The following is a 72,089-nucleotide window of genomic DNA, read 5'->3' as shown; positions in this document are numbered from 1 at the left end:
ACTGTATTAAGACGGTATCGTGTACCAGCGTAAGTCACCACTATCCCCACAGGTATATCCCATCTAAATTGAATTTGTCGCTTCTTAAGTTCTTCAGCAAAAAAGCAAAGTCTTTTCTTTTTCTAAGAATTTTAGAAGGTATTTCCTTTAAAACTATCGCATCCTGAGCTGCAATCTGAAATCTTTGTTTATAGAAGGCCTGTATAATTTCATTACGAAGTGATTTTCTTGCAAAATAGACCACCACATCTCTTGGTAATTTCCTCTGTTTTGCAACCCACGAATTAACTCTAAAAATCTTTTCTATATCTTTCAACATTTCTTCGGGATCAATTTCCAAAATAGAGGCCAGTTCTGCTGCAATTTCTTCTCTCAAATTCTCCTTAATATTTTCCTTCAGGCCCCTTATTCTCAAAGCATACTCCATTTCTCTGTATTGTGACATTATAATTTCATTCTGTGTAACATCCACATTTTCTTCTATTTTTTCAACTCTATCTTGTAATATTTCAACATTACCGACCACTTCATCCACCCTGTCGTCAATCTTTTCCACAAGGCCAGCAAGCCCTTGGAGTGCCAAAACAATATCTTTCCTGAGCTCATTACTTTCTTGAGCCAGAAGCTCTGCTGTTTTTTCTAGTGATTTTTCCAAAGTCTTATCTAAAGCATCTTGTAAATCCTGAAGTGTAAGTGCCTGAGGTGGGGGCAAAGGTGGAGAAGGTTTAATTTTGGGTTGTTGTACAGTCTGAGTTACTGGAGAGGCAGTTGAAGTTTTAGAAAGAGAAGGAAGTCCAGGATGTTTTGAAGCCATTTTTTTTAAAAGGGAGGGGTTTCCCCCCCTTCCCTTTTTCAAAAAATAGTAATATAAGAACAAAGGAGAAGAAAAAACAATTCCCCCTTAAAAAAAAGGAATAAGAATTTTTCCCCTTTAAAATGAACCAAATCTATTACATTGTTAAAACTTAGTTACCAGTTTAAAGATAGTAAGTAAAAAATAGAAAGTGAAAGTTCTCAAACAAAGAGAGTGACAAAGAAGGAGGATTCCTCCACCATATTTCTTCACTCCAATTAGAATAGTAACAGGAGTAGATGTTAATTCAAACTGAGTTAGGTTTAAAGTAAAATCATCAATTCTTCTCTTCCTGACCGCTCTGTCTGCTTTTGAGTTAACTTACTGTTCCCATCAGATAGCAGCAGCGGAGGCAGCGTCTAGCTTCGTTCTCTTCGGAGAACAAAGGCATCCAAGGAAACGGAGCAACACCCAGACTCCGAGGGAGCTCTCACTTCATCTCCCAGAAAAAAAAACTGGGAAAGTTGTGAGGTTCTACCTCTACCCAGGCAAAGGCTCACCTCCCTCCCTTCACCGGGGAGGAAAGTTTCAAGCTGCAAAACAGCTGATCGTTGCTGTTTTTGCCAGCTTTTACAATTTCCCGGGACAGGCAGCTATTAAACAGCAGCCATCGGCACAGCGCAACCACAGGAAGGCCACTACCTTTAGATTCTTGTAACATTTTGGTTTTAATTCGTGCTTTCTTCCTTTGCCCTATAAATCTCAATATTGTTACATTTAAATCGTCAAAAAATTTCTTGCCCAGTGTTACAAGGGCTGTTTGAAATAGGAAGAGTAGTTTCGGTAAAATATTCATCTTCATAGTGGCGATTCTTCCTAACAGTGGCAATTGAAGATTTTTCCATTTTTCCAAGTCTACTTTTATTTGTTTCAGTAGTCTTTCATAATTATCTTCTTTTAATGTTGTGTATTTTGATGTTAAATGGATACCTAAATATTTAACTTTTTTAGCTATTTGAAGATTTGTCTTTTTTGCAAATTGGGTTTTCTGTTTGTCAGTTAAGTTTTTTGTTAATACCTTACTCTTTTCCCTATTTATTTTCAGGCTGACCACTTCTCCAAATTTCTCTATTTTCTGTAGAAGTTTAGTAGCTGTTTCTAATGGCTCCTCCATGATAAAAATCAAATCATCTGCAAATGTCTGTAGTGTCAAGCCTCACGGGGCTTGCCATTCACAGGTGGGGAGGTGACACGGGACAAAACATGAAGCTGCCAACCACTGCCCCAATGCTGGATGCCGCCACGGAGCTGGGAAGTTGCCAGCAGAACGGAACCGTAGGCTGCTGGTTACGGCCCTCTATCCCCCCTCCCTTTGCACCTTGACAGCCTGCCATTCCCGGAGGGGGAAATCCACTGCTGCCGACACCACTGCCAGGCTGTGGGGGGGGGGCAGCCGGTCGCTGACAAACCTCCAGGAAAACCGCTGTCAACAGATAATTGCTGCAAAAAGCCGGCAAAGGCCACAGCCATTAGCAGAGCAGCTGAGCAGCGTAGCAGGAAGCCGGCAAAGCCCACAGCCATTAGTGAATCAGCTGAGCAGTGCAGCCAACTATTACCTGTCACCAAGGGCTGTAGGAGGCCTCCGGCGGCCGAGGAAAGGGCATTGACTGCCAGCCGGAGCCGCAGAGATGCTGGAAACGTGAAACCAGACCTAGGCAGCTGAGTTGAGGGACAACAGGGCGGGGCTGCTCCAGAGGAAAGGCGTGGCTGGACGGAAGAGACTTTTATGACAGTGGGGCGGATGGTGATTAGAAGCTGGGGGTGGGGTTATGGGGCGTGGCACAGTTATGTAAGACACTGGGAGCAATTCACTCCCAGTGCTGACTTTGTTTGTTAAGGAATAAAACCTTGCTTGCACCTCGTACTTGCGTTCCTGGCTTTTGTTCTCCTGGACAACAACGGACATTGTGACATGTAGTTTGTACTTCTGTTCTTTTATTTCCAACCCTTTAATTTCCGTATCCTGCCTAATGTTTCTAGCCAAGACTTCCAGTGTAAGAATAAATAGCAGAGGTGATAGTGGACACCCCTGTCTTGTGCCTTTTTTGATGTCAAAACTTTCTGTTTAGTCTCCATTTAACAATATCCTTGCTGTTTGTTTATTATAAATTGCTTGGATTGCATTTGTGAAGTTTTTGCCAAAGTCCATTTCCGTCAGCTGTTGAAACATAAATTGCCAGTTTAAGTTGTCAAATGCTTTTTGTGCATCATGAAATACCAATGCCTATTTAAAAAGGTACTAGACAGGGATGTCCACTGTCTCCCTTGTTATTTATTCTTACACTAGAGGTATTGGCTAGAAATATTAGACAAGATACGGAAATTAAAGGACTGGAGATTAAAGACCAGAAATATAAACTACAGGCTTTTGCAGATAACTTGGTTTTTATTTTAGAGGAACCACTGGAAACAGCCGATAAACTCTTGCAGAAAATTGAGAAATTCAGAGAAGTGTCTGGACTGAAAATAAATAGGGAAAAGACTAAAGTATTAACAAAAAACTTAACAGATAAACAGAAAATCCAACTTGCTAAAATAACAAACCTTCAAATAGTTAAAAAAGTTAAAAATTTGGGCATTTATTTAATTGCAAAATATACTACATTAAAAGAAGATAATTATGAGAGATTAATGAAACAAATAAAAATAGACTTGGAAAAGTGGGAAAATCTTCAATTATCACTGTTAGGAAGAAAAGCGACTGTTAAGATGAATATTTTACCAAAGCTAATTTTTCTATTTCAAACAGTTCCTGTTAAACTGAGTAAGAAATTTTTTGATGATCTAAATGCAATAATTTTAAGATTTATATGGCAAAGAAAGAAAGCTAGAATCAAATGTAAATTGTTACAAGAAGCTAAAGATAGAGGGGGCTTCGGACTTCCTGATTGGAGACTTTACTATCAAGCAGCTATTCTGCTTTGGCTCAAAGAATGGATAGTATTGAGAAATAAAAGATTGCTTTATTTAGAGGGACACGATCTTCAACTATGTTGGCATGCTTTTATATGGTGTGAGAAAACTGAAGCGCATAAATATTTTCAAAATCATGCCATAAGAAATGTATTACTTTCAGAATGGGAGAAAATCAGCCATAAACTGTATATGAAAATACCTGAGTGGCTTTCAACAATGGAAGCATTCACTTATCCAAACCTTATTAACTATGACAAACTGGTTAGTTATAAAGATATTTTGGATAAAGATGGAAAACTTAAGGACAGGCAAATTCTTCAACAACAAGGTATTGACTTAACATGGTGGTCCTATTTGCAAATTCAAACAAGATACAAAAAAGATATAAAATCAACAGGATTTTACAAAGAACAGACTCCATTAGATACAATTCTGTTAAAAACGGATGAGAATTTGATTAAGAAACTATAAATTTCTTCTAAATTGGAAGATGAAAGAAGAACAAATGAAAGAGACAATGATAGTATGGGCAAAGAACTTTGGATATTCTATAGATTTAGAAGACTGGCAAAAACTTTGGGATAAAAATATTAAGCTTACAAAAGCAGCAGCATATAAAGAAAATTTATATAAGATGTTTTATAGATGGCATACGACACCAGTTCACTTAGCAAAAAATGATTTAAAATGTTTCAAATACTTGTTGGAAATGTAAAAAACAGCCAGGAAATGTAAACAACAGCATTAGGCCTGGTGGGTATGGCCTAATGCTAAGAAATATTGGTTTAAGATTCATAGATGTTGGAAAATATGATGAAAATACAGATAGAATTTAAACCGGAATTGTTTTTGCTAGGAATATTAAGACCTAATTATGGTAAAGAGAATGACTATCTGATATTACATGTTTTAACAGCAGCAAGGATAGTATTTGCCCAATTTTGGAAAAATGAAAATCTACCATTTGACCAGGCTATAATTACTAAAAGTTTAGATTGTGCAGAAATGGATAGATTAACATTGGAGATGAAAAAGAAAGATGATTCAGTTTATTTTAAAACTTGGGAAATTTTTTATCAATGGTTAGAGACGAGTTAGAATCTGAAAAGAATCTAATATTATAGAATAGATGATGGATTTTTAACTGAGTTATAGTTCATAGGTTGATAATATCTTTATTTTCAGTGATTCTTAACCGTTAATATTAACAATTATGATTAGTTGAGATTTTACTACTTACGTTTATTTACACAGATGAATTTTATCTGTTTATTAATTGTTAGTAATATGGTTATAGTTAATCTTATTTTAAAATGGCTGAGTGTAATACAAATTATATTCATTCACTATTAGGATCCGGACGGTAGCTTGTTTATTAAAGTACCAGATTATTGTACCTACCCTTATTCCATCCTAAATTTCCCATCCCCTTCCCTCCCCATACCTGTATTGTTCCTACTCTTTCCTCATTTATATAAACTTAATAAAATATTTATTTTAAAAAAAGAAATATCAATGCCATCTGTTTCCCTGGGTGATTTTCATAATATTCCAAAACATTTAAGATAATCCTTAAATTATTCTTTGTCTTTTAGGCAAAAAGCTATTTTGATCTATATGGATAAATTCAGTCAAGAATTTCTTCATTCTTTCTGCCATTATTGAAGCGAAGATTTTGTAATTCACATTTAATAACGATATTGGCCTATAGTTTTTTATTTGTGTGGGATCAGTATCTTCTTTAGGTATCAAGGTAATGTTGGCTTCGGTCCACGAATTAGGTATTTTTGTCTCTGAAAAGATTCCATTATACAATTCCTTCAAAGTCGGACTTATTATATCTTGTAGCGCTACATAAAATTCTGCAGGAAGTCTGTCAGGCCCCGGCATCTTATCTTTCTTCTGCCATTTTATTGCCTCTGTGATCTCCATCATTGTTATTTTCTCATTTAATATATGTCGCATATTCTCTGGAACTTTTGGAAGGTCAGCTCTTTTTAAATAGTCCTGTATTGCCTCTTTGGAAGCCAGCTCTGCCTTGTAAAGTGTCTTACATTAGGCCTTGATAATTTTTTTCATTGCATCATTGTAGAAATGTACCTCGCCTTTTGAATCTTGTAGCTTACTTATCATTCTTTTTTCTCTTTCTTTCTTCAATTTATATGCCAGCCATCTACCCAGTTTGTTAGCATTTTCAAAAAAGTTCTGTTTAGATCATTTGATCTGTTGTGCCATTATATCCATCTCAGTTAAGTTTAATTTATGTTTTATTAATTCCATTTGTGTCTTCAACACCGTCTTTTGTGGATCAGATCGCAAATCAGATTCCAATTTGCTAAGTTCTTCTTTCAACTGGTCCTGTAATTGTTTCTTTTCTTTGTTCTTTTTAGCAGCATACATTATGGCCAAACCTCTGAAGTATGCTTTAGCCGTATCCCATACATTTTGGAGGGAGGTTTCTTCTTTCTTATTTATTTTAAAGAAAAAATCCATTTTTTTTGTTGCTGATTGTAGAAATTCTTTTTCTTTCAATATAGATTTATTCAGCAACCATCTTAGTTTTTTCCTAGTTCCTTTCCAAATCATTTTAATTGGACTGTGGGCTGCCCAAATATTAGGTTCTATTTCAACCTCTTGTATTATAGTCTTCAAATTGTAAGATGTCCATATCATGTCTATTCTTGACCATGATTTATGTCTGTTTGAGTAAAATGTATATTGTGGTTTTTCTGGATTCATCTCTCTCCATATGTCTTGTATAAGCAGTTCATTTTTCATTTTTAAAAAGGCCTTAGGCCCCCTTTTTTCCCTTTTTTATAGCTTTTATAATCCCATGTTGCGTCAGCTATTGCATTAAAATCTCCCAATATACAAAGGTTTTAGTGATTTAAGTCCACAAGTTTATTATGTAGTTGCTGATAGAACTGGTCTTGCTTCTCATTGGGTGCATATATTGCGACTATCAATATTTGTTTTTGATTCGACATAATTTCCACCATTAATATTCTCCCCTCTTCATCAGCATAAACTTGTTTTGGATTCAACTTTTCCTTTATATAAAAAGCTATACCTCTTTTCTTTTGAAGTGCCAAGGAGAAGTAAAGCTTACCCATTTTTGGTTGTCCTAAAAGTCTAGAATGTTGTCTCTTAATATGTGTCTCTTGAAGACAAATTATGTCCATTTTCAACTTTTGTAGCCTAATAAAGATTTTCCTCCTTTTTGAAGGAGAGTTCAGATGGTTTATATTTATTGAAAGAATTCCAACCTCCTCCATAGCTTCAGTTATATCTAGACTTCAGTCTTCTAGGAGAGCTTATCTGCTTCTGGTCTTTCAGTCTTACGTCTTCCTCTGATTGGGTCTTTGGGGTTCTTCCTCTTCGACTTGTTTAGACGCTCCTGCAATGGTCGTTTCCTCTTTTTTCTTGGATTCAGAGTCACCTTTTTCCAGAAAAGTTCTGTGGTTGTTAAAAAATCCCACTGCTTTAAGTGGAGTATCCAATCTGTATCTTTTTGAGTCCCAGAAGATTAATAATCCTTCTGGGACCAACTATCTGAAATTCACACCTTTATCAACCAGTTTCCTTGTTAAGAATTGGTATTCTCTTCGGGCTTCTCTTATTCTTCTAGGAATTTGCTTAAGAATTATTAGCTCTTTTTCTTTGTATTTCAATGGTTGATCTCTTATTGCTCTCAGAATCTCATCTCGTATAGATCTTTTGAGGAATCTTACATGAACTTCCCTGGGCACTCTGTTTCTTCTGGCGTAGCTTGAATTAACTCTAAAGACCTGATCTATTTCGCAATTCATTTGGTTCTTTTCCATTCCAAGTAACTCTGCAAGTAACTCACTCATCAAATCTAACAAATTCTCCTCTTCTATTACATTTTGGAATCTTAGAAAATATGATGCTCTTTCCATCTCTATCAGAGCAAGACTGTCTTCCAATTCTGCGCTAGAATGCACCAATCTCTGGTTCTCATCTTACAAGAATTCTAATTTCTGATCAACTTCCACTGACTTATCTTCCATTTTTTGAATTCTTTGTTGCTTATCTGTAATCGTCTGTTGAAAGGTTTCCATTTTTTGGTTCATTTTAACGAGATCATTTTTCAGGTCTTCATAATTTTTATCCATATCCTTTTTCAGGTCTGCTACCTGAGCTGCAATTGCTTGTAGTATCGCCTGGGTATCCTTTTGTTGATATTCCACTCTTTCTTGTAGGAATGTAGTAATTGATTTTTGAGGAATTGGGCTTGCCGAGGTTGAAGCAGGCACGGAGGAGCCCTTTCTCATCCCTTTGGCCAAATTTGAAGTACTCATCTTCCAATTATTGTGTTATATTATAATCCACCAGGTGGCCCAATGGCCAATTATAATCCAAAACGCTCCTATTACTAGGAGAAGAAGCCAGACGTGGTTCAAAAAGGAAAAAAAGTAATTCCAATGGGAGGGTAGAAGGGGACCCCAAAAGCATCCCAAAAGAAAGAGCAATCCAGCAAGAGGCAAACAAAATTAGTGATAATGAAAAACTGGAAAAAGGGAGAAAACACTCCCACCAAAAAAGAAAAAAAGATGTCCAAAAAACAAGGAAGAGTCTAAAAAGGAAAAGGAAAAATAATAACAGAAAAAGAAAGGAAATAAGCCCCCCCCCCCCAAAGAAAAAACTGTAGAAAAATATTCAATTTATAGTCCAGCAAATTCTATTCAGCAACAAGGAGAAAGCCAAAAAGAAAAAAAAAGATCTCCTTAATGTTCAATTATTCTTAGAATAAATCTGTATTGTACAGCCAGGGTCAGGCAAGAGAGAACAAATAAAAGAGAGGGAGAAGGAAAAAAAGTCTCTTTAAGTAAATCAAAGTAAGATAAGAATGTTGGGCATTCAGCCAAGTGTCTGGGCGTTCAGCCAAGTTCCCCAGCTGAATAAACAACCACTACTGAAGAACAAAGGGAAAGAAGCTTTCAATGTATCCGCAAGAGGAACAATGTATCTTTCCCAGGCGTTTAGACAGGAAGGGAAAAAAACCTGTTAATAGTAAAATAAGAGGTTTCTGAAGTTTTAAAGAAAAAATATAACTAGAATGGCTTTCCTCAATAAAAATATTGTTTTTCAAAAAGAAAATAAGTTTTCCAAGTTTCTATTAACACTTAAAAAACTTTAATATAGTCCAAATTAGTTTTTCTCTTTTGCAGTGCGATGAAGCTTAAACCGCCACTTGTGTGGGAGGGGGAAAAATTCCTCCCTCCTCCTTTCAGGCTTCACACTCTCATTAAAGACAGGCTATTTCAGATAAAAATCTACCTTCCAGAGAAAAGAAGAGCATATTTTCACCCAGATCAGCTGCTTGCTGTCAAACTCAGCTATTTCTTCGTCTCCGACGATCAGCTGTTAATGGTGGATCACATAAATGCATTCCGCCTTTCTTCTGTTGGTTCCAGGGGCTGCTTTGACTTCAGCGGGCCGGCTACTGCCGGCCCACGTTCCTCAAAGATTCACGCTTCAGTGGCCACCTCTCCGGGTTGGCATTTGGCCCAAAGGGACCCACCAGCAGAAGAATATCAGACCCATGGGATGGAGAGTTATTTCCCTGGGTCTAGACTCAGCAACAGCCACCGGAAATCCCCAACCCACAGGTAATTTTCAACTCTTGCGATGTAGGAGCTCCACCTCTCTGGATGAGTGACGTAGAATTCGGAGAGTTCTCCTATCTTTGCCAGGGTGAGTTTTTCGCGGCCTTTTCAATGCCTCGTGCTGTGCAGACTTCTGTGTGACTTCCAGGGCAAATCCTTGGAAGCATTCTCCTCCAGCGTTTGCGTACTGGCAGGATAGAGTGAGGGGATGGAATGCTGTTCCGACCAAGCATCTGCTAGGCATAACCCCTGTAGTGACTCAGTTCTTCGGTTTGTGGCAGCACGATCCCACCTTAGTCGACAATGTTAAGTTTGCTGTTTGTTGTGGCATTGAAGAGGCAGCAGGTGAAACAGAACTCTCTTTATTGCAAAGGCAAAACCGAAACTGAAAAGCACATGCTCCACCCCTATTTACACATTCAGCTTAGGAGACGGCAACCAATCAGATCACAGTATTCTCCTGCTTAAATGCATACTAAATAGTATGTAGACAGAAAGTCTGGCTGGCAGGCCACGTGGTCTGCTAACTGTTCTTACACAAATCCCAGCAACCTGTTTCACAAATTTAACTCAATACAGTACATATACTTTAATATAGAAATAAGATGCATTTTGTAATTAAATTTGGTACTTGACTCACCCATCACCCAGCTTATCTATCAAATTATTCTGATATTTATAAAGAATACATCCCATCCATATGATGCACCATCATCCTCTCACTTTGGAACATCTGCCTATTCTTAGAACTTTATGTTCAAAGACTTTCATCTCATGATTATTTTGAACTGATAGAGCCTATATAAGAATGATTGACGTTTTCCAATTTCTAATGTCTCTAGATACAATGGTCACATTCAGAAAGTTGGTATAGTCAAATAAAAAGTACATATTCCACCTGGATTCACTTATATACATATACTTAAAATTAAAAGCAGTGAAACCTCTGTATTTTGCTTTTCAACATTTCACAAAAGCCATTTGGAAAATTGATTTCAGCTTTTAAAAGACCTGATTTTTTTTTTCATTTGCTGGTCACACTACAATTACAATACAGTACCTGTTAACCAGATGCTTTTGGAAACAAAGACCCAAAATGAAAAAGACACTAGATCTCTAATTTAGGTGTTGTTGCCTTACATATGCATTGTATTCAGGTGACATTCATTTTTTAAAAAATCTAGGAAAATTACAAGGCATTATTCTAAATGTTCTCTGTAGGTATACTGAATCTTCATAGGCTTTGAACTTGTGGATCTGAGCATTTGTAGGGATTGCAGGATAGCAGCCTTATAGCCATTATCACAAGAACTTTGGGATGAAACCAGATATTTGTAATCATTGAAATTGTGCTGCAATGTTCAAAACAAATGAATTGTGTTTGGCTTTTTACATGATTCACATTTTTTTAACTTAACAGAAAAACAGTACAAACCAAGTATGGCATTCCAAGGGATTTACTACTTCCTAGCAGTATATATGTTCTGTAGTCACAACAGTGAGACCTAATCAGATCCTATAACATTTTTATAGAAAACAATTTCTATTTGGGGATTGTAAATGTGCTGGTATGGTTATGATAAAACCAGTTTACTGTTTATAAGATTTTTCTTTCCTGCCTGCCTGCCTGCCTGCCAAGATGAAGAAGAAAGCAGCAATCTGAAAGATAGGCCCAGCTCTGAAATACTGAGCTATTGACCTATATGCCTATTTTCAATATTTCAATTCTATCAGCTAAGAAGTCAACTTCAAGTAAAGGAATTACTTTTGGTGGTACTTGAGAAGTCATTTGTTTTAACTCAAACTCTTCTTTAGGAATTATGAAATCTAAATTAGAATCCCAAAAAATTATGCAATAAGACTTTTCCAAACCCCTAATTACAATTAGATTTGTGGCAAGAGAATAGGAAAAGAATGCAAATGGAAACTAATGAAAAGGTTTGTTTTTTAAAGGACAAAAGAATAGAAATAAAACTTAAATAGAAAATCTAAAACTGAGCAGGTAGGGTAAAAGCTGAGGGAGGAGGAGATGAGCAAAACAAAGCAAACATTTCTTAGAACATGTTTAGTCAGAAAGAAAAATGGGAGACATGGCACGGAAGAAGAGGAGAGAAAAAGAAAAAGAAATTTAGATGAGAAAACAAACTAAAAGCAAAGAAGTTAGAAATAAGAAGAGAGTATGGGTCTCCTTTATCTATAGCAGTATTTTCCAACCTCAGCAACATTAAGACGTCTGAAGTCTAACTCTTTAGACCATCTGGAGAACCATTTACAGCATTATTCTATATCTTTTTGACCCAAAAATATAAAATAAACCTAAATAAATCTATTCTTATGCTATGCATTTAATAAGTGTGTGTCAGTCCTTGTCTTAAATGACAATGTAATTAATAGTAGCAAATACCTGTAGCTTGGGTATAGGATGAGGATGAAGGTTCATTCTCTGAGCTTGTGGGTTGGTTTCCGAACTTTTCATTACCAGGCTAGGTAACATTCTTCAGCAGAGTTTAGGGGGTGTCAGTGTCAAGTTCGGAGAATGAACAAGCTTGGAGAATGAACCTTCACCCTCAGTTTAATTCATTTCAGATTTGGAAGAGGGGCATCATAGGGAAGATATGAAAAAATCCTCAAATTCCAATTTTGAACTTTAAATTTTAATCTGATATCATGATCGTTATTTTCTAAGGAATCTTTCACAAAAGGTAATCAGTTGCTATACCTGCAGCACCCATGTCATTTGAGCCACAGGGGTTTGGCTCTGAGTAATAATTTCAAAATAATAATAATAATAATAATAATAATAATAATAATAATAATAATCCCCCCAGTGAGGCACTACCTTGACATGGTTGTGGGGCTTGTGTACTCTGAGGAAGATGAGAGCTATACCAGAGGTTCAACCATACTGGACAGGTCTCATCAGAGGAGTCAGACAAAGAGTGTCTCTCCCATAAAAAATATGGTGAGACGTAAATTTGCAGAATGCCATACCGGCTCGGACGTCGCCCGGGTTAACAAGGTCCGCGCTAGATATTGGAGTTCCTGGATATCTGGTGAAAAATGGGTTACAGGACTCAGGACTGTTGGCTGAGCAACCAGGGCCAGCAGCTGCAGAACTACTGGAAGAAAAGGTGTTTACCCGTCGCAGATACACAGTGATTGAAAACAAAGAAATAATGATCTGTTACTACAGATCAAGTCCAACAAGAAGAGGATATCTAAAACGAATGCACCAGTTCTGGAAAGAACAACATCCAGAATCAGAAATAACAGAACAGAGACTAGCAGATCAACGCCGATTTATAATACGAAATAAAGTATTCACAGAAACAGAATTGGACGAACTGCAAAGGTTTACCCAGGGCAAAGAAATCAAAGCCTTACCAGAAGTAATTCAGAATGTAGAGGCAAACCAGGGGGAGTTGGCAGTGAAGGAATCCAGCAGAGATATACAACTGTTCTCATTTGGAAACCAGGCACCACTTCCTCAGGAAGAACAAAACCCTCTAACTAAAGAAATAAAAGAATTGAAACAAAGAATAACTGAGCATCTAGAACAGCACAAAAACAACAGAATAAGGCTGCCTGCATTGAAACTTGTTCCAAAGAAACAGCTAGCACAAGCATTAAAAGATGCAAATACTGCAATATCAAGTATAAGCACCAATTCACTGCAAGAAACAAACCAACTAATGTACAGCACAGCTGCAGTTATAACTGAATACCTGGGATGCAAAATCAACAAAGAAGAAAAACAAACAAACAGTGCACCAGACAAATGGAAGGTTAGACTAGAAAATAAGATCAGCAAGTTAAGATCACATGCAAGCAAGCTAGAACAGATGAAAGAAAAGAAGCTGAAGAACAAGAAGACCAAAGAATACCTAATCAAGAAATACCACTTAGAAACAAGGAAGATCAAGGAAGCACTGGAAATAATAAAGCAACAAATAACAGCTATAGCCAGGAAAATCAGTAGATATGAAGCTTGAATTGCAAACTATAGGCAGAACCTCCAATTTCAATCCAATCAGAAACGTTTCTACCAATCCATCAATGGAGAAACTGCAAGGAATCAGTCAGTACCTGACAAGGAAGAAACAGTGCAGTTCTGGAAGCAGATATGGGATAACCCAAAGAAATACAACAAGGATGCGGCTTGGTTAAAAGAGGTGGATGCAAATAAAACAGAAGTTGAAATGAAAGAACTAGTAATAACAACAAAAATGGTAGAAAAAAGAGCAAGGAAAATCAAAAATTGGTCAGCACCAGGTGAAGATGAACTGCATGGGTTTTGGTTGAAACATCTAACTGTTATACACCCACTCATTGCCAAGCAGTTCAACAATATACTACAAGGAGGAGAAATTGAAAAGTGGCTAACAACTGGGAAAACCTACCTAATAATGAAAAATCCAGCAAAAGGGGCAACACCAGGCAACTACAGGCCAATTACCTGCTTACCAACAACTTTCAAATTACTAACTGGTGTGGTAGCTGATGCAGTACAACAGCATCTAGTTGAAAACAATCTCTTTCCACCTGAGCAGAAAGGAAACCGCCCCAATAGCAGAGGAACAAAAGATCAACTCCTAATAGACAAAATGATCTTGGAAAACTGCAAGAGAAGGAAGACCAACCTGAATGTGGCATGGATTGACTACAAAAAGGCATTTGACTCTCTGCCACATGATTGGATAATAAAGTGCCTAGAGATAACAGGAGTCAGTAGAAACATCAGAAAATTTGTGCAAAGATCGATGGCACAATGGAAGACACAGTTGCAGATCAATGGTGAGAGACTGGGAGAGGTTATATCAAGAGAGGAATATTTCAAGGAGATTCATTGTCACCGTTACTATTTGTTATTGCACTGTTTCCCTCTGTCAACAATACTGAATAACTCAGGACATGGCTATCAAATATCAAAAACATCTACCAGACTATCCCATTTCCTTTACATGGATGATCTGAAGCTGTATGGAAAAACATCATCTGAAATAGAATCGCTGCTCAACACTGTCCGTATATATAGCCAAGATATTGTAATGGAGTTTGGCTTGGACAAATGTGCCACACTTACTATCAAACAAGGAAAAGTAGTGAAAACTGAAGGAATCAAGATGCCCCACGAAAATAACATTAAGAGTCTGGATGAGGAAGATTACTACAAATACTTGGGTATCCTTCAACCTGACAACATCAAGCACACTGATGTCAAGAAAAAGATTAGAGGTGAATACATAAAGAGAGTGAAGAAGATCTTAAAGTCCAAACTCAATGGAGGAAATACCATAAAGGCAATCAATACCTGGGCAATTCCAGTCATTAGGTACACAGCTGAAATAGTGGACTGGACTCAAGCAGAACTAAAAGCAATGGATAGGAAGACCAGAAAAATAATGACAATGAATCATGCCCTTCATCTACGCAGTGACATTGAGAGACTTTATCTATCAAGGCAAATAGGTGGGCGTGGAATGCTACAAGTACATCAGATGGTTGAAGAAGAAAAAATGGCTTTGGAAGAATATCTGAAGAACAATGATGAAGATGCACTGAAATTAGTATATCAGGAAGGCTTACTGACTACTGGAGAGACCAAACTGGCCTACAAGAAAGACCAAACGAAGAACAGAATAGAGGCATGGGAAGACAAAGCACTACATGGCCAATACATTAAAAAAAATAGCTGGGAAAGCAGATAATAACAAGACCTGGCAATGGCTAAGAGCAGGAAAATTGAAGCAAGAGACCGAGGGACTAATTCTGGCTGCACAAGACCAAGCCTTAAGGACAAATGCATATAAAGTCAAAATTGAGAAGACAGCAACAGCTAGTAAGTGCCGCCTATGCAAAGAAGCTGAAGAAACAGTGGACCACCTGGTAAGCTATTGCAAGAAGATTGCACAGACTGACTACAAGCAGTGGCATGACAAAGTAGCAACAATGGTGCATTGGAAGATCTGCAAAAAATATCATTTGCCTGTAAGCAAAAACTGGTGGGATCATAAAATAGAGAAAGTCATAGAAAATGATAAAATTAAACTGCTCTGGGACTTCAGAATTCAAACAGACAAGCACCTGCAACATAACACCCCAGACTTAACAATTGTCGATAAGAAAGACAAAAAAGTCTGGATAGTGGACGTGGCAGTGCCTGGAGATAGCAGAATAGAAGAGAAAGAACTGGAGAAGATAACAAAATACAAAGACCTACAAATAGAAATAGAAAGACTGTGGCAAAAGCAAGAAAGGGTAGTACCAATAGTCATAGGCACCTTGGGTGCAATCCCAAAACACCTGGAGCACCACTTGAACACCATTGGCATTGACAAATTTGTCATTAGTTAATTGCAAAAGGCGGCCTTACTGGGAACTGCTTCCATCCTGCGACGATATCTGTAATACCATCAAACATCCACAGCTGCCTGTCCCAGGTCCTGGGTAAGGACTTGATAGGTGGACAAAATGCCAAATCCAGTCTGAACATCTGGCTGACAGTGCGATGATCCATAATAATAATAATAATAATAATAACAACAACAACAACAACAACAACCCAGATTTAACAATTGTCGATAAGAAAGACAATAAAGTCTGGATAGTGGACGTGGCAGTGCCTGGAGACAGCAGAATAGAAGAGAAAGAACTGGAGAAGATAACAAAATACAAAGACCTACAAATAGAATTAGAAAGACTGTGGCAAAAGCAAGCAAGGGTAGTACCAATAGTAATAGGCTCCTTGGGTGCAATCCCAAAACAACTGGAGCACCACTTGAACACCATTGGCATTGACAAATTCGCTATTAGTCAATTGCAAAAGGCGGCCTTACTAGGAACTGCTTCCATCCTGTGATGATATCTGTAATACCATCAAACATCCACATCTGCCTATCCCAGGTCCTGGGTAAGGACTCGATAGGTAAACAAAATGCCAAATCCAGTCTGAACATCTGGCTGACTGTGCGATGATCGACAATAATAATAATAATAAAGTTGGAAGTGACCTTGGAGGTCATCTAGTCCAACCCCCTGCTTAGGCAGGAAACCCTATACCATTTCAGAAAATTGTCTATCCAGTCTCTTCTTAAAAACCTCCAGTGTTGGAGCATTCACTGCCTCTGGAGGCAGGTTGTTCCATTGGTTAATTGTTCTGTCAGGAAGTTTCTCCTTAGTTCTAGGTTGCCTCTCTCCTTGATTAATTTCTATCTGTTGCTTCTTGTCCTGCCTTCAGAAGCCTTGGAAAATAGCTTGACACCCTCTTCTTTGTGGCAGCCCCTGAGATATTGGAACACTGCTATCATGTCCCCCCTCATCCTTTTCTTCATTAAACTAGACACACCCAATTCCAGTAGCCGTTCCTTATATGCTTTAGCCTCCAGTCCCCTAATCATCTTTGTTGCTTTTCTCTGTACTCTTTCTAGAGTCTCAACATATTTTTTACATCGCGGTGACCAAAACTGGATGCAGTATTCCAAGTGTGGCCTTACCAAGGCATTGTAAAGTGGTATTAACACTTCACGTGATCTTGATTCTATCCCTCTGTTAATGCAACCTAGCACTGTGTTGGCCTTTTTGGCAGCTGCAGCATACTGCTGGCTCATATTTAGGTGATTGTCCACTAGGACTCCAAGGTCCCTCTCACAGTTACTACTATTGAGCAAGGTACCCCCTATACTATATCTGTACATTTGGTTTTTCTTGCCTAAATGTAGAACCTTGCTTTTTTCACCCTTGAATTTCATTTTGTTAGATAGAGCCCAATGTTCAAGTCTGTCCAGATCCTTCTGTATCTTAAGCCTATCTTCTGGAGTGTTGGCTATTCCTGCCAGCTTGGTGTCATCTGCAAATTTGATGAGTTCCCCATCTATCCTCTTGTGCAAATCATTGATAAAGATGTTGAAGAGCCCTGGGGCATCCCACTACACACTTCCCTCCATGTAGATGCGGTTCCATTGAGGACCACTTGCTGAGTATGGCCCGTCAGCCAGCTACGGATCCATCTGGTGGTGGTGCTGTCTACCCCACATTTTTCTTTCTTGTCAAGTAGTAGGTTGTGATCTACTTTATCAAATGCCTTACTGAAATCCAAGTAAATTATGTCCACAGCATTCCTCTGAACGACTAATTTTGTCACTTGATCAAAGAATGCAATAAGATTTGTCTGGCATGATCTATTTTTGACAAACCCATGTTGGCTTTTAGTAATTAGGTATTTGCTGATTCGTAATTTGATTATCTTTTCCAGGATCTTCCAAGGTATTGAGGTCAGGCTGATAGGTCTGTAATTTCCTGGGTCCATTTTTTCCCCTTTTTTGTAGATGGGAACTACATCAGCTCTTTTCCAGTCCTCTGGTAGTTCCCCTGTGCTCCAGGATCTTTGAAAAATATAGTTCAGTGGTTCTGAGATCACATCTGCCCGTTCCTTCAGAACCTTGAGATGTAATCCATCTGGTCCTGGTGATTTGAACTCATCTAGGCTGGACAGGTGCTCACTTACCATTTTCTTGCCTATCTTAACTTGCGTTTCTATTCTGTTTTTTATGGCACTATTTTTGATAGGTTGGTCTGTTTTTTCCCTTTGTGTAAAGACAGATGCAAAGAACGAGTTAAATAGTTCTGCTTTCTCCCTGTTGCTTGTCACCTTCTTGCCACTTTCACCCACTAATGGACCAATCATTTCCTTCACTTTTTTTGTTTTTTACATGTAGAAAGAAGCTTTTTTGTTATTTTTGACTTGGTCACAAGCCTTAGTTCATTTTGAGCTTGGTTTTCCTCACTTCATCTTTGGAGGCTCGGGCTGTTTGCTGATATTCTGACTTAGTTATGTGCCCCTCTTTCCACTTTCTATACTTGTCCTTTTCATCTTTCAATTTGTCAGAGAGTTCTTTATGCAGACATGCTGGTTTCTTTTGAGAGCTGTTATTTTTCCTCTTTGTTGGTATTGTGCTAGACTGGGCTTTTATTATCTCATTTTTCAAAATTTCCCAAGCTTCTTGAGTTGTTTTCCCCTTGAGGATTCTCATCCATGGTATCCTTCCCAAGCCCTCTCTAAGTTTATTGAAATTAGCTCTCTTAAAGTCCAAGACTCTAGTTTGACTGTGTTCTATTGCTTGTGCTTCCATAATGTTGAATTCCAATATTGCATGATCACTTCCTCCCAAGGTTCCTATGGCTTCAACATCTTCTATCATTTCATCTCTGTTAGTGAGAATTAGATCCAAAATGGCTAATCCCCTAGTTCCCTTCTCTACTTTTTGGGAGACAAAGTTGTCTGTTAGGTTTGCCAGGAACCTGTTTGATCTTCCACTTGGTGCAGAGTTTGTTTCCCAGTTGATGTCAGGGTAGTTAAAGTCTCCCATTACTATTGTGATGTGCTTCCTAATACCTTAGTTAGCTGACTAGCAAAAAGTTCATCTATTTCCTCTGTTTGGTTGGGTGGCCTGTAATATACACCTATGGCAATGTCATTTTTCCCCCTTTTATATTGACCCAAATGCATTCAAGACAGTTTTCATCATTGTTGTACTCTATTTCTGTAGAGATGTAGTTATTTCTTATATAGAGAGCAACTCCACCTCCTCTTTTATTTGGTCTGTTCCTTTTAAATAATTTAAATCCCTCTAGCTGTGTGTTCCATGTGTAGGTTTCATCCCACCATGTTTCCGTAATGGCAACAATATCATATCTGCCATCATTAACCTGAATTTCTAGTTCACCCTGTTTGCTGTTCATACTCTGTGCATTGGTGTATAGACATTTGAGTCCTTTATGACTGGCCCTCTGTTTTCTTTCTACATAACCTGTGTGGTACCTGAGTTCCCCTATTGTCTTACCGCCTATTTGGTTAGTGCACTTTGTGTGGCACTCGCTATTATTTTGCCAACTATTGTGAAAAACAGATGGGTACCCCAAAACCTTAAATTCCAAGACAGTAGCTGAATGTTAAGAGAAATGGTCTAATAGTACAGAGTATATTGAGAATGGAATCAATTGCTTGACTGAGGTGTGAAACCTCTCTGAAGGTCTTCAAACAGAAGCTACATGAGGAGGAAAAGGATATAACTTTGGCATGATTTTTCTTCAATCAGATTTATGCTATATTTTACTTTTGTAATATTTTTTACCAATGCATCCAGATTAGAAATTGCCTTTAATGACCTTGATTCTCAGCCTTTTATATAAGCCTTTATTTTCATAAAGTGATTTATTGACACTTTCTAGCTGGAATTACATTTAGACTACATCCAAATGAAATTGAGTTCTTTGTGGTTCAGCCAGTTGCATTAATCTTTAGTAAAATAACCTATATTATTTTAACATGTCATATGAAATCAGGTCATTAAACAAAACAAAACAAAGTTATGCAAACACAGATATACTATGTGAAATCATTGCCTATCTTAAGACAATTTAATCAGATTCCTTTCTCATAAAATATATTCTTGGATTTCTTATTTGTCACCTGCCCTTTTCCATTTCTTCCAAACATTTCTTGTTTGCTTGCATTTCTTTTGTCCCCCAATTTGATGTAGAAATGCAAATCCAAGCATGTGAGTTGCAAAACTTTCTAATCATGTCACAAATATTATACATAAATCTTATTCTTCCCTCATTCACTTCATTGAGTAGTTGGGAAATGAAATGTTTAAACTAGCTCCTGCTTTGACTTTATGTTTTTCAGCTTTAACAAAGTTCTGTTTCCATGAGCTGTCCATGTCCTGGAAGCGCCTCTCAGACATCTTAACTATATGCTATGTCTATATGCTTGCAATTATATATACTGTATAATATATGAAGCCATTTATTTATTTTATTTTTAAAATTTATAAACCGCCCCACTCCTGCAGGACTCTGGGCGGCTAACAATAAAAACAACATAAAACATGACAAAACAAACAGTACAATAACAGTCATCCAGGGGTCAGATTTTATAAACCCCAGGCCTGCCGGAAAAGCCAGGTCTTAAGTAGCTTACGGAAAACCAACAGGGTGGGAGCGGTCCTAATCTCCGGGGGGAGCTGGTTCCAAGACGTGGGCACCATCACAGAGAAAGCCCTCCTCTGTGGCCCTGCCAAATGGCACTGCTTGGCTGATGGGACCCGAAGGAGGCTCAGCCTGTGGGATCTAACCAGACGAAAGGAACTATGAGGTAGTAGGTGGTTTCGCAAATAGCCTGGCCCTGAGCCATATAGGGCTTTAAAGGTAATAACCAACACCTTGAATTGGACCCGGAGACCAATAGGCAACCAGTGCAGCTCATGGAGGATAGGTGTAACGTGGGTGTACCAAGGAGCACCCACTATCACTCGCGCAGCTGCATTCTGGACCAACTGTAGTCTCCAAATACTTTTCAAGAGTAGCCCCATGTAGAGCGCATTGCAGTAGTCCAAACGTGAGGTGACAAGGGCATGAGTGACTGTAAGGAGAGCCTCCCGGTCCAGATAGGGTCGCAACTGGTGCAACAGACGAACTTGTGCAAAGGTCCTCCCAGCCACAGCCGTCAAATGATGTTCCAAATTCAGCTGTGGATCAAGGAGGACACCCAAACATGATCCTTGGGAGGCAACATCCAAAGCCACTCGGTCTTGTCAGGATTGAGCCTGAGTCTGTTAACCCCCATCCAGACCCTCACGGCTTCAAGACAATGGCCCATCACATCAACCGCTTCACTGAGAGAGCTCGGGGAGGAGATATATAGCTGGGTATCATCAGCATACTGATGAAACCTCACCCCGTGCTGTCTGATGATCTCACCCAGCGGCTTCATGTAAATGTTTAATAGGAGGGGGGAGAGGACCGACCCCTGCGGCACGCCGCATTCAAGGGGCCTCGGGGATGACCTCTGCCCTCCCACCAATACCGATTGAGACCGGCCAGAGAGGTAGGAGGAGAACCAACGTAAAACGGTGCCTCCCACTCCCACCCCTTCAAGTCGTCACAAAAGGATACCATGATCGATGGTATCAAAAGCCGCTGAGAGGTCAAGTAGCACCAAGACAGAGGAATAACCCCTGTCTCGGGCCCGCCAGAGATCATCCATCAGCGCGACCAAAGCATTTCCTCTAAAATGTTTATAGGCGCAATTGCTGGTAGACAAACTAATTGAAGAAAACTATGAAACATCTTAAAGTAGTATTTCATCTATTATTAGCTGCTTGTAGCTTATATATCCATTGATTTTTCTGTTCAATTACATTGAACATAACTCTCAGCAATATGAATTCCTGGCTACTTAAGTAAGCAGACACAGAAGGATTTGTAACTATAGAAATGAATACCTTTGGATTGGAAACCACATGAATTTTGCCATATAACTAAAAACATGCCAACTCTCTCCTGGAAGATGTAAAATGCATTCTTTCTGACCACCAAATTCTCTCTATCATTAAATCTTGTTAATTGTATTTACCTACCATTTTGTAAGGGGATTTTATTAATTCTATTTTCCAGTAAGATTCTGAAATGTTTATCTGAATTATCCTTCCATAATTCTCAGACATAATATAAAAAAAATCTGTTAGGGATCTATTTTATTTCAAAAAGTTGTTATCTGCCAAAACAAATTCCATTGCAGCATGGACAGCAGTAACAAATGCATAAGCTTATATTCATCATATGGAGCAAGGAAACTTCACTTAAGCTAACATGTATTTGAGAAAGCTTTATTTAAAAATAGTGGAGAAAGTTGCACACTAAAAAGCACACCTATTAGAAAGTTTTATAAATTGCATAAAGTAAATATTGCAGAAAAATACATCCAAAATGAGCCCACAAATGTAGTAGCACCAGCTTCTCTGGTTAGTTCAAGATACTTTAAAAGCCCTAAAATACATTAACTATATAGGCATGTAGGAAAAATTGATCCTCTTTTGGAAAAACATATACTCCCTTATTACAAATATCCATACTTTTTTCTCCTGGACTGGACTCCAATATTTAAGCAAACTTATCCATTTACTGGAAATTTATGCTTCAGGATTGCCCCTGTAGTCCCTGAAAAAATTAAATATAATGCCTATAATACCCATAAAATCTCCTTTCACATGCTGACTTTTAATATAACAGGTTAACTTTATTAAACATTGAGGAAATGTTGTTACCAATAGTATTAAATCAGAATCTGAAATTCTGTTTCTCTTCTGATACTTTTTAAAATGAGATTCCTAGCCAATCTGCTGATTCTGCTATAAATTACTGCCTTTTTGTATTCTGACTTAGATTGATGGATCAAAACAATTTTTGGTTATTGCCCAAGTAAGCAGAGTACAATTTCTTGGCATTTTAAAGATAGATTGTTAAGAAATTGAGTAAAACTGAATAATATATATTTCATAGCAATCACAAAGATCAGATTTACAAATTTTATATAAAACTGTGAAATTTGATGATGTGAAACCCTTAATTATATTCCAGAAATGTTTACAGATCAGAAAACAGTCTCCTTTCAAGTGCTACTTTGAAGTTAGCACAATCAGTTTTTGGACAACTGTAAGCATGTAAGGGTAGTGGGCAATAAATATTAATCCTCATAAATATTAATGAGAAGAGCTTTGAATTCTGAAGAACTCATATTAGTGCACAAAATTATACATGTTTTAGCAGTTTTCTCTCAATGCTTAATTTACATCTGAAGACCTTAGACATATGTTTTCTAACTTATATCCATGCATTTGAAGAATGAAAGTGTAAGTGGCAACAAAGCAAAGAAGAAAGAGTGATTTTAGCATCCGCAATGTAGGAATCCTCTTTACTGCCTGCCTAGTTATAGATATATATAGTATGTAAACATGGATAAGTAAATGTTTCTATAATTGTACATATGCTTATGAGTGCCTCTATTTTTCCTGGATGTAACATGTTATATGTTCATTATTGAAAAGGCAGGTTATCCAAATGGCTGAACAGTGGTAAAATTAGCTCAGCATAACATAACATTTAATGGTTGGTTTTAACTTATTTATGTTTTATAGATAGATAGATAGGTAGGTAGGTAGGTAGGTAGGTAGGTAGGTAGGTAGGTAGGTAGGTAGGTAGGTAGGTAGGTAGATAGATAGATAGATAGATAGATAGATAGATAGATAGATAGATAGATAGATAGATAGATAGATAGATATGGATGGACGGACAGACGGACGGACGGAGAGACAGATTTTTATGATTGTAAGCCATCCAGAGTTACCCCTGTGGTAAGATGGGTGGCCAATAAATTGTATAAATAAAAGCTATGTTTCTTAAATGGCTACTCCTAAGTTGTGAAATAATGCCAAAAAATAAAGTCTTAATTTCTCTTCAGATAATTAAGTCTATAATTCTACACTTCCATTCTGCAGAAAAAGTACCATTTAATTCTAACAGCTATAGAGACTATATGGTAAGGAAAAACAACCATAAAGCCCAATTTTTAGAGACTGCCTGCTCCAACTCTTCAGAAGTTATTGTTAAAAGTTTTCTTGCCTCCCTCAAGCCAGCTTCTAGTCATGTAGATAATCTAGGACAATTGGACTGATTGGACAGATTGATAGATCAATTTGTTCAAAGAGCAGGCAGGTTTCATTTCACAGCATTTCATCAATGTTAAAGGGAACAATATTATACAAGTCTGAGTGCACAGTTGGGAAGTAAGAATTTTGGGGGGGATATGTTTATGTGTGGGTGTGCACATATATAAAGCAAATAAATTTGTTAGTTGAAATGGGTTAAGTAAGCTTCAATTTTAATTCAGAAAACAGATGAGTGGAAAACAATGTATTGGGTCAGCACAATATAGAGCAAGTGCTTTTTTTAAATAGTCAAATAGGTTGCAAATTACACCACCCCAAACACAAATTGTATGTGGTGCTTTTTTTTTTTTTTTAAAAAAAAAAATCCAATTACAGATCTGATTCCTTAATCTACAAAGCTTTCTCCTTTGGCTGATGATTTCCATGGTTTCATTTTTTCTGGATCTGGCAGTAAAGGCTCATTGAAAAAACCATGCCAACAATCTGAAAAGGAAGAAAGATGTTTAAGATGCATCGTTTGGCAACTTCAGTAACAGTTCAGTACACAGCAAGAACATTTTGTAAAATTCTTGGATTTTGCATGTACTAATGGATCTGCTATGTTAAAGATTGCTTCCAACACCATTTAGACATATGACTTTCAGATAGTGGGATTTTAATGAAACCCATGTATATCACAGCATAGGAAACCTCAACTTATTCTGAAAGATAGATTGTTTTAAAGGGTGAAGACAAGTTGTGAGATTCTTACTTGTGCTTTGTATTGCAACATTTGTGGGAAAGAGATCAGATTTCTTGAGAGCTGAAAAGATTTTTCATACTGCTTCTTGTCAACATTAGTATTCTTAGAAATCTTATTCATAAAGATATGAGTTATTTGCACTTCTATAATAAATTACAGCAAAACAACAATCTTGCATAATTGAATAACTAATGTTTTCTTGCATAAATTTTCATGGAATTATGTTCACTACATCAAAGCCACGGAATATATTCCCATGGAAGGAATATTATAGAAAGATTTTTTTTAATGGTTTGTCTCAAAGGTGCCACAATATCTGTAATTTGGATTCTTGTGGAACTGTTATAAATGTGGGGATTTGCTGTTCTAGATAACTGGTCACTTCAGTTTAACAAAAATTAATAACAAATTAAAGTAGATATTGGAGCACATTCATATATGCTCTGCTTTAAGTAAAATTTAAACTGACTATCAAATGGACTTTTTCACTGGAGTTTTAAAATTTAATTATTTTTTAGCTCTTCATAAACACTTGGTAGCTTTAAAATTGAAAAATCAGAACTTCAACTACAGTTTTGTAATCAATAGTTGAAGCAAACATTAAACAACAAGACTACATAAAAAGAGGCAATCATTAAGGGAAGTCTGCTTCACTGTTCCACAAATAAAAGTAATTGGAATTCACTCTAAAAGAACTAGTTATGGGACAGCATGGCTAGTGTACATTAGCTGTAGAAGAAGTAAATAATCTGTGTTTCAGGACCACATACAGCTTCAAGCTTCTATTCTCCAGCCTTTGTGAAGCCTTCTCTCACTACTACGCTTGAAAACAATTTCTCATTATTTTGAGATAGAAAACATGAAATCTCTATCGAATGCCCTACACAGTAATAACAGACCAAAGAGGAAAAGAAAAAGCAGCCTCCCTCAATATAAATACTTGCCTCACCCAATGAAGACTTTACCCTTACAAAAGAGTGTGTGATAGTAGTAAGTTGCCAGACATTTACAATGGGAAGCTCAGAAGTCCAAGCAACTGTTATCTGCAGAGCTAACTATTAACTGTTAAACCGTTAACAATAGAGGTGACTCTATTTATTCAATGGGCTCAATCTTTTATGTTCTAAATTTGTGTTAACTCCATCCAACCCACAAAAATTAGTAGGACTTTTGAATCGAAAACATAGAAGGTAGCAACCTGGTAGCAGCCCATTTCTGAACATGCAGAAATATTCTTCATCAAATCACTATCAATACTGTTGATATATGCTCACACTTTAACAAGTGACTTGATCAGTGTACTACTGAAATGATAGCTTGCAATATGATAACAGGTTGAAATAAGATTTTATTAGTATACCTCAATAAATGCCAGTCCAAATGCTATCCCCATAACTATAATCATATTTTTCTGGAACATTTCCATAATTACAGTTGCACAAGTCTAAAAGAAAGGCAAAGACAAATGACATAAGTCACACATGCATAAGCTATATATAACTTAATAGCCATGTTACAAATTTTGCTGGTATCAAAAGGCAAAGGAGAAATGAATAATATATCTTCATTTTTAAAAAAACTTTCAAGATTGGCTGTGAGATTTTTATATTTCTAATGAAAAAAAGTGGATAATTGAATAAATAAATAAGATATTAATTGTTTTTGTTAAGTATTACAATAGCAAGATTTAAGAAACAAAACAGTTTTGATAATTGGTTTCATCCAGGTTTAGAAAATCAATCAGATGAAACAGCTCTTTTAAAATCCGAGCACTAAAGCTAATGAATGACTGAACCATACGTGAATTTTCTATGAATTCCATATTTTATGTGGAAGAAATGTGAAAAATACATAAAAATAAGTTGACCTACAGAATTTGATAAGAGCTGACAATTGTGATAACTATTAAGTCATATGAATATTAGTCGAAGTTGTCTCTCAATTATTTTCAATGTGATCATTTTCACAATCCTTCATCAATCCATCATGCATTCTTTTACAAGCTTTATCAATGCATTGTTACACAGTAGATTGTGATCATTATATAAAGGAACACTTTGATGTATTTGTACTTATTCTGGAATATAAAAGAACAACATACATGTCCAAAAATTTGAGAGAAATACTTTGGATATTACACAAGAGAGAACACAACCTCTCACTGCTATTTATTAAAGTAGTCCAACTTTCACCATGTTTGTGTAAACCTGAAGAAAAGATGTGTCAGTATTAAAGAATTCACTCACTAAAGTATACATTCATTCATGTGTTCATTTGTTCATTTTATATGACTGCCTATCCATCAAGTGACTCTGATGTCTAACATTAGAAAGTATCAGCTGTTTAAAAAGCTACAAACATATATTATTTCTAGAATCAGTAATTCACATAACATATAACAAACTCTACAAATGATTCACATATCTTGGCCCAGTGCTTAAAGGAAGGATCCTAAAAAATAAATACTGTATCCATTTTGGTATAATATAGCACTATTTAAAACCACTGAGCTAGAAACCAGGAGATCATGAATTCTAGTTCTACCTTAGGGATGAAAACATCTGGATGACCTTAGGCCAATCATTTTCTCTCAGCCGAAGGAAGGAAGCAATAGCAAAACACTTCTGAAGTTTTGCCAAGAGGACTGCAGGGACTTGTCCAGGTAATTGATAGGAATTAAGACTGATTCGAAGGCATCAGAAACAACCAAAGAACAAGGTAGTAATGGAAATGCAAGTTATAATAATTATGGTTTTCATTAACTTTTCCCTAACCAGGATACTTCCTGGGTGAAGAATAGAGCAATAGTATAAACATCCAATCAATGCCTGATAACCAACCTGCATTATTGTTCCCTAGAATGATTCCATGATATATGAATCTGGAAGCCACAAATGGCCACTATACCTAATAGTCACTGATGTACTCATGTAATTTTTTTTCTTACCTTTACATACTCTTTTCCAGAACAATAACTTGTACCTATGTCTGTCTGTTCACATTCACATCCACTGTTACCATTAAAGTTTTTTCCCCAATCTGATTTTCCATTAAATATGCCACAACATTTGTGCTACAAGAAAAACAATATTTAAGAGTTTAGTGAAATTCAGTGAAGAAAGATAGCTTAGCAAATAGTAAAAATATGTTTACCAACATTGCCAGAATGTAGATCATTTCAATGCTTTTATTTAAAATAAAAGAATACAATTGTGAAGAGAGCTACACAAATTTTTTAAAAATACAGAAATTAGAAAAATCAACAATACTGTAATGAAATCCTCCAAGTTGAATGGTTTTTTGTGATGGTGTTACAATTAAATGATATTCAAAAAAAATCAGCATGAGGGGGAAAACTCTCCTGAGGAAACAGGAACAACCCTGCCGATTATCGCCCTGTAAGCCTGCTTTCCGTCATTGGGAAATTGTATGCTAAATATCTTCAGCGTAGACTACTCATTTGGGTTGAGGAGTCTAACATTATTGGTGCAGAGCAGATTGGGTTTAAAGTGGGCTGTGCCACATTGGACCACTGTTTTGTGGTCCACCTGGTTGACAAATACGCTATTACACCAGGTGGCAAACTCTTTACTGCTTTTATCGATTTAAAGGCAGCATTTGACTCAGTCCCTAGGGAACTGTTGTGATCAAAATTGCACAAAAGTTCTATTGACAGATGTCTTTTGTTCCTAATTAGATCTTTGTATAATCAGACCTCTAGCCAGGTTAGGTGTGGCTTGCAGGGAGAACTTTCAAATCCTATCCCGATTGAGAGCGGAGTTAGGCAGGGCTGTATCCTGGCCCCTCTTCTGTTTAATTTATTCTTATCCAACCTGGCCTCTTACATTCCACACATTGAGTCCCATGCCCCAAAGTTGTTAAATACGAAGATTCCGCTTCTTCTTTATGCTGACGATGCGGTCCTTCTATCACAATCAAGGCTCGGTCTAAAAAGATTACTTTCTGCATTTGGGTCCTACTGTGCTGAGAACCATTTGTCTATTAATTATGACAAATCCAAAGTATTGGTGTTCTCTAGAGCACGGAAATCATACAACTGGGGTATCAATGGTAATGTTGTTAGGTAGGTTTTCCATTTTAAGTATTTAGGTATTCAATTCAGAATACTGGTGCTTGGACTAAACATCGAACCCAGGTGCTGAATTCGGCCTTCTGTAGCCATCAGCAGATTATAAGATTCTTTTTTACCCAAGGAGGCTAGTTTACTCTTTCTGCTCTGCGTATATATAAAGCCAAAACCCTGGCCCAAACTCTTTATGGAATTCCCATATGGATACGAGGCTTCAAGGATTGTATTGAAAGAACCCAGGCTGTTTTTCTTAGGAAACTTCTGGGTCTTCTTCCCTGTGTTGGATTTGCTTTGATGTACCTGGAACTGGGCATTCATTCAGTCAAATGCATGGCATGGATTAACACCTTTAAATGGTGGTTTCAGGTGCTCTTTTCGGCAGTCCCTGGTAGCTACCTCTCCCTGGTGTTTGCTGACTCTCATACTTCTCGTTGGGAGAGGGAGCTGACGAAGAAACTCCACTTGCTAGGTTTTACGGGGGATGCTCTGGGAGATTATGGTCTCAAGGACGCCCAGTTTAGGGTAGTCCAACGGCTTGTGGACATAGATTTGCAATACTTAAGAGCCAGAGCCAACAAAACCTGCTCCCCTTTGATCTTTAGTCATTCTAATAATTATGAATTGAGGATGGCTTCATATTTCTATACTTTAACCATCCCCAAGTATAGAAGAGTGTTTTCCTTAGCCTGTTTCAATGACTTGCCCTCAGCACTACTCAACAAGCGATTCAAGAGGCTCCTGTTTAGTGATAGAGCTGAAGTTGAAACTGTGGAGCATGTCTTATCATACTGCCCTATGTATAACACAGCCAGAATTACATTATTGTCTCTCCTTGGAATTGATCCCTCTGGTTCTAATGTTAGTAATTTGGTCTTATATTGTCTAGGGTAGTGGTTCTCAACCTTTTAATGCCGCGACCCCCAACCGGTCGTAAGTCAAGGACTACTCAACCGGTCGTAAGTCGAGGACTACTCAACTGGTGCAGCACCGTTTGCAGAATGGGACTTTTGGTGGGCTCAGCAGGGCAGAGACAGCCTGGACAATTCCTATTGGCTTTTGAAAGCCAATAGAATTAGACTCTATTCAAGAGATTCAATTCTATTGGCTTTCAAAAGCCAATAGAATAAAAGGGAGTAGCACAGCTAAGGAAAAGGGGGGAAAATGGCAGACTGCGTTGTTGGGCGACCCCCGTGAAATGGTCATTCGACCCCAAATGGGGTCCCGACCCACAGGTTGAGAACCACTGGTCTAGGGGAAGGCTCCTCCTATATTACTTCTCAGGTTTCTAAATTTCTTTTAAGAGCTGTAACTATTAGAGGAGAATGTTGTAATTCCCTTTAGCCAAGGCTTCTGGTGTTAATTGTCTGTGATTATATTTTTCTTGTGTTTTCTTTTGTTGCATTTGTATTTTGGTCTGTGACCGCAAAATAAATAATTGAACTCTCCTGATGTTACATTTAGATAAAGAAAAACAATTGTTCTGAAATAATATCTATTTAAATATCGGTTTAATATGCTATGTGTTACCAAGCCTAGCCAGATCTGTCGTTGATCCTGGACCCGTTTTACCTAAAGAGCCAAAATTTGTGTGACTAAGAAAGATTTTTAAAAAAGAATGTGTAACATTCTATTTCATACATTTCTGTTTGTCTTATCTTGTTTAACTTAAACATCAATTGTTACTGGAACCTTTATTACTTAATTCTTGGAGTGATACAACCAGGATCCTCTTTATATTTCTGAACAAGCACACTTTTACACACATAGGCCAAGTAAATTCTGATATTTTTTATAGGTGTATGAGTTTACCAAAGAAGCATCTGTATGTTTTCAACTGTTTTAAAGGGAGATTTCTCTTAATTACATATCATCATCATGTTTAAAGTAATTGTGCTGTTATGGTCATAAAGCTAAGAGCATCTTATCAGGCTTTGTAGCAGGTCAAATCATCTGTTATTCCTATGATAGTCAGTTTTGAGAGCTGAACTGTGGGTGCCTTTTGCAGTGCTATGGGTCTGCAGGGGTTCTGCTTTTCCACCGGCAGAAACTAGACCACTGACAAGATGCTAAAGTTAGGCTTAGAGAAAACGTTCCTTCTATTCATATTACTAGGTTTTGTTCTGCTTTTTTCCTAAGCCTAAGTGTAAAGAGGGGAGAAAAAACAACAACTTTACTGAAGTTTCACTCAGAAAATAAGCATCCTAACAAACATCTCAATTTAATTTTTAAAGATCTAAAGAGTTGCTGCTTGTTTCAAGGTCCACAGTTGGGCTATTTCTTTTGCTTAAAATCCTTTGTTTTCTTAGTTTATTGATATTCTTGTTTTCATGGGTGGGGAGGAATAACCCATTATAACTGAAATCTTCCACATTTGGGGGGGGGGAGTGATCATGCAATATTGGAATTCAACGTTATGCAAGCATAAGGAATAGAACACAGTCAAACTAGAGTCTTGGACTTTAAGAGAGCTAATTTCAACAAACTTAGAGAGAGCTTGGGAAGGATTCCATGGATGAGAATCCTCAAGGGGAAAACAACTCAAGAAGCTTGGGAAATTTTGAAAAGTGAGATAATAGCATATTACCTAGCACAATACTAATGAAGAAGAAAAATAACAGCTCTCAAAAGAAACCAGCATGGCTGCATAAAGAACTTTCTGATAAATTGAAAGACAAAAAGGACAAGTATAAAAAGTGGAAAGAGAAGCACATAACTAAGGCAGAATATCAGCAAATAGCCCGAGCCTGAAAAGATGAAGTGAGGAAAGCTAAGGCTCAAAATGAACTAAGGCTTGCAACAAAAGTCAAAAATAACAAAAAAAGCTTCTTTCAACATGTAAAAAACAAGAAAAAAGTTAAGAAAATGATTGGTCCATTGGGAGGAGAAAGTGGAAAGAAGGTGACAAATAACAGGGAGAAAGCAGAACTACTGAAGTTGGTTTTTTTATCCATATTTACACAAAGGGAAAAAACAGTGCAACCTAACAAAAACAGTACTGTAAAAAACAGACTAAAAACACAAGAAAGAAAATAGTAAGTGAGCATCTGTCCACCCTAGATGAGTTCAAATCACCAAGACCAGATGAACTATACACCAAGGTTCTGAAGGAACTGACAGCTGTGATCTCAGAACCACTGAACTATATCTTTCAAAGATCCTGGAGCACTGGGGAGCTACCAGAGGACTGGAAAAAAGTCCCATCTTCAAAAAAGGAAAAAAATGGATCCAGGAAACCACAGACCTATCTGACCTCAATACCTGGGAAGATCTTGGAAAAGATAATCAAGCAACGAATCAGTGAACACCTAGAGGCAAACAAAGTCATTACCAAAAGCCAACATGGGTTTGTCAAAAACAGATCATGCCAGAAAAATCTTACTGCATTCTTTGACCAGGTGACAAAATTAGTGGACCAGACGAATGCTGTGAATATAATTTACCTGTACTTCAGTAAGGCATTTGATAAAGTAGACCAATAAGATAGAAAAATGTGGATTAGGCAGCATCACCACCAGATGGATTCATAGCTGGCTGACTAGCTGTACTCAGTGTGTGGTCCTCAATGAACTGCATCTACATGGAGGGAAGTGTGTAGTAGGGTGCCACAGGGCTCTGTTCTGGGCCCAGTGCTCTTCAGCATCTTCATCAATGATTTGGATAAGGGGATACATTGGGAACTCATCAAATTTGCAGACGACACCAAGCTGGCAGGAATAGCTAACACTCCAGAAAATAGGCTTAAGATACAGAAGGATCTTGAAAGACTTGAACATTGAGCTCTATCTAACAAAATGAAATTCAATGGTGAAAAAAGTACAGTTCTACATTTAGGCAAGAAAAACCAAATGCACAGGTATAGTGTCATGCCTCTGTCAGAGTCTGAATCTGTGGAGAAAAATGAACTGGAATGGGGCTCTATGGAGGCAGAGGGAGAGGTGTCTGCTTCAGAGGAATGTGTGGAAGAGCAGGCCGAGGCAGGCCAGGGCCCTTCAGGATTGGAACAGGAGGAACAGGAGAGGCAGAGTTCAGGTGATAAGCAAGGGCCACCCCCACCTGATCCTAGAGAGTGGAGAGAAGGAGGGAACAATGCAGGCAGGCTCAATTACTCAGGAGGAGAACATCTTGCCCTTCTCCACAAGGAACACCTGGAGATTGAGATTTAAGGAGACGCTGTGGGGAGGGGCTTTTGTTAGGAACAAACACTGATTCCTTGGAGTGTTGTGTATTGTTGTTGATCTCTTGTTCTGTGACTTCTGTTTGGAAACCTGGAAACTTTGACTATCAGATCGTAATTCAGATTCTCTCTTTTGAAAACTGCTCAGGCAAGCTAGGATTCAAACAGATTCGTTAAGTTGATGTTTTCTTCCTTGTTATCTCTATGGCCTTGAGTACTTTCTTATGCTAATCAGACTGTATTTGAACCTACTTTCAGCCAGAGTTAGCTGAAGGGGTGTGTGTATTATTTTGTTGGAGGCTTGCCAGCAAACGTGGGAGCATTTGGGGAAAATTTGGAGCAATAAAATAACTGTTTGAATTGCCAGCTGACTGCATTGCCTCTGTGCTGTGCCCTGGGTCATCACATATAATATAGGTGGTATCTTGCTCAATAGTAGCAACTGTAAGAAGGATCTTGGAGTCCTAGTGGATAATCACTTAAATATGAGCCAGCAGTGTGCTGCATCTGCCAAAAAAGCCAACACAGTGCTAGGCTGCATTAACAGAGGGATAGATTCAAGATCACGTGAAGTATTAATACCACTTTACAATGCCTTGGTAAGGCCACACTTGGAATACTGCATCCAGTTTTGGTCACCACGATGTAAAAAAGATGTTGAGACTCTAGAAAGAGTTCAGAGAAGAGCAACAAAGATGATCAGGGGACTGGAGGCTAAAGCATATAAGGAACTGTTGCTGAAACTGAGTATGTCTAGTCTAATGAAGAGAAGGATGAGGGGTGACATGATAGCAGTGTTCCAATATCTCAGGGGCTGCCACAAAGAAGAGGGACTCAAGCTATTCTCCAAAGCACCTGAAGGCAGGACAAGAAGCAACAGATGGAAAATAACCAAAGAGAGAAGCAACCTAGAAGTAAGGAGAAACTTCCTGACAGTTAGAACAATTAATCAGTGAAACAACCTGCCTCCAGAAGCTGTGAATGCTCCAACACTGGAAGTTTTTAAGAAGAGACTGGACAGCCATTTGTCTGAAATGGTATAGGATTTCCTGCCTGAGCAGGGGATTGCACTAGATGATCTCCAAGGTCCCTTCCAACATTATTATTGTTGTTATTATTGTTTTTGTTTGCATTGGATGAAACTCATTCAATGAGTTTCAGTCCTGTAGAAAGCAGGAATGAAATATTTCAAACTTCTAAATAAACAAAAAGCTAAACAATTTTGCTAAGTATAAACTAAAGCAGGTACTTGACAGAAAGTTTGGCAGATATCCTTTTGCAGTGCATGTACATGTATGAAAAGCATATTTTGTGATTTGTACGTATGAATAGACACAATCCAATTATTGAAAACAAACACTTTCCTAAACATTTTCATCTCTTCTTGGGGCTCTAAATGAATGATTTTTGGAACTTTCTCATCTCTATCTTACCAGCATCAACATTTCCTGATAAAACATTCTGCCTCCTCTGTTGTGTCCTGGGCCTGCTGAGGAAACTCAGCAGGCCCAGAAATGTTGCAAATGGTCCCGGGCAACCTAAAAGCTGCCCGGGACCAGACTGGTTGGCGCTGGTCTTGCGCACAGGCACAAGGCGCGAGTAAAGGGGATTTATGATTGGATGTTGGGAAAACTATAAAAGGCCTGCAAGCCTGTTGGGTTATTGAGTGGTAATGTGGAATGAATATAGAAGAACTTGGTTAACAACTTGTGTGTTGCTTCAATACTGCGAACCCCAATACATAAAAGTGGTGACGAAGGTGGGATCGCTGCAAAGAAGAAGACAACTCGAAGAACCTAGCCTCTACAAAAAGAGCTGGAAGATGGGAAGTCAGCGCCCAGATCTGCACTCACCTGCCAGTACGCAAATGCTGGAGGTGGGCTTGGCAAACGGACCTCTTCCCAGCCCGAGTTGCAGCGAGGCTAAGAGAAGCTAGCAATGTCAAAGATCAGCCAGCTGTCCGAATTCGACATGCCTTACCCAGAGCGTTGGAATTCTTACGTGGGTGAAAAACTATCTGTGAGTTAACCAGGTTCGAGAAGACGGTTTGAAGGCAGCAACCTGCTGTGCATCTGCGGGCAGGATACTTTTGATGTGGCTGAAAATTTAGTAGCTCCTGCACCGCCTGAGTCTGTAATGTACACAGACTTGAAGAATATGCTGAAGGATCATTTTCATCCGAAGCTATCTGTAATTGCATGGAGGCACGCTTTTGAGCAGATGGACCAGATGCCTGGTGAGTCTGCTGCGGAATTCATTGCTGCCTTGAGACAAGCAGCCAGGCCTTGTGAATTCAAGGACCTGGAAGAACACTTACGAGACCGTTTTGTCTGCAGCCTTAGAAGTAGAGAGCTGCAACAAAAAATATTTGCTAAAGCTGAAGTCACATTCCAAGATGTCTTACGCAAAGTTGCAGCTGAAGAGGCAGCAGGCGGCGCTGTGAAGGCCTTGTGACTCACCAAAAGCGCTACAGCAGTTGCGTCCGTCCTTCAAGAGGTCGCTCAAGAAGTGTAGGACCCGGATCCAGAAGAAGAGGTTGACAGACTTCACCTGCCTGCAGTACAAAGGCCGTGAGAGAAGCAAGTCAAGATCTCAGCGGCCCTTCAGTGCCTCGGATGCAGAGGACGCCACAAGCGCTCAGACCGCCGGTTCTGCTCCACCATTTGTCAGGCATGTGGTAGGCAAGGCCACATTGCCATTGTCTGTTTGGGTCACCAGCAGGTGCAACCTCAAGAAGAATTGCTTCACTAAGAAAACCCACCTTACAATCCATCTTCCATCTGTCTAGTAAATGAAAATCTTATTAAGCAAGTGAAGGATTCAAGACAAACCCACATTAAGAGAATTTATGCGGTTTTAGTTGAATTGGATTCAGAAACGGAACTAATTAAAGATTGTATGATAAGATGGGCGCAGAATTTTGGTGAGCCAGTCTCATTGGACACCTGGGAAAATATTTGGGTGAGAAATGTCAAATTTACACAAGCACAGAAATTAAGGGAGAATTTTTATAAAATGTTTTATAGATGGCACCTTGATCCACAAAAAATGTCTTATATGTACCCTGACGTGCAACCCAAATGTTGGAGATGTGGTTATAAGGAGGCTTCCTATTATCATATTTGGTGGTCATGCAGAGAGATAAAAGCATTTTGGATCAAAGTATGGTGGAATATCCAGAGAATTTTTAGAAGGAGGGTAAAATTTACTCCGCAATTATTTTTGTTAGGTATTGTTACAGATTGTGATACAAAGGAGGTTGTATTGATGTTAAATTTGATTACAGCCGCTAGGCTGTTAGTAGGACAATATTGGAAGAAGGAATCCTTGCCTACATTGCAGGAATGGTTTCTTAAAGTAGCTTATCTGGCGGAAATGGCAAAGATCTCGGCTTTCTTAAAGCAACAAACGCAAGAGAAGTTTTTGCTGTTTGGGATAAATGGATAAAATTTATACAATTTAGATTGGGTATACAAAAATATTATATAGTTTTTTCATAAGTTTTATTTTTATATATATTATAGATAATCTTTTTATATATATAATATAAAGTTCTTAATTTAATTTTTATTTTTACTTTTTAAGCCTATATTCTGCTCTGGGAAGCTCAGGGGGGGGGAAGGGAGGGGGGGGGTTTGGGAGGGGTGGGGTTTTTTTTTTTTTTATATATATGTATTGTTTAGTTTTATTTTTTTTGTATATGTTGTCTCTTGTTTTGTATTCTTTTTTCTTTTTTGTAAAACTTATAAAACTTTTAATAAAAAAAAAAAAAAAAAAAAAGAAGAATTGCTTCAGAAAGGTACCAGAGTCACCAGCCAACACATGGTGGGTTTCTGCGCATCGCGCAGGAGCATTCTAAGAACAGGGACACAAGTTTTAAGAAAAAACTTCACATTGACGTGAAGTTGCAAGGGGTTCCCTTATCGATGGAGTTGGACACAGGGTCTGCTCTATCAATCATTTCACTTGACACCTTCAAAAGGATTTGCAGTAGTAGTGGCCTTCGAGTCAGACTCAGGCCATCGAATTTAATACTCACTGACTTCCAGAATTCCAAAGTCATTGTGAAAGGGGAGGCTATGCTCAAGGTACAGCGTAAGGCTTTTGAGGGATTCCTAGATGTGATGGTAGTTGGGGGTGAACACACGAGTCTTATTGGACTCGATTGGTTCGAGGCCCTTGGAATCCAAGTAAATTGGGCTTCACAGCTTGCAAACATTGGGCCTTGCAGAAGTTTGCAAGGAGTTTGCTGATGTGTTCAACTCAGAGCTTGGCTCCTACAAGGGGCCTTCCATTGCATTACGTTTAGACCCAACTATCACGCCTATCAGGATCAAGCCTAGAAGGGTGCCTTTTGCCCTCAAAAGCAAGGTAGATGCAGAGCTGGACAAACTGCAACAGCAGGGCATCTTAAAACCTGTGGACTCTAGTCCATGGGAAACCCCCAAAGTAACGCCTTTAAAGGCTAATGCGCATATGCGCAGACTATAAGTGTACACCGAATAAAGTGTTGCAACAGCACGCATATCCAGTGCCTGTTGTAAGCCACATTCTGGCCTCCCTCAAAGGGGGGCGTCTTTTTGCAAAACTTGATTTGGCACAGGCCTATCAACAGCTACCTGTTGAGGAGGCAACTCAGGAGGCCCAAATGATTGTAACACATAGAGGGGCCTTTAAGGTTAAAAGACAGCAGTTTGGGGTTAATGTAGCCCATGGCATATTTCAAAGTGTCATAGAATGCACACTTTGTGATATTCCTGGGGTCTGTCCCTACTTCGATGACGTCCTCATTGCTGGGGGAGTCATCTCAAAATCTAGTAGAAAGATTAAGGGCTGTCTTGCTTCGTTTCCACCAAGCAGGCCTTAAATTGAAGCAAGACAAATGCAGAATAGGAGTCACTTCCACTGATTTCTTAGGCTTCAGGATTGATGCTCAAGGCATCCACCCTGCTGAATCCAAGTTTCAAGCAATTCAGCAGGCCTCAAGTCCCAAGTCCAAAAGTGAGCTGCAAGCTTTCTTGGGGCTCTTAAATTTCTATCACGCATTTCTCCCACATAAGGCTGCAGTGCAGAACCGTTACACAGGCTCTTAGACAAGCAGGCTCCATGGCAGTGGACTAAAGTCCATGAAAGGAGTTTCAATGAGGTTAAGGCCTTGCTCTCTTCAAATGCTGCTTTAGCGCATTTCAGTGAGCAACTGCCTGTATGCATCGTATGCGATGCATCTCCTTATGGGGTGGGAGCAGTACTTAGCCACCTGAAGGCTGATGGGACACAAATCCTTGTAGCCTACTATTCAAGGACTCTGTCATCTGCAGAGTGGAATTACGCTCAGATTGACAGAGAAGCCTTGGCCATAGTAGATGGCATAAAGAAATCCCATGATTTCTTATATGGCCACCATTTCATGGTCTACACAGACCATAAGCCTCTGCTGGGGTTGTTTACTACTAACAAACAGACACCACACATTATTTCCCCATGTATGCTGAGATGGTCAATTTTCCTATCAGCATATGATTATACACTCATTCACAAACCTGGAAAAGAGATGGGCTATGCAGACGGCCTCAGCAGATTACCTCTCAAACAAATAGAGGCAGATCCTGCTCCTGCTGTTCACATTCTCTCCATTCAGGAGTTACCTGAATCTCCCCTCAATGCTAGGGACGTGGCTGCAGAAACTGCCACTGATCACATGCTCACACATGTGCTGACATGGGTCTTGTCAGGATGGTCTGTCACATGCCCAGATACTGAGTTTCAAAGTTTCTGGCAAAGGAAGCATGAACTTTCCACTTTCAAGGGGTGCCTGTTATGGGGTAGTAGGGTAGTGATTCCAGCCTCATTGAGGTCTAGAATCTTGCTCTCTCTGCATGAGGGACATCCAGGTATAATAAGGATGAAAGTGCTTGCACGCAGCCATCTCTGGTGGCCTAGGCTTGATAAAAATATCGAGGTCCAGGTGCATGGGTGCCAGATGTGTCAACAGTCACAGCCTGAAATGCCTCAGGCCCCTGTACACAGGTGGGAGGAGACACAAATCCCTTGGTCAAGGGTACATTTAGATTATGCTAGGCCCTTTCAGGGGCAATTCTTCCTTTTCCTGGTGGATAGTCATTCTAAGTGGCTAAAGGTTGTATCTATCTCCTCCACTACCACTGCTAGGACCATCCAGGTGTTGAGTGGAATCTTCACCACCCATGGGTTTCCTGATGTCCTCGTCTCTGACAATGGCCCCCAATTTACTTATTTTGAGTTCCAGGCTTTCCTACAGGCCCACTTGATCCAGCATGCAACATCAGCTCCTTTCCACCCTTCCACCAATGGGCAAGCCGAACAGATGGTACGCACCACCAAAGATGCACTCAAAAGAATCATGCATGGTAGTTGGCATCACAGGTTAGCAGACTTTCTTCTTGCACACCGCACCACACCTTGCACTGCAACCGGGAAGAGCCCAGTTGAACTCCGCTGGGGCCACTGCCTCATCACGAAGTTGGACAGACTGCACCCAGACCAGGTGCCTTCACAGGTGCCACAGCCGCCGGCACCTCGGAGACTTCAGGTTGGCAATCTGGTCTGGGCAAGGAGCTATGGTCCTGGACATCTCTGGGTCACTGCTGTTGCCTGCAAGATCTCGGGGCCGCTATCATACGAAGTGACCTTGGGAGATGGCCGCATCCTTTGGCGACATATTGACCAACTGCGCTGGGGGTTGTCCTCCGACGTTTCTGCTCCTGGCTCTGCTCTCAGGGGGGAGGGGGACCAGGAACATGCTCACACTTCAGGTCAAAATCCTGAGAATCAGTCTTACAGTGCCTGGGGATTTCCGCAGGTTGCTGTTAATGACTCAGTGGAGGAGCAAGGGCATCCTCAAGGTTCTGCTATTACTCCGAACAGGGAGTCACCCTGGGGGGTGGCCTGCACATCCGCAAGTGCTCCGAACAGGAATTCTCCTGAGAGGGGGTTTGCCATAGAGGCAGCTCCTGACTCTGGCACCGTGGCCAAATACACAGGGGACTGGAATTACTGGGGCATGCCTGCAATGCAGGTCACGTCCGAGACTGGTCGCAGGCTTGAGGGACAATGTTCCCAAGAGCAGTCCATGGTGGAAGGGGAAAACGCCACTCCACCATTTGGCTTGGGAATTTCCTCATCTCCAAGGGAACCTGGATGGAGTTCAGAAGATCCAGCCAGTCCACTGCGACGGAGGTCACCTATCATACAAGGGCATTAAAGTCCTGGTCTATTGAGCCCACCAGATGGGCCAGTAGGCCAGGCACCATTAAGTAAAAGTCCTGGTCTGCCTAGCCGGACAGGTGAGCTGACAGACCAGGCACCCTCCCTGGCCTTGCGTAGGTCACAAAGGGCTAAGGCCCCACACAAGTATCTGGGAGACTATTTGAGGTTTCTGTCATCACAAAGGAACCTTGCTGGTCTATAACTGGATGATGGGGATCTACACTTGGTCTAGCGTAAATAGACTAATTATAATTTTGGAGTGCATTTTGTTTAAGTTAACCTCATTATGTTATAAAGGTATTCTGCCTAGGGCTGGGCAAAGGAATTTCTCTTTTCCCTGTCAGGAAACAAATATAATTATGTGTATAGTTGTGTGTTTCATCTAGGGGGGAAGGGTGTTGTGTCCTGGACCTGCTGAGGAAACTCAGCAGGCCCAGAAATGTTGCAAATAGTCGCGAGCAACCTAAAAGCTGCCCGGGACCAGACTGGTTGGTGCTGGTCTTGCGCACAGGTGCAAGGTGCGAATAAAGGGGATTTATGATTGGATGCTGGGAAAACTATAAAAGGCCTGTGAGCCTGTTAGGTTATTGAGTGGTAATGTGGAACGAATAAAGAAGAACTTAGTTAACAACTTGTGTGTGCTTCAATGCCGTGAACCCCAATACATAAAATCATCCAGGTTATGCAGATTCAAAGTGTCTCATCATGTTTTCCAAAAGTCATATCAAGTTTTCTTTTATCATCATTCAGTGAAATGCAACATGTACTGTAATTATCACCAATCTATGGCTCCTACTTTCATGCATCAATTCATAGCTTCTGACACACATTTAGCTCTTTCATTGATAGCTAAGCCTACATTTTAACTTCCCTGTATGGATCTGTCAGTTCCACTCCACAAGCATAATCAAAGCCCACTTTTACTCCCAAGTATGCTTACATATTCTATACTTGCTACAATCTCTAATATAGAGATCATCTTTGTTATGTCCTGGGCTGTGATTGACACAGCAGGTGCAGGAAGCTGCAGAGAGTCCCGGGCAGACCACAAGGCTCCCCGGGCCAAACAGGCTGTCTCCATCCTATTGCGCATGCGCAAGGCGGGAAAGATACGTTGCATTGATTGGTTGATGCTGCTCCCTGCAAGGGGGTATAAAAGGGATCTGTGCCATTTTGTGTTGTTCTGTTGAAGATTGAATAAAGAAGCAACTGTTGTTACTCCTGTCTCATCTCAATGCCTTACCAATGCTCAGAACAGAACATTGGCGATGAAGGTGGGATCGTGCTGCAAGAAAACAACAAAAAGAAAATAGGCTGACTCTCCATGGAAGGCTGGAAGTGCTTGGAAGTGCAGCGTTCCAAACTCGTGCGACTCTGCCTGCCAGTACGAAGACACTGGAGGAGAGCTCGGCAAGATTTGTCCTGGAATTCCTTCGCAAGCCGGAGCAGCACGAGGCATTGACGAGGCCGCCAAGAAGTAACGATGTCAAAGATAGGGCGTTTGTCTGAATTTGATACAGCTCACCCTGAATGTTGGAGCTCATACGTGGCCAGAGTAGAAAACTACTTCTGAGTAAACCAAGTTCGGGAAGACAGGCTCAAAGCTGCAATGTTACTGTGTGTTTGTGGGCAAGAGACATTTGATATTGCCGAAAATCTGGTTGCCCCAACACCTCTGGAATCCATCGTTTATATTGAGTTGAAGAAAATGTTAAGGGAACATTTTGAACTGAACCTATTGGTGATTGCCTGGCATCACGCATTTGAACAGCGGGACTAATGGCCAGGAGAGTCTGCTGCAGACTTTATTGCTGCGCTGCAACAAGCTGCTAGCCCTGTGAGTTTAAAGACCTGGAGGAAAGACTTCAAGATCATCTAGTTTGTGGCTTGAGGAGCCGTGAGCTGCAGCAAAAGATCTTTGCAAAGGAAGATGTTTCCTTCCAGGATGCACTAAGGGAGATCATCGCTGACGAAGCAGCGGGAGGTGCAGTCAAGGCCTTGCGGCTTTCCAAGCATCCTATGAGTTCAGGCTCCGTCCATCAAGAGGTTGCTCGAGAGGTAGCTGATCCTGATTCCAAAAATGAGGTTGACTGTCTACAGCAGCCAGTGGAGAGAAGGCCCCAAGAGCAAGCTGACAAGCGAGCTGACAAGGCAGTTCAATTCCCTTGGTGTTTCGGATGTGGAGGCCGCCACAAACACTCCGATTGCCCATTCTGCTCTGCCATTTGCCGGGCATGTGGCCAGCAAGGCCACACATCTGTTTGGGTCGCACGAAAGACCATCCTTTGGAAGAATTGCCTCAGAAAGGTATCAGGGTCCCCAGCCAAATAGGGTGGGTTTCTACACGTTCCATAGGAGTGTTTTGAGAACTGGGGCCCACCAACCATTGAAGAAAAAGCTGCTCATTGATGTCAAATTGCAGGGGGTCCCCTTAACGATGTAGCTGGACATGGGTTCAGCTCTGTCAATCATATCCCAGGACATCCATAAGCAAATCCGCTATAGAAGCAGCCAGCGAGTTAAACTCAGGCCGTCGAATCTGGTCTTAACAGACTTTCAGAATTCCCAAGTCAGGGTTAAAGGGGAGGCCACGCTCAAGTGCAGCGTCGGAATTTTGAAGGGTTTCTGGATGTTGTTGTGGTAGAGGGCAACCGCATGAGTCTAATTGGACTCGATTGGTTCGAGGCACTTGGGATTCAAGTGACTGGGCTACACAGCTTGCAAACAGCAGGCCTTGCAGAAGTTTGCAAGGAGTTTGCTGATGTGTTTAGCCCAGAACTAGGGTCATACAAGGGGCCTCCAATTGCCTTGTGATTGGACCCATCCATTGCCCCAATTAGAATTAAGCCTCATCGGGTGCCTTTCACATTGAAGCAAAAGATTAATGCCGAGCTGGACAAACTGCTCCAGCTAGGTATTTTGGAACCTATGGATAGCAGTCCATGGGAAACCCCCATAGTTACACCACTGAAGGCCAATGGGGAAGTCCGCATTTGTGCTGACTATAAATGCATGTTAAACAAAGCATTACAGCAGCACTCTTATCCGGTGCCTGTGGTGAGCCACATTTTGGCCTCGCTGAAGGGAGGCCGAGTCTTCGCCAAACTTGATTTGGCTCAGGCCTATCAACAGCTACCGGTTGATGAGGCAACGGCTGAGGCCCAGATGATCGAAACGCACCGGGGAGCTTTCAAAGTCAGAAGACTGCAGTTTGGGGTTAACGTAGCCCCTGGCATTTTCCAAAGTGTTATGGAGCGAACGCTCCGTAACATTCCGGGAGTTTGCCCTTACTTCGATGATGTCCTCATCTCAGGGGAATCACCCGAAAATTTGGCTGAGAGGCTTCAGTCCATTTTGCTTCAGTCTGAAGCTTAGGCAAGACAAATGCAAAATTGGAATCACTTCCACTGAATTCCTGGGGTTTCGAAGAGCGAGCTTCAAGCCTTACTTGGGCTTTAAATTTCTATCACTCCTTCCTACCTCACAAGGCTGCAGTGGCAGAGCACTACACTGGCTCTTGGACAAACAGGCTCCATGGAAGTGGACACAAGTCCACGAAAGTTGTTTTGCAGAGGTCAAGTGGACACAAGTCCCTGTAGCCTACTATTCTAGGACCCTGCCATCTGCTGAGCGTAATTACGCACAGATAAACAGAGAAGCTTTGGCCATAGTGGCTGGCATAAAAAAGTTCCACGACTTTTTGCATGGTCGCCACTTCACGGTCTTTACAGACCATAAGCCACTGCTGGCGTTGTTTACAACAAACAAGCAAACCCCACACAAAATCTCTTCTAGAAAGTTGAGATGGTCAATTTTCTTTTCTGCATATGACTACTCATTGGTTCACAAACCTGGCAAAGAAATGGGTCATGCAGATGGCCTTAGCAGGTTGCCTTTACAGCTTGTAGAATCAGATCCTGCTCCAGCTAACCACATATTAGCTATCCAGGATTTGCCTGAGTCTCCCCTCAATGCAAGGGATGTGGCTGCAGAAACAGCCAATGATCACATGCTAACACGTGTATTGACATGGGTGTTGTCAGGATGCCCTGACATGTGTCCTGGCACTAATTTTCAGAGTTTCTGGAAAAGGAAGCATGAGCTATCCACCTTTAAGGGTTGCGTCCTATGGGGTAGCAGGGTAGTGATCCCAACCACATTGAGGACTAGAGTTTTGCAGTCTCTGCATGAGGGACATCTGGGCATAGTCCAGATGAAGGCACTTGCACGCAGCTATCTCTGGTGGCTGGTGCTTGATAAGGAGATTGAGACCCAGGTCCAGGGTTGCTATGTTTGCCAACAGTCAAGGCCTGAAATGCCACAGGCTCCTGTACACAGGTGGGAGGAAACACATGCTCCTTGGTCGAGGGTTCATATAGATTACGCTGGCCCCTTTCAGGGGCAATTCTTCCTCATTGTTGTGGACAGTCACTCTAAATGGCTAGAGGTCATTCCAGTGTCCACTACGATGACTGCCAGGACCATCCAAGTGTTGAGGGGCATCTTTGCCCCCCATGGGCTCCCAGATATTCTTGTCTCCGACAACGGCCCTCAATTCACTTCTTCTGAGTTCCAGGCTTTCCTACAGGCCAACATGATCCGTCATGCTACTTCGGCACCATTCCATCCAGCTTCCAATGGCCAAACTGAGCGCATGGTGTGCACAACCAAAGATGCCCTGAAGAGGCTCACTCACAGGAGCTGGCATCACAGGATAGCTGTCTTTCTTCTTTGCCAACACACCACACCTTGTACAGCTACTGGGAAAAGCCTAGCTGAACTCCGCTGGGGTCGCCGTCTCATTACCAAACTGGACAGATTGCACCCAGACCAGGTGGCTTCGCAGATGTCACAGCTGCGGGCACCTAGGAGACTACAGGTGGACGATCTGGTTTGGGCAAGGAAGTAGGGACTTGGACATCTCTGGGTGGCAGCAGTGGTCTGCAAAGTCACTGGGCCGCTGTCATACAAAGTGGCCTTGGACGATGGTCGTGTGTTGCGTCAGCACATTGACCAGCTATGCTGGAGACTACCCAGTCACCCTTCCACTCCTGACTCTGCTCTCGGTGGGAAGGAGGACCACAATCATGATCATGGATCTCAGTCTTCCTGCAGAAGTGGGGGTTTGCACTCTGCACATAGGGGTTTTGCCAATGAGGCGGCTCCTGGCACTGGGTTCATGGAAAATTGCACAAACCGGCTGTTCAGGCCACTCCATCTGCTGGTCTTGCTCCCAAGAGGGGCCTGTCATGGACCTGGGGAATTCCACCCCACCAAGGAACTCTGATCTGGGTTTACAGGACTCGGCCAGTCAGCATAATGGGGGTTCGCCTGTACCTAGTGGGCATCAAAGTCCCGGTCTGCTGAGCCTGGCAGGCGAGCTTGTAGACCAGGCACTTACAACCGCTCCAACAAGATCAGAGCAGGCCAGAGGCCCACCAAAGTATTTGCAGGACTATGTGAAGTTCCTGTTAGTAGGTGGGCAGGTTTAAGTGTCCTTAGAAATAAGAACACGCTCAAAAGAATGAACATGTGTTAGTTTTGTAGTATTGCAAAATAGTAAGTTCTATGTGTTTGAAATAAGAGGGGAGGGGTGTTATGTCCTGGACTGTGATTGAACAGCAGGTGCAGGAAGCTGCATAGAGTCCCTGTCTTGTCTCAATGCCTTACCAACGTTCAGAACAGAACAATCTTGAAAACCAATATTCTGCTGCCCACAATCTATCACCAACTGAGAGTGTACAGATAAATATTTAAGAAATTGCATCGCATGTTGAACTTCTGGCAATGCTTTTTGCTCTAACAGATACAAAAAGCAAAGAGAAAAGATGTGTTCTAAGTAAGTCTGTTCAGCATCCTGTCATCCAACTAATTCTTCTGACACATAAGCAGCAAAGTTATACTGCAGTCTTTTTAGTTCTCCACCAACTTTGCTGAATATTCTTCTCAGAAGGGTCATATAAGAGGTATATGCCATTCACTAACATAAAAAAGGGAAATTTGATGAGTTTATAGCTGCTTCTGCAGAAAACTGAGATTGTTTTGTTGTTTAGAAATGCAATGTTAGACAGACAGAAATATTACATTATAATTTACATCCTGTAAGATTAGAAAAAACAGCTTGAGAATATGTGGGCAATATCTCTTTGGTCAGAAGACTGGAAAAGAGAAGAGATTAAATATAAAAGCCTAACTCTATAGGATTGTTGGCATCCCTAGGCATCTACTAACTACATATACACACCAGAGTCATGCTTTAAATCCTGTTCTTCCATACATGTATCCCAATGTAAGATGCTAGCATGAAAGGTAATGAGTTTGTGATGTGATATCATGATGCATGCATATTCACTTGCCCCATTTTCCCACATCCCTATGTCAATGCTCCTTTAAACCAAATTAAGATGGCTGTTCTTTTTCCTGATAAGTAAAAATAAAAATTAACAGTCAAACGTGTTCTACAATAGTTAGATACTGTATATATCACTGGCTGCTAAACATCAAGTAACAATCTACAGCACTGTTACTAAATCTTGACAACTTTAAGACATGTGGACTTCAGCTCCTGGAATTATTCTAGAAGTACTCTGGAAGTTGAAGTCCACATGTCTTAAAGTTGCCAGGATTGAGAAACACTGATCTACAGCTTCAAAACAGAATTCTTGACAAGTTAGCAGTGTCATAAACAGGCTCTAGTAGATTACAGTTATCTAAAATCACCTGGAATACCAAATACATGCATCATTTTCTCAGCTCATTAAAGTTACTGGGATTCAGGCATTTTGGTACAGATTATCTGTACTCAATAAAGCTTGATCTGTATTTGCTATTGTGAAATTAGGGAATAGGAGATGACAATGTTTTTCAAACATAGTTTGATTTTAACATGTTGGAACAAGTGGAGTAAAAATAATAATAAATATTAATAAACTTAATTTGCCTTTATCTCAAGTTTGTGGAAACCTTCCAGAATATCCTTATCATTTGTTGAAGCAATTTGCAATATGCCAATTTCCTTCTCAAGAGTCTGGTTTAGAACGCCTTCAATCTGCAAATGAATAGATAATACAATCAGCCTGTGTAATTTAATTACTACATAACTTAATAAGATTGAAGAATGAAATACCTGAGATTTATATACTGCTCCCAAAATGCCTGCTACAATTTGAAGAAGCAGAATCATCAGTAGTCCAATGAAAAACTGGTGGGAAAAAATAAAAAATAATCATCTCCATTCCAGGAGGGTGTATTTACATACTGCTTCTTTTTGTAAATGTTCTAAAATGGTTTATAAGATGTTACAAAATGAAAAAAAAAATCCCTTGAAAAGGTATTTGTTAGGAAAGACTGATAGATTTTGAGATCAGAATGTGAGTATAGGCAAAGCAACATAAGTTTTCCTCTTTAATGTTCAAAATGTATATAAGAGATATTTTTTATGTATTCAGGAAAACTGAAATTAACTTTCTGTATGTATGATAATTGCACATAATTCTGAAACAAAGCTGCATTTTCTCTAGACAATAATTTTTACAAGGTAGGGTTCATGGGATGCCATATTGCTTTCCATTCATTAGACCACGGGTGTCAAACTCGCAACATCGTGTGATGTGTCGCGACGTATCGTGACTTTTTTCCCATTGCCAGCAACGGGCATCCAGCCTTCAGGCCGGCAGTTTGACACCCCTGCATTAGACTAATCAATTGTATCCTTTCAATGAAATGTCCTTGCCTATATGTAATTATAGTGTTTCTGAATAATGAAAGTAGACCATGTATAGTTTAATACATGTTACAACACTTAACCCAAACCCTAACCTACAGTTTGTCATACTTAGGTTAAAACCTTAAGCGTTTCTTAAGAAAGTTCTGAAAAAATAAAGATCCATTAATTTCAACAGGTATAACGGAGGCAGTTTAAATGTCATTCCTGATTAGTCTAGGCATAAATAATTATAGAGGGATCACTATTCAACAAGAATAATGGACATTGTTGGATTAAAATAATGGAGCCTTATAAAAGTCAAATTTGTTTTTTACAAGATAGTATGAAAATTATTCATAAAAACCAATGTTGCAGTAGAAAGGAATATCAGAAGAGGAGAGGGGAAGAAAGGATCTTAATTTTACTTAGCTACTTAAAACTGTTTAAAGAGTTTTGTAAAGTTCTTCTGTTTTGGTATCTACAAACCTACCTTTATCACAATACATCCATCAAAATAAATACATCCATTGAGTCTGAACTTGCTTTCTAATACTGATTAGACCTGTCCAGGTGACGAAATGTATGGAATCATGGAGGCAGGGCAAGCTTCTGTCTGGTGCAAGGGTACAACTTCTAATTAACTCTGAGATTGTATACAAACTGCCCAGTTACTTCAGAAGCTGCCCGAGACTGACTGGTGGTAAAGGCATGTCTCCTTTGGCAGACTTCTACTTATTAAATATTTTAATGATTGCTTTTAATTGTAATTGCAGGGCTTTTTTTTCTCATTGAATGCCCAGAACAGAGTTCCGGCACCTTTTTTGGATGGAACCTTGTAGGGTAGGCAAGGCGGGTTGTATGACGTGTGTGAGTTCCGTCACCCTTTTTTTTTTTTTTTTTACAAAAAAAGCACTGTGTAATTGTATAGCTTTTGTTTAATACTTCATATTTTGTACTTTTCTAATCACTTGGAATGTTGGAATAAACACAAAGGTGGCATATAAATTCTATAATGAACAACATTAAATAGATATGTGGTAAGGAAATCAAGAATACAGTCAGTAGCTCTGACCTTAATTTCTGTGCATGCAAAAGTCCCACTTTAGCAGATTACATAGACTGCGTATGTTGTAGGCTTATTTTTAGTTATCTGGAAGTTAGTGACTGCAGTTAGATACTAAACAAAGTTACCCTTATAGATTGCATGCAAATGTAGCTCTGTCTCAGTTGTCCTATGTCCTTCTTGAAGAACTGGGAAAACTGAGATCAACAATGCCAGCCTGTAAGTATTCCAGGTTGCAAGCCCATGTCTTTCAGTTTCCTACTTTCCCCAAGTGAGAAAAACACAGAGTGCCAAGATTGCCACAGTTCAACTCAAAAGCAATTTAAGGAGAACCAGGGAAACAATCTGGCATCCTTCACAGGTCCTTTATCTCTATGTTACCTCTGAGGAACATGGCATTTTTGAGGAATTACTGAAATAGTATTATGATGTAGCAGAATCCACATTCTGAAGCCAACACTTTTTATTTTTTGTGAATACTGAATTGAATTAAGAATCAGAATATCCCAAAAATGACTGCATTGGAGAAAAACGGTTATTTTCATTCTGAAATCTTGATTCAGGTTCCTTTCTTGCCTTCTTCAAAAATAGGCATTCATAATGAATGTAGTCTACGCAATCTGTAATCAAAGTTCACATTAGCCTGTATTAGAGTTTCTACCTAGTCTGCAGATACGTAACAATGCAGGTAGTCCTCGATTTACAACCAAAAATTGAGCCCAAAATTTATGTTGTTGAGTGAGATATTTGTTAAGTTTTGCACCATTTTGCAACCTTTCTAGCTACAGTTGTTAAGTGAATTACTGCAGTTAGTAACATGGTTGTTAAGTGAATCTGGCTTCCCCATTGACTTTGCTTGTTAGAAGGTCGCAAAAGCTGTTCACGTGACCCCAGAATACTGCAACCGTCATAAATATGAACCAATTGCCAAGCACCCGAAATCTGATCACATGACCATACAACGGTCGTAAGTGTGAAAAATGGCCATAAGTCAGTGCCATTATATCTTTGAATGATCACTAAACTAACTGTTGTAAGTTGAGGACCACCTATATTTATGGACTTTGGCTTAGGAAGGAAACCAAGTATCATTTTTATCTTTCATTTGTAATTCACGTTTTTCCAAAATCTCCTTAAACTCTTATCTTTCCACACAGAAAATGGTAAGGAATACATCACAGTGTAGTTAGACTCTTGTCATTGGGAGTGCAAGGCACACTCTAGTGCTTGAGAAATGTCCATAAATCCTACCTAAAACATGCATTAAAGATCACTTATTGTCTGACAAGATAAATACATGCAGGGTATTGCTCTGAAAATATTGGCAAAAAAATGTCACAGAAATTGAAACTCTACCAGGAGGAGCATGCACTGGCTCTCCTTCATGGCACCACAGCAACCTAGAAACCCAAGCACCATAATGACTGAGCCCACAGCAATGAGAAGATTAACAGCAGAAAGCATGCTTGAGTCTATTTTGAATTCCTGTAAAAAAAGAAATACAAGGTTTCAGATACAATCAGTGAAATAGTTAAAGAAGCTAAAGGTCATCTAAAAAGGAAACTAGGAGCAAATGAACAGCTTCCTATTATTCATAGACATAGTCATATTATCAGCAAACTAAATTGCCCTAAGGCAATACCCTCAGTCATGGCATTTCATTCTGATTGTTCAGCAGCCAAGGATATTGCTCTAGTGCTGGAACTCGCGAGGAGGCAATGGATTGCTTAGGTACAGGCGAGATGAAGTGGAACAGGACAAGCAGAAGTGGGATTGCCCGGTTTTTAGACAATTCAGCAGATTATAAATTCCTAGATTAGACCAGAATGATGAATATTTATGTATTACTCATATCCTGCATTTTCAGTGTCATTTTATTTCCTGGATGACAAATAAACTCATATATTATAATGAAAAGCTAATAAAAATAAATCTATATATACAAATAACTAAGGAAAACAAAATCAAATCAACAGTAAAAGTAAAAAAATAAAATAAAAATCAAACCAGTGGCTGTTAACAGCTTGAGTGAACCATAACACATTTTGCTCAATCAGATTAAAAGTGTACACAAGTATTCCTAGGATTGATTGATTGATTATGTGCCATTATGTACTGTTTTTGACTCCTAATCATCTGAAAGAGCATTGGAAATACATCATGATGGAGAAAATCTAACTATGTGGTCATTAGAAGATTAAAAATTCCTGGGAAGGGAACTCACATAAAAAGTCATGTTTCCAATTATCTCTTGTGGATAAGTCATTTGTTGGTCCAGCACAGTTTTCTGGTTGCTATTGAATTATGTCACATGGCAAACACATAAACTCACCATATTAAGGGCAGCAGTCTAACAAGCTTTTGTTGATGAATGCTCTTATGCCCAGGGCAAAAATAGGTGGCAGATTATTAATTTATTTGATCCTTAAAACAAAGTCAGGCATAGCAGTAATTGGCTGGTAAAACAAATCAGGAAATTCTATACCAGTATATAGTTGGTATAGAGTTGCAACAGTTGCCCATACCTTCATTGAATTTGGATTAAAATTAATTTGTATAGCTGACACCAATATTGTAAGCTGTTTCACAAAAAGATTTTAAATAGTAATTATTTGTATCTTGTTCCTGATCACATGAATAAAATGTTTCAAAGACACTTTTCATGCCTTCATTCAACAGAATGCAAGTCCCTATTTTTACATTTAAAACTTTAAATTAAAATGGCAACCTATATACTTTCTTAACTGGAAATAAAATCTAGGAGTAAACTGGAGGCAGGAGAGATAAGGTTCACACCATAAATTCTAGGACAGTGGTTCTCAACCTTTTTAATGCCGCGACCCCCAACCGGTCATAGGTCGAGGACTAAATAACCGGTCGTAAGTCGAGGACTATCAACTGGTCGTAGGTCGAGGACTTTCCCTGCCCGGGAGCGCCGCGCATGTGTGGTGCTGCCCCCTGCACCGGCCGAGGCGTAGCTGGCAAGTGGTAGAGACAGAGCAGGCCGACCACCGGCTGGGCCACCAGCTGGCCCAGCCCAAGGGAGGTAAGGAATCCGCCGGGCCCCACGCGCGCCAGCAACCCTCCCTGCACCCGCCGGCCTCCCACCTCCCACCCCTGGCCCTCTTTTACTTACATTTTTAGTAGTTGCTCAGCAGGGAGGGGTGGAAACTTCCAGAAAGCTCGCCTTCGCTGCAGACAACTTGCAGCACCGTTTGCAGAATGGGACTTTTGGCGGGCTCAGCAGGGCAGAGACACCCTGGACAATTCCTATTGGCTTTTGAAAGCCAATAGAATTAGACTCTATTCAAGAGAGTCTATTCTATTGGCTTTCAAAAGCCAATAGAATAAAAGGGAGTAGCACAGCTAAGAAAAAGGGGGAAAAATGGCGGACTGTGTTGTTTGGCGACCCCCGTGAAATGGTCATTCGACCCCAAATGGGGTCCCGACCCACAGGTTGAGAACCGCTGTTCTCGGAGAATTGTCACTGCTTGGGATTGTTCAGGATAAAATTTTGCTAATTCTCAATTCTAAATGTAAAAAAGTTTACATTTTGAAAATTAAAACAAGGAAATCTCTTTCATTTCTCAATGAAGTTATTGTGAGGCCAACCTGTTTTAACAGAATAGCTATAAACAAAGGTATATCTAAGTTCCTAAGAGGAGATACTCTTTCTAAGGTAAAATCCTTACCTAAGCCTTTTTGTAGAGAAAATGCTTTTGGCTTCTTAAAACCCAAGCCAGAAATCTGGGCATCAGAGAAACAAAAAGAACTAAATGGCACTTTGCCTTTGATTTAAGGCTGTAATAACAAGAATCTGGAAAAATCCAGGGGGGACATATAGTAATCACTTGCTGAAATAATCCATTGTCCCCAAGACAGAGGTAAATATTTAGCCAGGAATGAGCAATTAGATGTTTGATTTATTTTTATGTGTGATATTGAAATCTTTATTGTTTCTGATATTTATTTTTCCCTCTGCAAACGTGTAGCCTATGTGACTTCAGTAAAAGACTAGTTATATATTTCACTCTGTTCAGAGTATTACATTTTTATATTTATTTTTTTATAATTTTCCCTTTAGATGTTTTTTAAAATCGTTTTCTTGAGAAGCTATATTTTTTCCTCCTTACCACTGTATATTTTAAATATGGCTACTTAAAATAGGAAAAATAATTTTTACATTAAAGTTTCTTTTTTATGTAAAGTAATTATTTATCACCTGAAATTGATCTCAACTTCCAAAGCAGAGTAGGGGGGACTGCTATAGAATTTATTTCATTTTTATCCACTTTATTTTTCTGTGACTTGCCAGGAAGATGCAGCTGTAATATGTGTTGACACCTACAATTATTACTGATAAACGCATATTTACCTTTTGAATATCTTTGCTGACATGCATCCATATAGAGACTCCCAGAATAATACATCCAATTATCTAAAGGGGGAAAATCAATAACTAATGAAGCCACTACTTAATGCAGATGCCTGAAACACTTTTTTTCATTATTTATTTAATCCCATCTTAATATACATTAACAGTCCCAAACACCATATACAAATTGATTCTATTAATAAAGGAAATCTTATTTCCCAAGTACTGTCTTGGACAAAATGCCCATTTCTCACTTAAAATATAATTTTGTTTTGAAAAAATTGCTATGACATGCGACACACATAAAAAGATAATGTTGCCATCTTGTTTAACACACCCTATGGAAAACCCTGTGAATTCTTTTTTTGCTTGTTTTTTTATCTCAATACTGTGTTTGACATCATTTCACTCTTCACCTCCATCCCACAGGATCTTGCGGTTACGGTATTAAAAGACCGCCTGAACCAAAAGAGTTCGGAACAACAGCAGGACTCCCTTCGAACTGAAGACCTGATAAAATTAGTGGAGGTAAACCTGAAAACGTATTTCACTTTTCAGGGTACCATATACGAACAAACTAAAGGAACACCTATGGGGTCTCCGATCTCCAGTGTAATTGCAGAAGTGGTACTCCAACGGTTGGAACACATAGCGATGGCCCAATACCAACCTAAATTTTGGGCCCGCTATGTAGATGACACATTTACTGTCATCAAGAGGCATCAAAAGACTAACTTTATGGGCATACTGAATTCGGTATACCCAGACATCCAGTTCACGATGGAGGAGGAAAACCAGAGTTCGCTGGCATTTTTGGAAGTACTGGTAGCCAGCCGGATGGAACCCTAGATACTAGGGTATACCGAAAACCAACATGCACGGATAGAATCCTCCATTATAGGAGCAACCATCCAGTGGCTCATAAAGTTAGTTGTATTAGAACCCTGTTTAAATGGGTGGATTCCCACTGTAATACAATCAGGGCAAAAATAGAAGAAAGAAACCATCTCTTTCATATATGCAAGCGCAATGGATATCTGACAAGGTTCATTAGACGCCACAGTATACCACCTGAACCTCGAAGGAATCCACGTATAGATGAACCAACACCACAGACGACGCTTGTTATCCTCCCCTATATCTGCAATGTCTCTGAGGAAACTGCTAGATTACTAGCACCACACAATGTAAAGGTAGCCCACAGACCCAACCAGACACTATGTGCCGCAATCATGCGCCCCAAAGACCCACTCCCCAACATGGAGAAATCGGCAGTCGTGTACAGAATTGACTGCAGGGAGTGCTGTAGTAACTATGTTGGGGAGACCTCTAAGAGGATAAGAACTAGGGTCCATGAACACAAATTAGCAGTGAAAAGGGGCGAACAATATTCTCAGATTTGGGCACATATGGCAGAATCCGGCCATCGATTCGATTTTGAAAAAGTACGCGTTCTGGCCAGTGACAATACGAAAGGAGGCCATCTGCTCAAGGAGGCATGGTTGTCTAATAAGGACTCAATCAATCGGCATATCGATCTTTGCCCGGCTCATCTAACATTAAGAGCTTGGAGCATGGATAATCCCCCATCCCGCTAGAGATGGTCCGAAAAAACATCGAATGTATCAGCAGAGAGGGCTACAGAGAAGGCTTCCTCCTCCCCTCACCATCAGCAACTTGTAAGCGTCTGGGCGAAGTGCGAACAGCAATTGAGAGACTCTCCTCCCCCCAGAGTGGACAAGCGCCCTCGGAAAGGCGAGGGAACGTCGGGGATGTAAGGGGGCAATCCGCATGTTAGGAACCTGTACACACCACCTGGGGCACCCGGAGGGATGGACATCATCTTATGGGGGACCAACACTCGGATCGAACCGACAGACACCTCCGCTTGAAATTTTAAACCCCCCGCCATGCTTGGGAGGGGAGAGAGTGACCTCCCCAATCTGTCCGAAGGTGACAACTCGATCACCTCACTTGGTAGCACCGGCCTGGGCGCGTCAACAGGAAGTGCGACGACGCACGGGCAGGGAGCACCAGGAATGGAGGAGGGAGAACAACGAGAGTTAGAGCTCCTGATTGCTGCACAGAGAATACCCGAAGTGATTTAACCGGAGCTGGGATGGAACATGTGAGGATCGGAGACAATGGGAGGAGACAACTTGGAGCAACAACCACCCGATCATGCTCAAGAAGGGGGGAAATAGCCTCACCAACGCGTTTGGCAGAGATAGTCCGTCCACCCCACCTTGTAATGCCGGCCCGACCATACCAACAGACAATACGAAAGAACCCCCGGGACGACAATACACAAATAAAAGACATCAAGGATAAGGGGGGAGTGGTGAAAACCGGGCAGGGTAGCACTCACAGAGACTACGGTTGTAGGGGTGGGAGTTGCAAAGAAGAAAGAGGACAGCATATTACGTCTGAACAATCTGGATGGGGCAGGGGAGGAGATGATGGAAACACGCAATTGAACAAAGTGGGAGATGCGATAAAACAAAAAAGGGGGGGAGATGCCCCACCCAATCCCAAATTAAGCGAAGAGAAAACACTTGACATCACTTACATAGAGAGAAAATGCAAGAAAAGAATAACTGCTAGCGAGAAACTGGCAACCGGAACACAGTTTATTTCATCAGGCCTGGTGACGAGATTTAAGAGCCGGGTGCAGACCCTAGTCAACCTATAAAAGGGACTCTCCTACTGACCGGCATTTTAAGCCCTGATGATGTCAGCAGCTGCCGATGAAAGCTAGGTGTTTTTATTAAAATTTTATAGCATTCCCTGGTGCTCACATTTATTTATTTGGTTTTAAGTATATATATATATATATATTGCCAACAAAAGTGCATATAGTCCAGGCCATGGTTTTCCCAGTTGCAATGTATGGCTGTGAAAGTTGGACCATAAGAAAGGCTGAGCGCCAAAGAATTGAGGCCTTTGAACTATGGTGCTGGAGAAGACTCCTGCGAGTCCCTTGGACTGCAAGGCGTTCAAACCGGTCAGTCCTAGAAGAGATCAACCCCGACTGCTCTTTAGAAGGCCAGATCCTGAAGTTGAAACTCAAATACTTTGGCCACCTAATGAGAAGGAAGGACTCACTGGAGAAGGGCCTAATGCTGGGAAAGATTGAGGGCAATAGAAGAAGGGGACGACAGAGAATGAGATGGCTGGATGGAGTCACTGAAGCAGTAGGTGTGAATTTAAATGGACTCCAGAAGATGGTAGAGGACAGGAAGACCTGGAGGAATGTTGTCCATGGGGTCACGATGGGTCGGATATGACTTATGTAAGAGGTCACAAGAGATTAGGAGGGGAAGGTAAGAACTAATTTCTCTGATCATTAATGCTTCTGAATAAATCACAATGGATTTCAGGTTTTCTTGGAACCTGATCAAGTAAATTTGGATGGATACAATAATTTTTCCCATCCTCTCAAAGATGAATTGTTAGACATGGGCTTATACATATAGATGTAATTTTACTAATAATCTATGAATGGAATATGATCTCTGAGTATCAGTGGGATATTTCAGATTTTGAGGAAGTATCATTGCTACCATACAGAGATAGCTAATCATAAAATGTTTGTAAAATGCAAGTGAATAATCCTAAAATATCAGTTTATCAAACCAAAAATGTATCTAAGAAATTGAATGCAAGTTAAATATGAGACCTCATCTCTAAAAAACAAAACCATTCCTTTAAAATTATATTTTTTTCAGACTCACATCTCAAGGTCTCACTTTCTCTCCCCCACTGCCCACACATAACCACATTGATAAAACACTCAAAATCTGCTAACCATCATCTCACATTCTTCCTTCAAGTTACCAACAATTTTTTCATCCATTCTTTCTTTTACCTCATCTCACATCCTAAAATTCTCTTATAGAATGGGAGGCAGGCCATAACCACAAGTCATTCCTGGCATTAAACTACCTTTAGGACCCTCAAAGTATTCTCAGACTTGATAGGGCTAAATGTGTGTTTGTGTATGAAGGGAAGAAAATGAGAGAAACAAAGAGAGAGAATTATGGGGTGCTAAGCAGTGACATGTCTTAAGCCAAGACTGAAAGTAGTCATTTCACCATTTACTCCTCCACCCAATCCCAGATACGTTATTTGACTTTGTCCCTTCAAAAGACAGCATTATATCACTTGGCATGGTACTGGATATAAAACAAAATGGTTGACTCAAAAATCAAGTTTTGACAGTAAGGGTCACTTTATGCCACAGATTTATCTGAAAATACATAGCTGAAACAATATCATAGGAATAAAACCAAAATATGTTTGGAAAGTGATAAATCATGGAAGTACATCACCGAGCCAGACTGAACAGAGAACACTGGCAAATTTATTCTGAAAAAAGGTTATTGCAGACAGGGGTTCCGGAACAGTACCTATCTTAAACACAAATTCTCTGCCAAGCGTTTGAATAGATTTAATTATTCACACCAAATACTTTTTCATTAAAAAATCTCCACTTTTTGGAGAGGAGATCTTGGAGGATGAATGATCAGCTTTTTTGAAAGATCAATCGCAAGAGAAATACCTCTTGGTATGGAAAAAATGGATAGATTTCATACAATATAAGTTGGATATAAAAAAATATTATTTAGTTTTTGAATAATTTATATTTAAACTTTTAAGATATTTCATAGATATTTTTTTTAACTTTTTTATTTTTATTTTTTTATTTGAATTTTTCTTTTCTGTTTCTTTTTTTCTTTCTTCTTGTACTCTTTTTATATATTGCTGTTAACTATTTTATAAGTTGTTTAATTAATGTGCTTAGATTTGCTTATGGTTTACATGTGTTTTAAGATTTTTTTTAAAAAATTTTTTTTTTAATTAAGCCTGTATTCAGCTCTGGGAAGGTCAGGGGAGGGGAGGGGAGGGTTGGGAGGGTTTGGGGAAGGGAATTTCTTTTTGTAAAACTTAAAAATTTTCAATAAAAAAAATCTCTACTTTTTCTCACTTTGTAATTCATTGTTTAAAGGCTACAAGGTGGAATGTCAGCCTGTTTTTGGAGTGGACACTGAGTAATAAATGACAGAAACAGGAATGGTTCAGGAATAGTAGGAAAGTAAGCAATGTGCAACTATCCCAGTAATCTCTTGAAATTCAGTATATGATCACACACCCAATTTGAAAACAATCACGACTACATTAGGAAACAAAGCTTTAAAATTTGATAAATATGTTGGCAGATAATCTATATATTTGTATTTTGCTACAAAATTTCAAATGGTAGTCAATTTCCAATGTTTACACACTTATCCAGAAAAGTATTTATATTTAATGCTTTTCTCCATTTGTCCCAGACAAGTCTGTTTTCAAACTTAAGTCTTACTACTTTTTGTCCAGTCCTACAAATAACGAAGGATTTATCTTCATTCTTGTCCAGTACTGCTATTGGAACAGGTGACTCCAACTCCTCATAAAATATCATATTTTAAGGCAACCGATATTTCATTGTTCATTTTGGTATATATATTTTTCAACTCAGACTTACCCAAAATAAAAAGTTGAAGACAAACATAGAGTATTTCATACATGAGCTCACACCTGCCATCTTTTCTTATTCCAGAAAGAAGGATTCTCAAATGGAAAGAAAATCTCTCAGAAGTGATCCTCTTTAAATCGTTCTACTGCAGAATCAGGAAGAAGTTCTTAGCTGCTTTCTTTGAGCTGACAATAAAAAGGGAAGTTATAAAAGAAAAATAAATTTGTTATTCATATCTGGTAGGTAATTATTAACCAGGCCACTAAACAAAAGGCAGCTGGTTTTACTTTAACTTTTCCTTTTACACACCTGCAAAGTTCAAAAATGTGAGCATTGGCCATACAATTACTTTTTCATCACTGTTGTAACTGCGAATGGCCACTAAATAAGTAGTCACTGAACAAGGACTACTTGTACAGAGGTCTAAATTCAGATATAAAAACTATAGCAGCAATGATTCATTCTGGAGGCACAGGAAACAATAAAAGTAAAAACAAAAAAATGAATAAAATTAATTAGGGTGTGGGACATGCTGGCACACTGGCAGTCTTGATCAAATCTTCCAGATTCTTGAGTGTCTGTCTGAGAGCTTTGTTGAGACGATCTATGCAAATTATATTATGGCCAATATGAAACACAACTCTATTATCCTCAACAGAAGATGCTTTTTAACAATAATATGCTTGTTGGTGACAGCTATACAACATAGTTGCTAGAATGGAAATAATGGTTATAGTCTTCCTTACCTGCAACAGCTTTCAACATCTATTTCTTGAATGAGAAGCAAAACATTTTCAAGGGAAAAAAAAAACAAAGTAAGTGCAGTTGCCTTTTGAAAAGCACGTTTGGGCAAAATGCTTACTGTTCAGCATCAAAAAGATAAACATATGGTCCCAAGTATTCAGTGGTTTGCAGGAGTGATTATAGTAATATAGATCACAGGGATGACTGTAATAAACCATAATTGCAATATATTGATAAACTTCTTTTTTATCTTTTTTCTTCTTTTATAATTGTATATTCTTTTCCTCTTCAATTTTTGTATATAGTTAATTTTTAAAAATATAAAAAAAATGCTGGAACTGGGCAAAAATCTTCTTGGTTACAGTCACCAGCTGCTTCTAAACCAAGAGCTGTGAGGCACAGAGACCCTACGTTGCAAACCAATTGCATATTGATTAATGCTAGCTCATTGTGAATCAACCATGAAACCTCGTTAGAATAGGTAGGCCTTTGAATCCAAAATCACTCCATCTTGCTGGGATTAGGTCTCAACCTGTTCCTCCCATTCCAGAACCTGTCAGCCACCAGGTACCTGGCAGCACTTTGACACTGTGGGAAGTCAGCCCCCCCCAGAGAAAGAAATATTTTGGGAAATATTAAAAAGGCAGAATATTATATTTCCCCAAAGGATTTTAAAGGCAGAAACCAACTCCCCCCCCCCCAGTCTCTGCCCCAAACAGAAACCAGGTCTGCAGAAATGCAGATGTGATAATCTTGTCAGAAAGACTGGAGTCAGGAAACTGGGATTAGGAAGAAAGATCCCTAGAATCAACAATCCCTCACACCAAAAATCTAAGAGTCATCAGCCACAGGGAAGCAGGATATGACCTTTGGGACATTATAGGATTAACCCACCACTATCAGAATACCAGAAAAGCACACTCAGACTCAGGTCAAAGTTCATGCCACAGGAACAACTCCAAACAAAAGGCTCAAAAAGGTATAAAAACCCACCACTCCCTACTACATGTGCTTTTTCTCTTTTCTTCCAGAGCCATCTTCCTGTCTGGCTCTCCTCTTCAATAAACTGCAACCTTCTTTCTAAAGCAGTCGTCATGTTGTTTATTCCCAACTTGGACTGAACCACGATGAAGACTTTTCCTTTAACAACACCATCACTTATTTGGCCATGTGTCAAGATGTACAGTTATAAAAAACCTAACCGCACGTTGACAGATTATCCAACTCAGAGATTTCATGTGCATTTGAATAGGAGTGGAGAGAGTATCAAGTCTTGTGAATTTCTTACTTGAAGGACTTAGAGCTCAATCTCTATTATAGAAAATTTCTCACAAAAATTCTTTAAATAACCTTCCTGCCCATCACTCCCCCAGAGTGTGTAGAGCCAAATAACAGATCTAGAGGATAGCCTCTACAATGTGTCAAACTCCTGAACCACATCTTATTCCTTTCCCAGAGAACTCCTCAGATGTTGAAGTCCTCAAAGACAAGTAGCCTCAGGAATTGTACCACCAACCTCCCAATGAGACTCAGTAGCACAAGAAGGGAAGCTGTTCTGTCACACAAAAGACAATACAACAGCAGCATTCCAACCTTAGAGACCAACTTTACTAGTAAGGCCTTACATCCAGTTGTCTATGGGACAATGATCTTTAATCTCCCAAATGACAATGCCATTCCACTTTCCTTCCCCTTAGTTTGTGGCTATGAAAAACTTAATTGAGCATATCCCAAGAGGGGAAATGCCCCTGCTTCCAACCACATTTTGATAGTGTAAGATGAGGCAACCTTTACTTTAGGCCAGACATGTCAACCTTGCGACATCACATGGCATCACGTGACATATCGGAACTTTTCCCCCATTGCTGGCAATGGGGTGGGTGCGGTTTCCTCGTGACATGTCTGGCCCGCAGGCCGGCAGTTTGACACCCCTTCTTTAGGCAGACTTGGCATTCAACAACAGCAGCCGGATACCAGGAATTTCCAAATTCTTTTAAAATACTCTTTGGGTAACCCATCCCATCACATCTCCATCAATCTCTACACAACTTCAATCACCTCCTATAATGGAATGCATGTGTGACCTTGGGAAAAGAGGAGATGAAATACTGCTTAGAAAACAAGCATACAAGAGGGGCAGGAGCTTGCAGTTTCTCAATGGCCAGAGAAAGAAACTATGGAAGGACCCACCCTAATGGAACAAACAGTTAAAATGGAATCTCTATTGCAGGATTTATGTCATTCTCCCTGGATAAATCACACAGGAAAGACAACTAGATGAGCTAAACCTACTTTTTTTGTAAGGCTACATTAACTTGCAAGTAACTACATATAACTACTCTGCATATCTGTGGATGAATTAAGACACAAAGAGGGGAATGGCTTAATTGCAATAAATATGGAACTTTTGACAATTGGGGTCCATTAATCACCTTCACTACAAAACTGTTCTATGTTACTTTCTCATGAAAGATGCTATGCTGTTGTGTTAAAAGCTGTTTTAATTTGCATTTACACTAGAAGCTTTCTTGAGAGTATTTGTGTCATATGTAAACTTATGACACACACATACATACACATATGTCTATAAAACCACCAGTGTAAAACAGATTGGTATATATAATTTAAAAGCTAAGACAGAGCCTTTGCTGACATTCCTTTTAAGTCTCTTTCTCTTGCTCCACACAAACCAACCGGGGTTGTGCCAGACGTGATTACTTCCAAAAACCTTCTGAAATGAGACAGAAGATGGAATAAAATTAGACTGAAGCTGAATGTGGACTATTTAATGGTTGGATAATGACCACCACCCTGCAGCAAAGTTATTAATTTTTGACTGACATTTCAGAAATAAGACAATGCTATAGCACTATGGCAGTTCTATGTGATAAGCAATGTTAAGTTGCAGTTGTCAAACCTTGCTTTAAGCATGCAGATATGATGATATGAATCCTCATGGATGGCAGAACCAGATTAAAAAAAATCACTTAGCAGCTTAGCAACACTTTAAAAATATAAGTATCTTCATAGAAAAATGCAAGACTGATTCTTAAAAATCAATTTTGGTCCAATTTAAATAAAATTAGACATGAAATATGATAGATCTGAACAGTCAATATGGATTATGATAAACAAAGGCCTCATCTTGAATTGGAAGAAAATATATCTATTCAAAGGTAATCGGCATGTTCAAAGTCTATGAATAGCTTTTTGTTCTATGCTTTTTCACTCATATGAATTATATTCCTTTATTGTCATTAAATAAACATGCCTAACAGAATGTATTAACCCAGTAGAGATTTGCTGTTTTTTTAAAAATCTGATCTCTCCCAAAAGAGCATATTAATTTATATCTAGTTTGCCAGAAAATGTTGTAGTAAAACTAAAACCAACAGATATTTCTATACAAATTTATATAAAAAGTAATTACTCTATTCCTGTTTTATCTGTTTTTATTTTTCTTACTTATTTTTATGTTTCATTTGTTGTGTTGTTACTTAAACTATCTTAGAAATTCTTCCTTGTTACAGACTCAGACTTCCAAAGTTAGGGTATGTAACTTTGCTGACTAATATTTAGCCTCAAAGACTAATGGGCAGTTTTATCCTTGATGATGCACTTTAAGTTGACATTCCTGGAGAGTTTACTTACCGGGAAGGGGAGTCAAGAAATGTTTTAGATTATTTTCTTGTTTTATGTAATCTTAATGTGGTCAATTTCTTGGTAATCAATAATCATCTAAAGAGTGACAGCCTATGGTACTGCTACTAAGATATTTTTATAGATATTCATCGCCAGAAGAATTTTGTTACCCTTTGTCTATGCTAATAATCAATTCATCAGTTTAGATGCTCCCCCTAAGATGCAAAAGCAGACAATTACCTTGTGTTAGATATGGCAGCTGGACTTCATTCTACCTATTCTGCAGATAAAAGTTAACAAACTTAAAGCATCTACAAGGCTGACACTAAAGCTAAAGGCTTTTGAATGAAACAAACTGGCACATAAATGGGGCTGTATAGATCAGTTATCTAGTTAGAAAAGGGAAGGGCCTTCTGGGCAAAGGTTCATGGTCTGAGCCAGAATGAAATGTTTATTAAGTTTGAAGAAATTCATGAGCTACAGTACATCAAATTTCTAGTCCAACTGCTGTACATCTGTCTGGTTCATTCTTAAATATATTAAGCTGGAAAAAGCACAATCAGATTTCCTTCAAGCTATGTTTCAATAGTTTTAAGTGCCTAACTCAGCACTCTGACTTGAAGTGGGTCTGATCAAAGTTGGAACTTAAGCTTTATTCTTATTGATCAATTATTGACTTAAGCTAGGGACCTGATGCCTTTTACCTTAGTATATAATTACAGTTTTTTAACTGTGCCCACCAACCGGACTTGGATAAGTTAACAGTTAACATTTATGGATTACTGCCTTGTCGTGGCGAAGGGGCTTGCATAACTCAATGAAGCTATAAGCTATGCCGTGCAGGGCCACCCAAGACGGACAGGTTATAGCAGAGAGTTCTGACAAAAGTGATCCACTGGAGAAGGAAATGGCAAACCACTCCAGTATCTTTGCCATGAAAACCCCATGGACAGTACTAAAAGGCAAAAAGATATGACGCTGGAAGATGAGCCCCTCAGGTCGGAAGGTGTCCAATATGCTACTGGGGAAGAGCAGAGGGCTAGTACTAGTAACGCCAGAAAGAATGAAGCGACTGGGCCAAAGCCGAAAGGACGCTCAGCTGTGGATATATCTGGTGGTGAAAGGAAAGTCCGATGCTGTAAAGATTTTTTCTCCATAGGAACCTGGAATGTAAGATCCATGAATCAAGGCAAGCTAGACGTAGTCAAAAAAGAGATGACAAGAATGAACATCGACATCTTAGGAATCAGCGAACTAAAATGGACAGGAATGGGTGAATTTAACTCAGATGACCATCAGGTATACTACTGTGGGCAAGAATCCCTCAGAAGAAATGGAGTAGCCTTCATAGTCAATAAAAGAATAGGAAAAGCAATACTGGGATACAATCCCCAAAATGACAGAATGATCTCAATTCGAATCCAAGGCAAACCATTCAATATCACAGTAGTCCAAATCTATGCCCCAACCACTGGTGCTGAAGAGGATGAAATTGACCGGTTCTATGAAGCCCTACAGCACCTTATAGAATTAACACCAAAAAATGATGTCCTTATCATCATGGGGGATTGGAATGCTAAGGTAGGAAGCCAAAAGATAACCGGAATAACAGGCAAGTTTGGCCTTGGAGTACAAAATGAAGCAGGGCACAGGCTAATAGAATTTTGTCAAGAGAATACGATGGTCATAACAAACACTCTTTTCCAACAACCCAAGAGACGGCTCTACACATGGACATCACCAGACGGTCAACATAGAAATCAGATTGACTATGTGCTCTGCAGCCAAAGATGGAGAAGCTCTATACAGTCAGTAAAAACAAGACCAGGAGCTGACTGTGGCTCAGATCATGAGCTTCTCGTTGCAAAATTTAGGCTTAAATTGAAAAAAGTAGGGAAAAGCACTAGGCCACTCAGGTATGAACTAAATCATATTCCTGATGAATATACAGTAGAGGTGACAAATAGATTTAAGGAACTGGATCTGATAGACAGAGTGCCTGAAGAACTATGGATGGAAGTTCGCAACATTGTACAAGAGGTAGCAACTAAAACCATCCCAAAGAAAAAGAAATGCAAGAAAGCAAAATGGCTGTCTGAGGAAGCTTTGCAAATAGCTGAGGAAAGAAGGGAAGCGAAAGGCAAAGGAGAAAGAGAAAGATACACCCAATTGAATGCAGAATTCCAGAGAGTAGCTAGAAGAGATAAGAATGCCTTCTTAAATGAACAGTGCAAAGAAATAGAAGAAAACAACAGAATAGGGAGGACCAGAGATCTCTTCAAGAAAATTGGAGATATGAAGGGAACGTTTCATGCAAAGATGGGCATGATAAAGGACCAAAATGGCAGAGACCTAACAGAGGCAGAAGAGATTAAGAAGAGATGGCAAAACTACACAGAAGAACTATACAAGAATGAGCTTAACATCCCAGATAACCACAATGAGATGGTCACTGACCTCGAACCAGACATCCTAGAATGTGAAGTGAAATGGGCCTTAGAAAATCTGAGCAACAACAAAGCTAGTGGAGGTGACAGTATTCCAGCTGAGCTATTCAAAATCTTAAAAGACGATGCAGTAAAAGTGCTACACTCAATTTGCCAGCAAATTTGGAAAACTCAACAGTGGCCACAGGATTGGAAAAGGTCAGTTTACATTCCAATTCCAAAGAAAGGCAATGCCAAAGAATGTTCAAACTATCGCACCATTGCACTCATTTCACATGCTAGTAAAGTTATGCTTAAAATCCTACAAGCTAGACTCCAGCAGTATGTGGATCGAGAACTACCAGAAGTACAGGCAGGATTTCGAAGAGGCAGAGGAACTAGAGATCAAATTGCCAACATACGCTGGATCATGGAGAAAGCTAGGGAGTTCCAGAAAAACATCTACTTCTGCTTCATTGACTATGCAAAAGCCTTTGATTGTGTGGATCACAACAAATTGTGGCAAGTTCTTAAAGAGATGGGAGTACCAGACCATCTCATTTGTCTCTTGAGAAACCTATATGCGGGTCAAGAAGCAACAGTGAGAACCGAACACGGAACCACTGATTGGTTCAAAATTGGAAAAGGAGTCCGGCAAGGCTGTATACTGTCGCCCTGCCTATTTAACTTATATGCAGAGCACATCATGAGAAAGGCAGGGCTAGATGAATCAAAAGTTGGAATTAAGATTGCCGGGAGAAATATCAACAACCTAAGATATGCAGATGATACCACTCTAATGGCAGAAAGTGAAGAGGAACTAAAGAGCCTCTTGATGCGGGTGAAGAAGGAGAGTGTAAAAGTTGGCTTGAAACTCAACATTAAGAAAACCAAAATCATGGCATCCGGCCCTCTCAATTCCTGGCAAATAGATGGGGAAGAAATGGAGGTAGTGACAGATTTTATTTTTCTGGGCTCCAAGATCACCTCAGATGGGGACTGCAGCCAAGAAATTAAAAGACGCTTGCTCCTGGGGAGGAAAGCTATGGCAAATCTAGACAGCATTCTAAAAAGCAGAGACATCACCCTGCCAACAAAAGTGCGTATAGTCCAGGCCATGGTTTTCCCAGTTGCAATGTATGGCTGTGAAAGTTGGACCATAAGAAAGGCTGAGCGCAAAAGAATTGAGGCCTTTGAACTATGGTGCTGGAGAAGACTCCTGCGAGTCCCTTGGACTGCAAGGCGTTCAAACCGGTCAATCCTAGAAGAGATCAACCCCGACTGCTCTTTAGAAGGCCAGATCCTGAAGTTGAAACTCAAGTACTTTGGCCACCTAATGAGAAGGAAGGATTCACTGGAGAAGAGCCTAATGCTGGGAAAGATTGAGGGCAATAGAAGAAGGGGACGACAGAGAATGAGATGGCTGGATGGAGTCACTGAAGCAGTAGGTGTGAATTTAAATGGACTCCAGAAGATGGTAGAGGACAGGAAGACCTGGAGGAATGTTGTCCATGGGGTCGCGATGGGTCGGACACGACTTCGCAATTAACAACAACAACAACATTTATCTTGGTGGGTTTTTAGTCTTTTCCAACTGGACAGATGTTTATCTATTTAACCACTCTCGAGCAGCAAAAGGCATTTATGTTAGCTCCTTTTAATGTTTCTAAGCAGTCTTAGAAAGTAAATATTGTAATATTCATCTGGAGGCCTGTATTTTTACTAATAGATCAAATAAAGAGCTGTATTACATCTCATTTCTTTTGGCAGATATAGATTCAGGTATATTTGTGGGCAACTTCTGTTCTATGCTTATATAGCAAACAAATGATCCTTTTGGATTTGGCTCATAATGAACTGTTGGGCACAGAATTTTATTTGGCATAAGCTGATTCCTCTTTTGCTATGTTTTCATCTTGTAGTGCTTTCATTTTATGCTGCCCAAAGGTTGTACTTAAAAATGCCACTCTTTAAAAAAAAATCTCAAACATGATGCCATATAAATGTAATACATGCCTTCATACATTCAAACTCTACCTCTGTTCTCTTATGTTTCAGGGTAATCTTTTTGTACTAGAAACCATTCATACCCATATTGACATTAGAGCTCAGAATGTTTGAATTGTGTGATATTGCCAGCAAACAAATATCTCACTTCCTTTCAAGTACCTTCCAGTTGGTCAAGGTCAACTGTCAAACATAAGGAAGTTTCTCCTAGTGGTTATGTCACACTTGATGGAATCGGATATTTCTGGGCCATAAGGACAAAGTAAGCAAAGAACAATTACACTTTCCTCTGTTGAAATCCTTACTAAAAATGATTCGTTGCTATTTACTATTCTCCTGTAAAACTGCTGGTCAAAAAATAAACCGAGTCCTGATATCAGAGAAGCTAATGTTAATACAAGGAAAGGATAATAATTCTCAATCTTTTAATTAGGTTACATGCTAGGTTAATAAAATGAAAGAGTACATGGCTGGATGTTTGTATATTCCTTTTAAGCACATAGAATGACATTTTGACATCTTCTGGAATATCTGAAGGACACTGCTTAGGAAGGCTATAAAATGATTAAATTTAAACTACAGTTGCCACAATTAGTCTACAAACATCTATATCATCAGCCATGCTATTACCTGCCAAGCTAGAGAGTTCATTGAACTCATTGATCTACAACCAGCCTACGAACCCCTCAGAATCCAAATCAATCGCACAGCTAACTGGAGACAGCACCAAACCCCAACCAACCCACCCAAGCCCCTCCCCCCAGCAGTTCACCTTCCAATGACTCTGACCTGAGGTAATCTCCCCTCTCACAAGACCCTCATTTGACACATCCACACCTGAAGCCCTTATAAATAGAAGAGCACCGACATCCCCTAAATGCAGCTGAAGATGTTACCTAGCCTAGTAACAAAATGTTTGGAAACCAACCCACAAGCTCATCTGTATAACTACTATGTGGAGCAAATATTGTCCTTTCTGTACTCTTTGTGGATATTTGCAACCCAGATATGGTAACCCTTCTGAAATGATCATTTGGAACCTCCACTTCATCCAGTGGTTTTCTGAGCAACTGGATTTTTGGCCTAGTCACACAATATACAGGCATAACCTGCTGCCTACAACTATATCTTACCTCTTGATATATGACTGATAAAGGAATGGAAGAATAACACATTCCCATGAAGCAAAGTCTTCATGATGGGAAAACTCAACTCACTGCCCCTTTGGCTTACAACCATAAACTAGTTAGTTCTATGGGAAGGAAAGTGTAGCAACATTGCTTTTCCCTACTGTCTCTTTGATGTGAGGAATGTTAGCTTTGTAAACTCCTGTTTGCTTTACTGTTCAGAATGGTGTATATAAATATTCAGCATCTAAGACTCAGAATTATAACCTCAGATAGCTTTCCCTCTCTGTTAAAGGTAAAGGTTTCCCTCTTCAGTCATATCTGACTCTCAGGCACGGTATTCATCTCTGTTTCTTGGCCGAGGCAGCCAGCATTGTCTGAAGACAATTTCCATAGTCGTGTGGCCAACATTGCTATATGCCAAAGGTGCATGGAATGCTCTTATCTTCCCACAGAAATGGTACCTTTTAATCTACTCACATTTGCATGCTTTCGAGCTGCTAGCTGAGCAGGAGCTGGGGCAAACAACAGGAACTCACCCCATTTCACAGCACTCGGATCTCAAATCCAGGCTGTCAGCTTTCCAGCTGACAAGCTAAGCATCTTTAACTGCTGAACTATCATGCCCCCATCCCAAACTGTTGCCAAAGGCTTTATTTTTACAGCCCACTGCTACTCTCACTCAGCTATTTTCAGAAGCATGAAATGAAGCGGATATTCTACATAAGTTAAGAGATTAAGGCTAGCAGGACTCTGCTTATGAAAGGAAGTGGATGCAGTTTATATAACTGCCATTTCTCTTTTGTTCTGTCCATAGGCAACTTCTAGTTCCATAAGAGTCACATGCAGTTTTCAACACCAAAAGTTTGGGCATACAATTTGCAATTCCCTTAAGCTCTTTCAAAGGTTTTTGTAAATTCTAAACTCCAAAGTGTTTGAAATGAAAGCTTACTCAGTACACGGGGAGAAGCATACTTAATGTTTACTTAAGAAAATTATTTTAAGGCTTCCGGTTCGTCACACAGCTGCCATGGACGGCTGAGAGACTTGCTCTCTCTCCCCCATTCAGTTTTGCATTGCTGGGGGCCCCTGAAAAGGGCCAAAAGTCACCCCGAAGTGGCGACCAGCAAGGAGGGGCTTTTGCTGGATCATGGGAGAGCAGCAACTCTCCCGTCAGAGCAGGCGATCCCTCCAAACCAGCAGACGAAAGGACCAGCCATAGAAATATGCTAACAGCTGAAGTCACATTACCATCTGGCAACTTCAAAGCAGCGTAGACAGGACTGGGTGAGGTTTGCCTCTCTTACATTCTAATTACTTAATTACCTGCATAAGCTGTTAAAGTACTTTCCCCCCTGTGATGAGGGAAGGAGGATTTTAGCCCTCCCTTCAGAAACAGCGGCAATTAATCACTTGGGAGTTTAAAATGTTGGAAAAATACTGGGATCCTAATTGGAATTCTATTTCCTAAAATTGGTGGATTATAAGATTTATAACTTTCTACTCTCTATATTTTTTTTTCTGATTTTCACTCTAATTACTATTGAAGATTTGGGGGGTTTTCCTCTTAAAATAGAGGGGGGGCTAAAAAGTTCCAACTAACTCTGAGTGGTAACCTGCTATTCTTCAAGAGACTTGTTGACAGCTTTGAAAATAAATAAGATATAAAGCAATCTTGAAACACCATCTGCAAAAAACTCAGCTCAGCTCCCCATTTGGTGGACTTTCTGACTGTAAGTTTCTTTTTTTTCTTTTTTTCTTTTTTTGAGTTTAATATACTACAGTGGAAGGAGAACAGGAATGGATTACTTCTACAGAGGAAGTACAGGAACAAATTATTTGTATGTTAAAAGCAATGATCCAAACTTTACATATAAGCCTAGATATGCAAACTCAAACTATGACTTCAACCAAAGAATTATATATACAGAATTCTATAGAGAAAGTGAAACAACTAAATGCTATGACAGAAGACTTAGATACTCAACAAATACAGACAATGGGAAACACAAAAAAGAAACTGATAATAGAGAACAAGGAAAGGACTTTTCTTATAAACCAGAAGGAATTTGAAGATAAAAAAGAAAAACAGATGAAAGAGAAGATAAATACTTCGGGACAACTGCATCGAACTGGAAAAACAAAGAGACTACCAGCTAAATCAATTAGTCCTCTTAAGAAAACATCAACTGGACACTCTTATCAACATCAAACAATAGCCACAACAATACAAGGAGATTTTTTTTTGATGATTTAAAGGCAAAGATACGAAAAATGATATGGCAGAGAAAAAAAGCTAGAATAAGATTGAAAAAGATTGGGATTTTGATCTATACATGAGATCTAAAATAGAATATATCTAAATGGATAGAATATGTATTCTTAACAGAAGATATTGTAACAATTTGAGATAAAGAAAATGTTGGTCACATAAAATCTAGAAATATATTGAAATAAGAATATTATACTGTGTTATTAGATTGGTAAGATAGATGGTAGAATTTATATACAAGGTGTGTATTTTAACTATTAGAATGTATAAGGAATTGTGATAAAGGAATTATGTTTAATTAAAAATCTGGAAAAAATAAATGTTAAATGTTAAATTAAAATATTAAGGGAAAATTAACCATCAGGTTACTGATTGGCTAAAAGTCTGAATGTTTACAAATAACTAAGATTTGAATTTAAGATATTGTTATGAGTTGAGACAAAGTTTAAGTAAAACTTAGAAGTATAAATACTAATAATTAAATTTGTATATGGGTTTGTGGTACAAATGTTAGTGGTTTTTTTATTTTTTATTTTTTTTCTCTTTCTGGAAAGGAAGAAAGAAAGGAAGTAGAAGGAAGAAAAGGAAAAAAAATTATTAGCCCCAAATGTGAGATACTAGATGTTAGAAATTGGGATCATTTAAAATCTGGACATGATAAAGATTAAACGTTAAACTTAAATATCAATGGAAATTAAAGTTAAGAAAAACTTACTAGGTTATTGCCTAAAAGGTGGAATGTCAAATTAATTAAGATAGACTGAAGATTATTGATGAATATTAGAAAGGTACCTTTTGTTTGATTGATAGAATAAGAACTGTATTGGTTCAAATATGACAGTAGATATTATGGGGGAAAGAGAGGGAATTAGTTTGTTGTAATACTTTGAGATTTGTACTGATGATATTCAAATGTAATGGAATTACTGACTTCCGGTTCGTCATATAGTCACCATGGACAGTTGGGAGATTTGCTCTCTCTCCCCCGTTAGTTTTGCATTGCTGGAGGGCCCTGAAAAGGGCTGAAAGTTGACCTGAAGAGGCAACCAGCAAGGA

The 72,089-nt window shown here is 39.4% G+C and overlaps 2 protein-coding genes across 3 annotated transcripts; one reads left to right on the top strand and one right to left on the bottom strand.

Moving 5' to 3' along the window:
- Positions 1 to 24,097: 24,097 nt before the first annotated feature.
- On the bottom strand, positions 24,098 to 59,018 carry TSPAN8 (tetraspanin 8). Of its 2 annotated transcripts, XM_039344475.1 has the most exons (8): positions 58,825 to 59,017; positions 53,301 to 53,363; positions 50,282 to 50,410; positions 47,284 to 47,358; positions 47,098 to 47,205; positions 27,596 to 27,721; positions 26,009 to 26,092; positions 24,098 to 24,389 (listed from the first exon to the last, which is right to left on the bottom strand). In XM_039344475.1, the coding sequence occupies exons 1-8, from the start codon at positions 58,882 to 58,884 to the stop codon at positions 24,336 to 24,338; spliced, it is 699 nt and encodes a 232-aa protein (XP_039200409.1). In that variant the 5' UTR covers positions 58,885 to 59,017; the 3' UTR covers positions 24,098 to 24,335. The 2 variants fall into 2 exon arrangements, with proteins under 2 accessions (XP_039200409.1, XP_039200410.1); XM_039344476.1 differs by lacking the exon at positions 47,098 to 47,205 and having other exon boundaries at positions 58,825 to 59,018.
- Positions 44,119 to 47,088, top strand: LOC120308429 (uncharacterized protein K02A2.6-like). The gene has a single exon (XM_039344474.1). The coding sequence runs from the start codon at positions 44,167 to 44,169 to the stop codon at positions 45,064 to 45,066; it is 900 nt and encodes a 299-aa protein (XP_039200408.1). The 5' UTR covers positions 44,119 to 44,166; the 3' UTR covers positions 45,067 to 47,088.
- Positions 59,019 to 72,089: the final 13,071 nt, after the last annotated feature.

This window comes from Crotalus tigris, unplaced genomic scaffold (genome assembly GCF_016545835.1).
Source record: "Crotalus tigris isolate CLP2741 ecotype Arizona unplaced genomic scaffold, ASM1654583v1 scf7180000017916.3911339, whole genome shotgun sequence".
Lineage (NCBI taxonomy): Eukaryota > Metazoa > Chordata > Lepidosauria > Squamata > Viperidae > Crotalus > Crotalus tigris.
Note: the sequence above shows the minus strand (reverse complement) of the source record. Positions and strands in the feature narration are given on the sequence as shown.

What these genes read in the sequence shown, in the direction of transcription:
- LOC120308429 (XM_039344474.1), top strand. Translation starts at nt 44,167, where the DNA reads ATGCTAACACGTGTATTGACATGGGTGTTGTCAGGATGCCCTGACATG.
- TSPAN8 (XM_039344475.1), bottom strand. Translation starts at nt 58,884, where the DNA reads ATGGCAGGTGTGAGCTCATGTATGAAATACTCTATGTTTGTCTTCAAC. An exon ending in GCCAGTGCATGCTCCTCCTG is followed by an intron (nt 47,359 to 50,281) that starts GTAGAGTTTCAA and finishes TTTTCCCACCAG; the next exon opens with TTTTTCATTGGACTACTGAT. An exon ending in CTGGAAAAGAGTATGTAAAG is followed by an intron (nt 26,093 to 27,595) that starts GTAAGAAAAAAA and finishes CCTTTCTTTTAG; the next exon opens with ACTTGTGCAACTGTAATTAT.